Source organism: Lasioglossum baleicum, chromosome 15, assembly GCF_051020765.1.
Source record: "Lasioglossum baleicum chromosome 15, iyLasBale1, whole genome shotgun sequence".
In the NCBI taxonomy this organism is placed as follows: Eukaryota; Metazoa; Arthropoda; class Insecta; order Hymenoptera; family Halictidae; genus Lasioglossum; species Lasioglossum baleicum.
The window spans coordinates 12,735,875-12,786,484 of NC_134943.1; the positions used below are offsets into that span (position 1 = coordinate 12,735,875).

General features: G+C 42.2%; 1 long non-coding RNA gene across 1 annotated transcript; it reads right to left on the minus strand.

The window, feature by feature from the left end:
- Positions 1 to 6,439: 6,439 nt before the first annotated feature.
- On the minus strand, positions 6,440 to 9,566 carry LOC143216390 (uncharacterized). Its single transcript, XR_013010557.1, has 3 exons — positions 8,480 to 9,566; positions 7,445 to 7,553; positions 6,440 to 7,065 (listed from the first exon to the last, which is right to left on the minus strand). It is a non-coding gene; the product is annotated as an uncharacterized LOC143216390 (long non-coding RNA).
- Positions 9,567 to 50,610: the final 41,044 nt, after the last annotated feature.

Sequence of the window (50,610 nt, forward strand, 5' to 3'; positions counted from 1 at the left end):
CGAAAGTTCGTCAGACGGATGCCGCGCCGCGCCGCGCCAGGACGGTATCAGGACAGAGAGGAGCAGCGAAATTGAAAAAGTCGGGACTAGAAGAGGACGGTAGAAGTCGCCGGCAACTCTTACGAAGTAGGAAACTTTGTCCTTTTGTCTCGAGGACCAGACAAGTTTTTGCAATTGCAAGTTTTCTACGCTTGTCCCGGGGCGAAACGAGATACCGAACGACGACGCGACGTCGACATTTCCTGGGAGAAGTGAAATACTGCGGTCCTGGAGTCAAGGCACCGCGAGACCTAATGTTGCGCCCGGGACATTCTGCAATGTGAATATTAAAGAGCGCTGGAATGCTTAAGTGGCTCGCCGCGATTTATGCGACTCGCCACCGAACACGCACAAATTTATTGCGATTTGTCTACTCGGATTCTGCGCTCGATCCGATTTCGGCCGATTCGGTTTCCAAAGAGCGACGTTGCCTTACACGCTTCAGCGAATTTTTGACAAATTAACGCGAGTTCCGTTTATTATACAGGCTGTCCCATTTCGAGTGAGCCACTCGAATACATCCGAAATTGTTAACGATATCGAAAAATGTTTGTAGCGATAGTTATATGGTTTCGAGGAGGCTCCATTTTGTAGGTGGAGGAGTAAAGCGCATATGAAAATCCTATTCAATGTCTTTTTTTTTTAATAAACACATGAATAAATATCTTAATTTTATCTTCGATTCTTAATTTGAAAACGTTACTAACTTTCTTTCCAACTAGACTGCGGATTTTTATGCATTTGTGGCATCCGAAAATATTCAAAAAAATATTGGAATATAAAATTCGTTAGAATTTAATGCGATTTCTATTTACTTGAGATCTACAAATGGTACTATCACTGAAAAAAGGATTGTATAATATTTTATCCCACTTTCTTAAAACTTGCTTACAAAAATTGAAAATTGCATAAACATCCCTTATCTAATTATAATCAAAATATGGAGAGATCAGAACAGGCGAAGCTATAAAAAGCATGCCATACACTCCGTGTACTCGAAGAAACTCGTTACAGAAAGTTATACAGTAAATCCTCTATGTATAAACGCAAGAAGGCCGTACACGATAAGCGCAAAAAAAATCCCCTCCACTGTAGTAATATGATCTCGGCCCGGGTATATCGGTGTGAACCACAAACTAATGCGACGCGGAGAGTCGCAATCGTCGGCACAATTCAAAGGCCCGCGCTTTCTCACAATGTAATACCAATATAAAATCTTTTTTATTATTACTTATTTGTTTATGAAACTTTCACCAATATATTTGTGGCATTTTTCTGATTAAAATAAGACTAAACACAATATAATTTCAACTGTAATTAGTGGTTTAATTGACGCGGAGAGTCGCAGTCGCTTCGGCCGCGCGCGGCCTTAGAAGCTCAGAAAAATAGTGTCCGTCTACGAAAAATGCAAACGAACCTCCCCGAGGCTTTTGCGTTTATAGAGGATTTTCACACTGTAGTTCCCGAGTGCGTGAATTTCAAACAATACCGGAACAAAGGTAATAGAACGTGCCGGTTTTGAATTCGCGAGATGTCTGCAACGGGAAAAGAAGATTCTGTTACGCGACGAAGAGTTTCGTTACGATCGCAATTAATGCGGTGCCAGCGTCCGGTGCGGTGGTTTTTTGTCGTTCATCTCTCCGCAAGCGAATATGAGGAGGCAGAGCGGGGGTGTAGGAGGGCGTGGCACGTTGAGCATAAACAGGATTGTGACGTAACACGGTCAGAAACTTCTCAAGAATCTTATTTATTATCCCCACGGGTCCGGGAGCGGCCGGAGAACAATCGCGAACTAATTCAGCCGCCTTAATTACCGGCGTAAGAACAATAAGATTTAGCGCGCTTTTGTCCCGGCAAAAATGAGAAATTGCCACGCGGGTCAGCGGTTTCGCGAGCAGTGCATTTGCAGGTAAACGGCCCGTGGGGATGCACTCTCGCAAGTCAGCTGCCATTGTTTCGCGATGCCCGCCGAGAAAAAAGTTCGCGGGCAAATGCACTTTTCGATTTTTCCCCGAGCCCCGGTATCGGCCGGAGTAGTTTCTTCTTAGTTTATCTCGTTCCGTTCCGAGTGGAGAAATCCGCTGAACAACCCTGGAATCCTACGAAAACTGAATTCCCGTGATAATTTATGGCTGCTTACCGCGCTGAGAGAGTTGCCAGTGCGGTCCTTTTCTACGTCTCTCGCGAAACGGACAGCGGAGCTTGAAGTGTGAACATGTGAAAGAATTAGTAGGAAGCTATCGACGTGTAGATACTGCAGTGCAGTGAACACAAGGGCGTTATGGATTTACGAAGAAACGTTAATGGATTTCGTGAAACTTTACTAATTGTAAATCTGCAGCATCACGATATCCTCGAGATGTTTTGGGTAATCAATTTTTGAGTCTTCTGTTGCGAATCAGAGAATTGTCATTCACTGATCGAGGTCAATAATATGTATACACTATACACTATACACTCCTCAAAAGAATTAAGGGATCACTTGTGCGAACCCGAAAAATGGGTCCCACTTTACGTGATCATAACTCCGTAAAAAATTGCCGTATCGATATCGTTAAACAATGGTTTGAAAGCATGAAACCTCTAGTTTCAGATGATCTGTTTCAAATTGTTGCTATGTTGGATTTTACAAAGTTAAAGCGAGATGAAGTGTACATAATGAAGTGTGCACATAATCATTTAAATGTCATGTATGTAATTATCATAGACATATAGAGATAGACTGCGCCGTCTTATGGGCGAGTTGAAGCCCACAATGGCGGCGCGCGGTACAAAGAGTGAGAGAGAGAGCATTAGCCGGGGTCCATAGCGCTCTCTTTCTAATTGATGTGTCGACACATCATATAGAAAGAGAGCGCTATGGACCCCGGATAATGCTCTCTCTCTCTCGCACGCCGCCATTGTAGACTTCAGCGCTTCGTTCAGGCCGCGCAGTCTATCTCTATATGTCTATGGTAATTATATGTAGATTTAATTCTGGAAGTACCATATGCACACAATCGAACGACTCAGTTTGAACTGCTTCTAAAAATTATAAAAATACACTTACGAGAATTAATTAATTTACTAATTTACTCGTTCTGATTCGTCTGGAGGATCTGTAATAGCTATTGCAGTCTCCAATATTTTAACCGACAGCGTATCAGCTATAAATGGATATTTTAATTATAAAAATTATACTATAATAAAGGGGAGACAAATTAAGTAATTTTTCTATGCTTTTCGTTTCGTGAAGAGTCGTGTCTGGCTTTTAATTAATTATCTTGCTTATACGTATAATAGGCAGGCCCTTCATAAAGTTACGAGTTAATTAGAATAGCTTTTTATTCTCCTTTGAATCATTTCCAATTGAATTATTTCGATTCCCGGCCGAAGCGGTGAAGGTTATTTCAGGAAGCTGTTGAAGCACACCGAACAGGAACTCGTGGAAAGAATGAAGATCCCACAGCAGCGTGTGTGCTTACTCTTTTGTAGGAGCCAGTTTTACCGCAAAATCTTCGACGTCCCGATAAGCCCATGATTCGTTTCGTTGGACGTCGAGCTGGCGATTTTCCAGACTGCTGCGATTGAACATGTCAATAATACGAAAAATGAAGTACGTTCACCGCATTTCAGACAGACCGCGCGCAGAATGACTGCAAACCGTGAAGATGAATGACACTCGCGAGAACGTTAGCGGACCCTTATTATTTGTATACTGTGAACGATCGACTAAAGAAAATATTCAGCTGTCGAGATAGTAATAATATCTTGAATAAGTTTCTGTCGTTTACTAATAGATGTCGAAATTAACAATAAGGGAGTGTCGTAAGGGGTTGGGATTATGTATAAGTTGGGATAGTGCTTTTTCACCACAATAAGGCGAGTATAGAGTCGTTTCCAGAATTTCAAGGGTGCCGGTTGTTCTCATTTCTCGATAATACAAAGATGGGATTTTTCAATAGTCAAAAGGGCTAGATGAAAGATAAATCCAGGCCGCGATCGCCCTCAAAAGTCCTATTTTTGCGTTCATTTTTGCATAATTTGCATTATTCGGCAGAATTTATCTAGCATTTTTGAGTACTGAGAAACCCTATCTTTGTATTATACATATTATCGAGAAATGAGAATGCGCATCTCGCACACTTGCAATATTAGAAAAACGTAATTGATATTGGCAATAACAGATTTTCTTTTATTTGTTTTGCACTAATAAACGGATATTTTGTACTTCTCTGAATATTTGTCGATCTTGACGAGCGGATGTGTGCCTTTTCCTACCCGTTCTTATCGAATTTTCAGGTTTACCAGGTTTTTCAGGGTTGCTTTTTAGTTTTTGGCATATTTTTCGGACACCTTCTTTGAATATTCCAAACTCTATTTTGCTACTTGTTGCAAACTTTTTCCTTCCATTCTTCGGTTTTAAATTTGTATTCTCTCAAATACCGCCAATTCTCTAGTTTTATGGATGCTACAAGTAATAACTCTATTTGTAAATATGAATATTATATCGCTGCCCTGGAAGTATAATGACGCAACTGTAAAATTTTGTGAAATTTACTTTATTGTGTTGGCGGGCTCAAAAATGCATTTATTTTCGTTATAAACCGCATGCTTATGCACCACAATGTCTATAAACTACTCTCATAGAAGAATTAAACGAATCTACATATGTACATACATATAGTCCATTCTATAAGACAAATTGGAATTATTTTCTTTTCTTTTGCTTGTTCTGTAAAATTTCAATTTTTGCAGTTGTGTCATTATACTTCCGGAACAATTTTTTAGATATTTGTAATTACTACACTTACTGCTGCAATCCTTTCGCTTCGAAACTTTGTAATCAACTGCGACAGTGGTCATACTTAATGGGAACATAAGCAAAGAACGAGAAGATCAAGTACAACACGTGCATTGGAAAAACAAAGCAACGCATTCTTGGAATTCGGCTTACACACATTCCATACTTTATACTTACATTCCATATGTATGTATACAGTATACAGCAACCTAATACATGCGAAACCTGTGCGAATAATAAATAATCCAAATATCGTAGGTTCAGATAATGGAGGTCCTACTATATGTATGTAGAGTAAAGTACTGTAGAAAATGTGCCCGGGTTTATAAATATTCATGGTATGCTGTATCTACAAATTCAATCGACGTCGAAGTTTCGAATTTCGTGTTTCCCGCGACCTAATTTCCCGCGGAATTTCTTGTCAAAGGAAGAACTCGTGCAATGAATTCGTTCGGACCGCTCCGATGCGCTTGTCGAAAGATCAAAGATTGGATGCCACGCCGAGTGACAGGCGATACGCAGGCCGTTTTTAACGAAGACAGAAGTAAAAGAACGGTCTGGGAAGGGTCGGCGGGGATAAAAGTGATCGCGAAACTTCCGGCCCGACTCATCAGCACGCGTCACCCCATATTACGGATAACTATTCCTTCCGCTCGTTGCGAGCCTCCATTGTGAGGGGCGCCCCTCGCGTAAGCGATACAGTTTGGGGATCCCCAATTTTCTCTCCAGCCCCTCTACCGCTATTTTATAGAGGCAACTCTCGCCCGTGACTTCCCCTCGGGCTTCTTCGTGTTCCTCTCCCCAGTCCTCGCCCCTTATTTTCGATCTTCGCGGTGCCCCTTCGTTTCTTGTCGCGTCGTCGCGGAAGTAATTTAAATCTTTCGATACACAGCTAGACGAAAGAAAACGGGGGAGAAAACAGTGCGACGACGCGACGCGACACAGAAGGAAGGAAACGCGAACGGAGTTGGAAACGGAAAATGAAGAACGATGCACGCACGAAAAGAATACTAGCGGCGAGATTGGTATTGTGCGCAGGAGTAACACAGACGCGTAATAAGTTTTATAAAATGGCGTGGTGGTATCTCGGGGCCGAATGCCGACGCTTAACCGGTTAGACTTGTTTCCAGGATTACAAGGGTGCGGGATGCGCCTTCTCATTTCTCGATAATGCAAATGGGGCTTTTCAGCCTAGATAAATTCAGCATAGATAAATCTATGCTATTTCTCGACTTTATGACAATAGCTAAATGCGCAGCTGTATGCTTCGGAATAATGCAAATTACTTTTGAATACTGCAAAACCACATTTTCATTTATCGAGAAATGAGAAGACGCATCCCGCAGCCTTGCAATCCGGGAAAAACGAATCTAACCCCTTAAGAGGATCAATACAGTCTACGGGTCTTTGCATGATTAACCCTGGCACGGTACTCAGAAATAGTTGCTTCATCCATTTTCGCGTAACACTTTAATCCTTTGCCATCCAAAGCCCCAAAACATCCCACCATCATATACATATATTCCCTTACGTAATTCGACTAACCTATTTAGAACAGCGTTATCGATAAATGCGATGTAAATCAGTCGAATAAGGAGCTATCAGTGCAGAAGTGCAGAAAGGATTTAAACAGTAACTTGAAGTTCATTTCTTACAAATATTGTCATCCTCAGGGATGTATGCAGGAAGGCAATCAATGCATGTGCGGTCAATTTGTCGCTTGAGTAATTTCTTTTGGAATGTGCCTGTGCGAATTCTCGGAGCGCGGAAAGTAACCGCGGATCATCGAAGCAAACATTCACACGCAGCTCTCTTTCTAATAAGCTGGAACGTATTGAATGACTCGATAGAATGAAAGAGAAGAGAATATGGAGACGAGTTGACAAAAGAAACAGTAAGGTGGATGAGGATAAGGTTGAAAGGGGGTGAAACAAAGGGACAAGAGACAGGACGGAAGAAAAAAGCGGGGGAAAGAGTGAAAGGGGGACGAGGGTAGGGTAGCAAGGCAGGAAAGGTGGACGAGAAGGGGCTGCTTCTCTCGATCCTGGTTCCGGATTAAACTTTAATTGATTCAACTCCGTGGTCTGTAGTCAGCGAGGCGCATAGGAGAAGAGGGCACTCGCTCCCTTACCAGTGAACCTGGCTAAGGTAGAAGGCACTCCTCCTTTTCCTTTCAATCTCCTGCAGCAGGATGCGCCTATTATTCTGTTCCGCGGTAGGCCGATAAGTCGAGACGGATCGACCTGGACGGGAAGAAGAATATAATAATTGCTAAGAAAAGAAAAGAAACCGCCGCCGCAGTTATCGTCGCTGCGATTGTCGTGTCCCGGCACCGCCGCGCCCTCGACAACGGGTAATTATTTTTAATGATGCAAATTCGACTCGAAGCTTTCCTCCCACCTTGCTCTATCAATCAATTACCGTGCATCTTTGCGCTAGCACGAAACGACCACTTCCGGTGCATCGCCCGCAATAAATTCTATCAAAGTAACGCGCCGATGCACTTCGAATAAGCCGGAGAAACATTTCAGAAACAGCTTCGACCCTTGCGCAAATAGTCTGGTACCCAGACGCTTTGGGTACCTCTTCCGAACGTGAATATCTTAGATATTGAATGTTTACCGAGATCGTTTTTCATCTTCATGTCAATGCATTCAACTTAGCCTCCCAGGTCCAACAGATCGTATCGTAAAGTCGCAGTGCCGAAGGTTCGGGTAGCAAGTAAGTGTATCTGGAAAGCACAAGAGATTCAGTCACCCCCACCCTTGGGGAGGGCCCAAACAAAAGGGCGGCCCTACGAGTATAGACGGCACCAAGTGCAGTATTTCCCTAGCAGCAGTTGTATAAATTAACTTAATTAGGTGTTTATCATGTTTTTTGAATGTGTGCCCGTCAAGCACATTGCGCCCAAACTCGGCGGCCCAGATATTGCGCCCGACGGAAGGTTAAGGAGAATTTTTCGTTTTCTGATTCGGATGAAAAATGAAAACCGTCTCACATAAACGTGGTTGCCACCACACTTCTGTTGGACATTTTGTAATGAAAATTGAGTATCTTGTAGATAAGAGTGTGACACAACTTATATATGTATGTACCAAATGTTTTTCAATATAACCTTTTCTTTAAAGTAAGAATTTATTATATCATATTTTGTGTAAGATATATTTTAGGCGTTATCCCCACGTTCTGCTAATAATTCGAAGCTCGTTCTCCGAGACAGACACGACGAGTCTAGTTAACGAGGATGTTAGCAAATTTCTCACTGCCAGTGTCGTGGTTCCACGGGGCGACTCACGATAAAACGGTCCTCCCTTTCTTATCTAAGAGATACGGGGCGCAAGTAAACGTAGCAAGGTCTATCAAGCCCCGCCCCTGGTACTTCCCCCGAAGAACAGCGTTTTAATCTTCCAGAAGCCAAGAGGCGAAGGGGCGAAAGTTCGCGGTACAGGAAAGTAACGGAACGAGAACAGAAGGTGGGCAGAGGAGATAGTAGGGGAGAAGGTCTAACCCCAGCGCGCCCTTTTATTTGGAAATAATTGAGAGGGCCACGTAGAAAACAAAGGGCAGGGCATGGCAGGGCAGTTCGTGGCTGAGCTTGGCTGCCGTGGAGGGCTACAGGCGACTCGACGAAACGGTCACGGGAATCGTATTACATACCCGGGGACCGCGAAATAAGCGAGAAGCAACAGCGGATTTCGACAGCTTGATTCTTCCGTTCCGGCTTCCGATCGAACCCAGTTCCTTCCCTTCCCGTACCCTTCTCCATTCTCCATTCTCCATTCTCCACATTCTCCGTTCTCCATTTTCTATTCTCCTGCTACTGTAGTCGTTGTCGTCGGTTGCGGTGCGTGTTCTTCCAGCTTGATCCCCCCGTGAACGATGAAAGGGGAACAGTAAAAGGAGAAAGAGAGAAAAGGGGGTGGAGATGAAGACTTGAACGGGGTTGGTCGAGGCGACGCGCGGCTAGGCACCCCGGCGACGTTGATTCGATTTTACGGCTAACAAGAAAATTATATTCGAGATTGGGTAGGTAATCGTGCGAAGCATCTCACCGGTCGCACACTTGCGCGTCGGTTCTCTTTTTTTGTACGCCCTCCTCTTGCCTACGCTCTCGCCTCTTACGGGAGTTTTACCCCCTTGCGCGCGCGGGAAACGTTACAGAAATAACTCGTCAAGGCGATTACCGGTGAAGATTGCTCGATAGATTCCAGAGGGTCGCGCATAAAAGTGCGGATTGCCAGGCTCGAAAATATCCGCGGCAAACACTGCCCGTGCCGACACGGTGTGCTCACCCTTCTACGTAACCGATTTAACCCTTCGACCGGCGCTCGATGTTTACGCGCGAACTTCCCGCGATCGCTGCGGCATCGTATCCACGCTTGACACTCCGGAGAACCACTTATCACCGACTTCCGACGGAGTAAACGGAACTTGCCGCGCCGGGAACTGCATCATCAGCCTCGGTTCTCCATGTCTTTGAACGTGGACGGGACGCGCGGTGGTCGCAAAATCGTAGAAATCCGGGCTAAATTCATAAATCTCTTCAATCTCTGTAGGCAACCTGGGTCTCTATGCCAGCAGCAAAATTTAATTCTTTACAATATTTATTTTTTCCATTTATGCTTTAAACATTCGATGCACTAAAGATTATACAGGGGGCGAGTCATCTAACGTTTGTACCCCAAATATCTTCGTTGTTTTCAAAGATACATTCAATATCTTGAAGACAAAGTTGAATGGTAAAATGGAGCACACACGACACCAAAAAGTGTTTGTTTTTATGTCATTTTTTATACTAGAGATGTCAAGATCATCTTGATTTTTTACCTCGATTTTTTGTCCTCAAGACATTTAATGTATCTTTGAAAACGACAAAGATATTTGAGGTACAAACGTCATGTGACTCATCCTATACAATTAGGAGCATAACTGATCGCACACATTTTAAATCAGAATAACTTTTTCACGAATGGACCAAACACGACTTGAATTTCTTTGTAAGGCTAGAAGAATTAGTTTAGTAAATGACGTCTAAAAAATATGTTGAGAAAATGCATTTGGTCGGAATTGTGAAAAACAATTCCAAACAAGTGTGTGATCAGTTTTGCTCCTAACTGTATACTAAAAACGCATAGGCTTTTTTAAAAAAATTTTTTAAATATTGCATTGTCATCCAGTTCTGAGCTGTTTAAAATTTCAAGTTTCTAGCTCATCGGGAAGTTAGTTTAAAATCAATTGCAAAATTTGTACCGAACAAACAGACAGAGACAAGAAAGCGAGCTAATAAAAACTTGGTAAAATAAGGACTTCGATACATATTGGAGGATTTTACCAAATTTTTGAAAGCCTAGAACAGTCAAAAAATTGAACGTAAACGAACCAGGTACTGCGCGGAAGGTGCAAGACTAGGGGTAAAATTTAATTGAACTCTATTGCAAAAGTAATTCTTTATAATTCTATTTTCAAGTGCACTCTCTTGCAGTACGACCCTATTTTGAGGAGTGCGTGCAATATGAGATTGTATTCAAAATAATAGATTAATACAATTCTCTATTGTAGGACACGCCATGTTGATTGCAACGATGCTTACTTCAATCACAAAGTTTTATTAACAAAACATAAAGTACGTTTTTACATAACCTAATTAACAACAGCATTGCGCCACATTTGGAATCAAGAACCCACTCGAAAAATTCGGAGCAGATTACGTTAAACCGGGGGATGGGTAATAAGGAGTACAGCGAAGGCAGTTGCATCGAACTTCTGGTTCCGGGAACGGGAAAAATCCGGTGAATCAGTGTCCGTGGCTCATTGGCTCGGTAATAGCGGTAACCCGCCATCCAGGGCGGAATAGCGTGCTTATTGTGGTAAACCTGGAACTTAATGGTCTGTGACCCGAGCACGCTGAGCAGCTCCGCTGGGTATACGCGGTGTGTACGCGGTCCTGAAGGAGCGGGGACCAAAAATTTAGTTATTCGTGCACAGACGGAAGAACTAACGTTCCCGGTACTTCGACGCGCCTGCTAGGCGTCTCCGGTCGCGTGGCTTTACGATCCTGTATAATTTCTCTTCTACCGCTCCTCTACGCCAACTTTGAAACAGCGCTTTCGCAATGGCTTCCTTTCGATCTTCATCGTGGATGCCTGTTGCGAACATCCTTCACTGCGACGCGACGTAAGCCATTAAGGGGGGATTCTCGTGTAACTGGTCCAAAAATATCGATTTTTTAAATTGTATTTCTTAATAGTACAGACCCTTGAAAATCATTCCGCGAATCGATCATTTTTATGGGGAATAATTAACTATATCGTTTGGTGTTTTTTAAAAATGCTCGGTCCTATTCACAAAAATCGAAAATGACTTACATCCTCCACCTAAAAGAAACTGTTATATTAACGTATAACTTTTGGGTGACTATACAGAAAAGAGTGCACCTCGCCGTTCTTCGATGAAACACAAATATGTTGTAGAATTCGTAAGCAACTTTTTCCTGTACGTGTTACCGCTCTTTCGTTCGATTTGAGTTAGGTTTGGGTTTATTTTCGTCGTATCATGGTAGAATGCCTTTAGATGTCTCACGTTTCAGTGTGTAAACACGGTGAGACAAAAGACCAGATACAGGCACCTATACATACTTGTCAATCATAAGATGAATTTCGTTAATCTGGACACAGTGGAGCGCACACGCAGAAGATAGAACGTGCATGACGAGAAATTAGAGCTAATGCCTCACGTTTTGGAACTTAAGAGAAGAATTATGCTGGATATGTCGCCGAATTTTTATTTCGTCAGCATTTTAATTATGATGGCCGCATAACTGTGTTTTTTTTAATATTATGGCCGAAATGTTCCCAATTAGTGAATAATAACCTAAGGTAAAATTTCATAGGTGTTGTTGTTTTCTACATTAACCTGAACCAGGTCTAACCAACTTTGACAGTCGATGTGAACGAAAAGAGTGCCTAAAGTATTTTTATATAATAAAAATCCATATTAACCCCACCAGCACACTATAATCCCAACCAATTTAAATTATTCCTTCTCCTTGAGATGTTGTATGTGATCCTGCATATTCGCGTTATTAATTTTAAAATATTAATATTAAAATATTCCAGTATAATTACCAACTTTCGTTTTAAACATTTTTCGACATCATTAATAATTTCGGAGACGTTCGAGAGGATCGCTTTAAATGGGATAGCCTGTATAGCGTCAGAAGTTTCGATCATAGTGGCATAACGAAATTTTCTTTGTCCCTCGAATGATCGCTAACAATTATAAGTGCGTTTCGCTCGCTAACCGCGAATGCGATTTCGGGTCCTGTGTTTAGGAACGTTCCGACAGCGAACTCGGAACTCAATTCCGGGGGTCCGCGGCGACCGGGTGTATTGAAACGGTCTTCATAGAAACCGGCGGCGGGCCGTGTTGTTCCGGGTCAGTCGTCGTCTTGTCTTTGCGAGGATCGAGAGGATCAAGACGCGACGCAACGGCTCGCCGTGGGTTTTATCGTATCGAAGATTGAGCCAGGATTCGACGATGAGCCAGGCCGCGCGCTGCACGGTCGTCATTCCCGACAATGGAATAGTTCTTGTGTACGTGGAGGAGGGTTTGTGGAGGGTCGACGGGGTGGGTCGCGAGGGGGTGGCCCCGAAGTATATTACCAGCGTCACGCTGGTAGCAACCCCGCTGTCGCAATAATCTGTTTATAAAACAATTTGCGGGCCAAGTGATGCGTGAGATACAATATATCTACAAACATTGTTAGCATCGGCCCAATGAGGATTCTACGGCGGGGGGGGGGGAAGGGTGAGCGGAGGCGGGCAGAGGGTTTCATGGGGGGAGGAAGAGGGTTACCGTGAACTCCGAGGGACAGTTCCCTTCTGTTCCAAGGACGAGGAGAACCGCCGTCCTCCTGGCGTTTCACCGTGATTTAATAATAACGAGGACGAAACCCTGGATGATCGTTTCGAAATTTATCCACTGAACCATACCGTTTCATTCGATGAAGCTGCGCGCCGGCGGCAGCGAGACGACAATTTTTGTTTAACCAAGATACACACTTAAAAACACAATTCAAAAATCTATACTAGCACTGCTGGAACGTGACCAGCAGTCTATTGATGCTAGGGGGTGTATTTTGAATAAAGAGGAATAATTTCGGAAAAATAACCAATTGTTTTTTTGTTATTTAAAAAGTTCCGTTATTTTCCAGACATATATACCTACTATATTTTAGTTTTGATAGATTAGTTTCGATCGTAGACACACGGCCCGAACCGATATACATACATCCGATGTATTCGGGATCTTGCACGCCTCTAATAGTTACCAAAGGCAGGTACGATTTTTGTCGAGATTTCTGAGCGAATAGACCGCAGTGGTGCGGGGACGTCGACCAGACTATCCACGAACTCTAAAAGACCGGGCCTCGAATGATCGAGAAACGGTTCCGCGATCGACACGCGCACATGTAAAAGAATTGGGAGAGCTGGTTTTCTCGAGCTGTGCCGCGCTCGTTCACCGTTTTAATTAATCGGATCCGAGATTTCGTTATTACCGCCGATTAGCTCACGTACCAATGCGCATATTTTTTCGAACGTAAAACGCGAGTAGAGAGACTAAAACATCAACGCCCCGACGCGACGCGACGCTGCTAGCTGATGACGGACAAAACGCGCGCGTCACGCTGCCGTCCCCCTCGGCCTCTCTCGGTCCTCCTACCCCCACGGCTCTACAGCCCCCGACACCCCCTCGGACACCCCTTTTCGGGACGAGCCGGTCTCCATGTGACTGGACCCAACCCACCGTCCGCTGGACGCTCGTCAACCTTTCGCGCGCGGTGCATCGTTGCATCAGTGTCCTGCGTGACGCTACACTTCACGCAACAGTAATTTCATCGTTATTTTTATAAATTGGGTGGCCAGGGTTAACGCTCCAGCTGGCCTGCCCGTCGGATTACAGCTTTTTGTAATATTAAAGTTCAACGCCGCTTTACGTGTCCTGCTGCCGTTATACAGATTCTCCGCCCCCGTACACCCACCCCCATCCCAGAGACCCCTTTCTTCCGCCAGCTCGTTGTTTGCGCAACGGAAAACGTCGAAATTATAGCCTCGCTGGTGGCAAACGAGCGCGAGTCGCGAGACTTCTCTCCTGTTTTCCCTCGCTCTTGTCTTGCAAGATCGTTTCCATCCCAGAGACGGCGCGCGGCGGCGCGGCGCGGTGCGCCGTTTTACTAAATTTAGAATCTAATTCTAGGGTTGCCAGAAATTCCCGCTAGTGGACTCTAGCTGCATCTCGGAATTTTCTGATTCCTGTGTTTCGCACATGAAGTTACAGTGGGTCCTCATTTTCCGAATTATCATTGTCAGACTGTCTAATTTGCCGACTTCGTTATACATAGAGGAAGAGGCACACAGTGGTTCTGGCGGCCGATCTAGCTAGTATCGGTATTTAATGCATCTACCTTACTTTCCAAACGTTTAGCAATGCCGAAAATGTCGATATTAATGAAATTGGCTGCTCTTTACTTTACCGGACTCAAAATTTGTGTCCTTCTCCTATAAATTATATGATGTGTTTGGTATGTAATCCAGTAGATTTGTACACGAGGTGGCTGCAGGTCGAAGTTTCGATCCTGTAGGATCAATGAATCTGGAGTTATTCTTGCTTAAAGTTGAGCAATCTGCAGTGTATTTGACAGGTTATCGTCTATTTAAAAGTGTCTAATAATACTGTGTGACAGACTGCACATTCAAGTATATCATCCAGTACGTTTTACACGTATTTTAATAAACAAATATTCAATCGGAGTCCGTAAACTTACTTACAATTAGAGTACTACGCAAGGAGATTAATTACGAGATTTCGCTCTAAAACTAGCAAGCTTTTAACGCGGTGATGGCCGCCGGGTTCAAGGAGAGGTTACAGGAGAAGGAAAAAATTCACCTGCTCTGCAAATATCGCGGCAGAATATGAAAAATGTGTACCTTTTGCGCGAGTACTTACGGTGTTGCTAAGATAATGATATTAAAAAAGGTTCCTTCCATTGTGGGAGCTTGGGATTGTCCTTTGTTTCATTAGATACATACATACTTGGATTCTCTGACAACTTTGCATCGTTATGCCTATTTAAGTTCTCAAAGACTAAATGCCAGCTTCGAGTTCTATTAAATATTTCTGTTCCGTAAAGAAAAGAGCATTGAAAAAACATAAAACTTGGTTAAATATTTTTTATTCTTCTGCCTATACCACATAAGGGTACACGATCACATACAAAACGTATTTTTTAAATTTTCAATATAGGCCCGCATCAAAAAGTTGTCAACAACAATTTTAGTATTTTCTCTCTGATTCTCTGATTAATCGCACGTTTTTTTACCACGCTTATTATTAACTTTCCGTGTTGTTGTTGTTGTATGCATCAAATCTACTGTAATCGAATTTTAAACCATATCCAATCTTGCTGAAATTTTGTATACACACTTGCTGCTTCCAATGACAATAAAAGTAGAAAATAAAATAAATAAAAAGAAACTTTTTATAAACCACACTTATATTAAAATACACCAAAAACGAGACTATAATTTTTCCCTGGTTCTCCATAAAATACCGAATCCAGTTAAATGATTAATAATATTTTTCCCCAAAATTTTAAGCAATTACTTCAAAATTTCTTCTGTTATAAATAGACTGCGGATTTTATATGCATTTATGGTAAAAATGAGTATGTGCAATTTAAAGCAGTGGACAGATTAAAAGGATTTAAATATATCAATGTACTCGTTTCAGATAATTAATATCATTAGAGAAAAAGTTACATTCCTATTTGGCTCCAATGTTATACATGTTACGGATGACGAACAGGTGTTCAATATCATCTCTGGCAGGAACCGTCCTAGATAAACGAACAGAGCTACCCTAGATAAATCTACATAATTGTTTAGGTTAGTTTAGGGCCCAAACGTACGCACGACCAACTGGTCGTTGACAAAATACGAATGTTCACTTGAAGGGTACTGACAAGTACCACCCGTCATTGCAGGGCTATATAAGCCCTTACATTTCTACTCTCGTGGGCTAGTACTGTCGTAATCACGAATAGTGTCGCGTCGTGCTGCATCTCGGAAGTCAACTACCAGTGAGATCGAACGTTCGTTCCTTTTGAATCAAAGTTTAACCGTACAGATTCCGCGAGTTCGGTCCAAAATCAGTTAGGCAGTGACAAGGTTGCTCCGTGCGTCTTAGCTTAGGTAATATCACCTTTCAATTTCTTTCCTATTCTAAATTCAGTTCATTCGCGACACAAATACACTTGTAGAACGAAACTCTATAGTAAGAATATATTTGTTTTCTTTGATAATTAACTCAAATTCATTAAACCCATAATTATCGTCCAATATCCTAACCAAGTAATTGAACGTCCCCACATGATACAATCTTACCGCTCGGATTGTATCAATTATATTATACTAGTTACGAGGCTTACTAATTATCCTAGCAATTCCCTGATTAACCATCAGGTTCTTTCGCGACATTCCAATTGTCCGAACAGAGATTTATCCAACCTAGCGGCTCCCCAGTTTTGCATTGGGTACGTCCGCATCCTAACAGCTCCCTGATTTCGCATCAGATTCGTCTGTGCTATTATACAACCTCCTAGCAGCTCCCCGGTTTTGCATCGGGTTCGTCTGCGTTTGACTCCATTCCTAGAGGCTCCCTGACTTCGCGTCAGGTTCGTCCTCGCTGTCAATAACCCTAGCGGCTCCCCAATTTCTCATTGGGTTCGTCCGCGTTCCTTAACTAACAAATTTATATCATATTCCTAGGGTAATAACCCTTCGCCGGCCACTCGTGCTGCTCGCGGCCCTGGCTCGTAACAGAACTGGTGACAGCGGTGGGATTGTTCAATTATTTTAGGATCACTTTAATTTTGGGTTTACTACATACGTTAAATTACTCGTAGCTGAGTATTGACAATATATTAGTTTTCCTAGTTACGTCTCAATATTATTAGCTATATACTAGTTTTCGCTAGTCACGCTTTTATACCAATAATATACTAGTTTTCCTAGTTAAAAGGTTTCGATAATATACCAGTTTTCTCTAGTTGCATTTTTTAAAAATGCCGAATTCAGCTGCAAATATTTCTTTCGTTGACATAATGAACTTGACGGTTTCGCTTGCAAACTCTATGTCGCTGTTGACGCAAAAGACATGCTTACAGAATGTTACTTCGACAATTCCGACCTTTAACGGGGAAGACCCCTCTTTGATTCGTTTCGCGCAAACTTTAGAGGACGGGTTAACTTTGATTCCGGAGGGTACGGAAACCGAGTATCTGGCAATTGTTCTTACTAAGCTCGTCGGGCCAGCACGTAGATGCACATTAGAGCACAAGTTTACTACCGTAAAAGCGTTAATTCAACATTTGAAGAAACGGTTCGCTCCCGGCAAGAGCCTATCATATTATCAAGTGGAAATCGCGAAACTACATATTCGCGAAGGAGAAAGCCTACGACAATACATCGATAGGACAAGCCACTTGGTCTACTGTACGCGCGGAGCCATGAGGGAAAAATACGAGGCACATGCTGAAGAATTTATCAAATTGATGGAAAAGGACGTCATTGAAAACTTCATCGATGGATTACCGGATCGGATTTCCCTGAAGGTGTCGGCTATCTTGAAGGATATAAAAAATCTGGAGGATGCTTACGACGCCGTGCTACAGATAGATAAAAGATTAAGAAATCGACGACAGTCGCCTCGGAGTGAATCACCATCAAGGTGGTCCCGCCGAGCTTCATATGACCAGGACTCTCGCTACCGCGATCGTGAAGTGTCATATCCCTTATCTCCAAGCAAATATGACCGACACAGGGATCAACGCACGAGACCATCTGGTTTTGAGGAGGAAAGAGAAGGACGAGCGTCTGCCTGGACCTTGCGTCACAGGAGCCCCTCCGGTTCCCCCTCCAACCGTTCGGATTCGTCAATTGTGAGAGACGGAGAGAAACGGTATACAATTTAAAAAAATTCCGATAGGAATCGCATGTCAAAATCGTATTGTTGGCATTGCGGAACATCCGGACACGATGGAAAATTCTGCAAGAATCGACCGCGTAGTCCGCGATTCCAAAGAGATTCGCGAGATTCGTCCGTGGAATCGAACAAATCTTTAAACTTCGATCGCGCTCACCGTACAGGCGACACGATGAGCGAAAACAAAGAAGTTCGCCAAAGAACTGTCCGCTTCGAGGAAAAACCCTCATCAAGGAAGCTCCAGCACCACGAATCAAAATCAAAATCCCAGAACTGGAATCAGGCACGGGAGAATTTCTAATTGATGGTGGAGCATCCGTAAATTTAGTAGTTCTTGACGTTTTAGGAGAAGGAGCAGAAATTGTTTCACGCGAAGAAATTGAAATAACTGGTCTTACTACAAATCCAATTCGCACTCTAGGAACTACGATACTTCACATACACGAAGCTCCTGCGTTTTTCTACGTAGTGAAGCGCCTTGCAATAGAAGCAGATGGACTTATAGGAAGCCCATTTTTAAAACAGGAAGAAGCAGAAATTTCTTATTACCATGGGACACTGGTATTAAAAAATAAGCCCATCAGGCCTATTCGATTTTCAAATTACCAGCAGGACTCAGATGTACGGACCAAACATCGCATCGATGCCCGAACATCTCAACAGATTGCCATAAGAATAGCTAATCCAAGGATAAAAGAAGGCTATTTACCACGCATAAAAACACACAAACAACTCTACATAGGAGAAGCCGCCGTCGTGAACGACGGAGGAAAATGTCACGTTATGGCAACCAACACTAGCGAGGAAGCCATAGACGTAGAAATAGAGCCACAAATCGTGGAACCTTACGACATTTTGAGCACATCAGATGAAGATATTTATTCAGAGGTACGTCAACATTGTAATTTCAAAACTAGAGAAGATAGAATACAGGGAATCTCCGAAACGCTAAATTTGAGTCACCTGAACAAAGAAGAACGGTGTAGCATCACCGCATTCATAAAGGAATTTCCCGATCGATTTTATCTCCCCGGAGATAAATTAGGGAAGGCATCTGATTTCAAGCACTCCTTACATACAACTGATGAGATTCCGATTAACACGAGACAGTATCGCTACCCTCCTGTACATCAAGAGGAAATAAAAAAGCAAATCAATGGCTTATTATCCGATGGTATTATTACTCCGTCGAAATCTCCGTACAATTCACCCTTGTGGATTGTACCCAAAAAACCAGATGCGCAAGGAAACAAACGTTGGCGCATGGTAATAGATTTTCGTGCGCTTAACGAGAAGACCATTTCCGATAAATATCCACTGCCTCAAATTACGGAAATATTGGATCGTCTCGGAGGAGCCAAATACTTCTCCGTTTTCGATCTTGCCAGTGGGTTCCACCAAATAGAAATGGATCCGAAAGACAGACAGAAGACAGCTTTCACCACCCCTAATGGACATTATGAATTTTCACGAATGCCGTTTGGTTTGAAAAATGCACCACCTACTTTTCAACGTCTCATGGATCAGGTATTAACTGGACTCCAGGGAACGGACGTTTTCATTTACCTGGATGATATCGTGGTTTACGCTGCGTCATTACACGAACACAACATTAAAGTCAGGAAATTATCAAACCGTTTGCGAGAACATGGTTTAACTCTTCAAACCAATAAATGCGAATTCTTACGAAAAGAAGTTGCATACCTTGGACATATTATTTCAAGACAGGGAGTAAAACCTAATCCCCGAAAATTAAAGGCTGTCAAGGATTTCCCAACGCCTACCTCACAGAAAAATATACAACAGTTTTTGGGTTTAGTAGGATATTACCGAAGATTCGTACCAGATTTCACTACAAAAGCAAAATCTTTAATTGACCTTCTAGGAAAGGGCAAAAAATTCAAATGGACTGAAGAACAGGAAAACAGTTTTAAGCAGTTACGTGAAGAACTCTGTCGAGAGCCTATTTTACAATATCCAGATTTTAGCAAACCATTCGTCGTTACAACAGACGCCTCCGAATATGCCGTTGGAGCCGTGCTTAGTCAAGGTGAAATTGGAAATGATCTGCCAATTGCTTATGCATCGCGCAGCCTCAACAAAGCAGAGAGAAATTATTCAGCCACGGAAAAAGAATGTTTAGCAATGGTATACGCCGTCAAATATTTCCGACCGTATGTGTACGGAACAAAATTCACATTGGTTACAGATCATCGACCATTAGTTTGGCTGCATTTTGTGAAAGATCCGACATCAAGACTCATGAAATGGAAGCTCCGACTATTAGAATATGATTATCAGGTTGTCCATAAATCTGGAAAAACAAATAAGAATGCTGATGCATTATCACGTAATCCTACTTCCACCTGTTTACCACTCATCCCGAGGGAACTCAAAGACCCCGATTTTAAAATCCAAATACCGAAAACAGCTGTCGACGCTGTTTCAATAGGACAACGCGTCAGACAACTACATCGAGACCGAGAAAAACGGCCGAAATATCAACAAACAAGCAGCAGTTCAGATGAGACGGAACAACCCGCCCTGGGGAAGGTTCAACACTCACCAATTATTAACATAAATAGAACTCTTCCGAGTTTATCTAAAGAGATAGTGATCCCAGACGAAGATCAGGACAATGCACATCATTTATTACCCGCAGCAAACTCCAATGAAATTTTTTCTACGGATAAGAATACGAGCTTATTTGGTGATCTGATTTCGTTTGAGGAGCCACTTGAAAACACCGTTATAGAGAATAGGAACAATTTACAGGAGGATGTACCCAACATACCGCAGGTACCATTTCCCGAAATAGGTGGAATTTTGCAACGCAACGTAATTCGATTTCCAAACAATATAATACGCGAAGCAAGGGCACGGCAACTGCCTGATCGCACAGCCGACCCTTACCCATTCTTTGACGCCGATACCGATGGTTCTTCTACCGAAACTGACTTGGAAGCGCCGCCGGAACCGAAACAGAGGATTAGCATTTCTTCAAACACCCTTACCGCAAAGGAAGACCATTATGTACATTTCATATCAGCTGATCGCAACCTAATAACCCCCGTAGGAAAACTGTTACTGGACACGGGATTGATAAATAAGCAAGAACTTTTAGCTGCACGACCGAAAAAGGGACAGGTCATAATTTCAAACAATGGGTTATTTAAAACCTTCAGCATTGTAATTTCCGATAACTTCTATGATAAACCAAAAGGATTGGATATAATTAATGGATTGAAAACTCTTCAATCTGCTTTAGAACAAAATAGGAGCAAATCTTTCCGAATATCCGCCACCGGAGATCATCATAAATCATCGCCTGATGAACTTTTCAAAGCGTTAAAAGAAGTCCTTACAGATTCAACTTATCAAATTACAATATGTAACTGTGTTATTACTACACCTTCCGTAGAAGACAGGCAGGAAATCATCCATGAAGCACATGATAGCCTAATAGGAGGGCATAAAGGAGTTACAAAAACCTACAATCGCATTCGATCAAGATTTCATTGGCCACACATGCGCAACGAAATTCAGGATTACATCCGAAAATGCAAAAGTTGTCAGGAGCAAAAATTAGTCAGAACGAAAACTCGTCAACCTATGTTGATCACTGACACACCGTTGGAACTCTTATGACAAATCTGTCAGAAATATTCAAGATTAAACAAATCACCACCTCCGGATACCGACCACAAACTAATGGATCATTGGAGCGAAGCCATATTGTTCTTACAGAATACCTCAAACACTATATGGAGAACTACGAGGATTGGGATTTATTAATTCCGTTTGCAATGTTCTCTTATAATACGTCTGTTCATGAAGCTACCAACTTCACACCATATGAATTAATTTTTGGTAAACAGGCTCGAGAGCCAACCTCATTTCCAACCGGTACAATTTTGAAGACATATGGAGACTATTTATCGGAGCTAATAACAAATATAGTCCGAATCCGTAATATAGCAGCAAATGGAAACCATGCATAACGATCTTCTAAGGAGCAGGACTACCTCCACCGACAGCAGTCTCTACCTGAGCACCACCTAGCAATAAGTACACTTACACCTACACTACACTCGTTAAAAATTTTTTTTCTCTTCATTTTATTTTTTTTAATTTCTCTCCACTTTTTTCTTTTTTTTTCTTAAAGTCTATTGTATCTAGGACGTTTCCTTCCTGCTGAGAAAGCATCACGCAAACCGCGAGGTTTCTTCTTGGTGGGGAGATGTTACGGATGACGAACAGGTGTTCAATATCATCTCTGGCAGAAACCGTCCTAGATAAACGAACAGAGCTACCCTAGATAAATCTACATAATTGTTTAGGTTAGTTTAGGGCCCAAACGTACGCACGACCAACTGGTCGTTGACAAAATACGAATGTTCACTTGAAGGGTACTGACAAGTACCACCCGTCATTGCAGGGCTATATAAGCCCTTACATTTCTACTCTCGTGGGCTAGTACTGTCGTAATCACGAATAGTGTCGCGTCGTGCTGCATCTCGGAAGTCAACTACCAGTGAGATCGGACGTTCGTTCCTTTTGAATCAAAGTTTAACCGTACAGATTCCGCGAGTTCGGTCTAAAATCTGTTAGGCAGTGACAAGGTTGCTCCGAGTCCCCCGCATTGCCAGTGCGTCAACACCGTGCGTCTTAGCTTAGGTAATATCACCTTTCAATTTCTTTCCTATTCTAAATTCAGTTCATTCGCGACACAAATACACTTGTAGAACGAAACTCTATAGTAATAATATATTTGTCTTCTTTGATAATTAACTCAAATTCATTAAACCCATAATTATCGTCCAATATCCTAACCAAGTAATTGAACGTCCCCACATGATACAATCTTACCGCTCGGATTGTATCAATTATATTATACTAGTTACGAGGCTTACTAATTATCCTAGCAATTCCCTGATTAACCATCAGGTTCTTTCGCGACATTCCAATTGTCCGAACAGAGATTTATCCAACCTAGCGGCTCCCCAGTTTTGCATTGGGTACGTCCGCATCCTAACAGCTCCCTGATTTCGCATCAGATTCGTCTGTGCTATTATACAACCTCCTAGCAGCTCCCCGGTTTTGCATCGGGTTCGTCTGCGTTTGACTCCATTCCTAGAGACTCCCTGACTTCGCGTCAGGTTCGTCCTCGCTGTCAATAACCCTAGCGGCTCCCCAATTTCTCATTGGGTTCGTCCGCGTTCCTTAACTAACAAATTTATATCATATTCCTAGGGTAATAACCCTTCGCCGGCCACACGTGCTGCTCGCGGCCCTGGCTCGTAACATACAATTTATGAGGACAATTTTTATTTTGCATAAAGATCCGCACAGTCTAGTTATAAGTTATTAGTGTCAGAATAAATAGAAAATTTTTATATTTTAAATAAAATCATGAAATTAGTGACTATAAAAATAAGTGGAGCGCTGAACTATTATACAGGGTGTCCTAGAACAAGTGTCGTTCCTTGAAATGGGAGGTTCCTGAGACCATTCTAAGAGACATTTTCCTTTGCACCAATGTCAACTGCGGCTTTGTTTAGGAGTTATTAACGAAAAACACGGACCAATCAGAGCGCGCCCTGGCCCGGCGCGCCAAGCCGCGCCGGCAAGCGAGTGTCGCGGTACGCCGTGACATCGCATCGTGACGGCGCGGCGGCCCAGGGCGCGCTCTGATTGGTCCGTGTTTTTCGTTAATAACTCCTAAACAAAGCCGCAGTTGACATTGGTGCAAAGGAAAATGTCTCTTAGAATGGTCTCAGGAACCTCCCATTTCAAGGAACGACACTTGTTCTGGGACACCCTGTATGTATGACGTAATCTTCGTGGGCGCTCCACGCTCTTTTATTTATAGTCACTAATGTCATGATTTTATTTAAAATATTAAATTTTTCTATCTATTCGGACACAAATTTTATACCAGAAGAAGTTTTCAACTAATTGCTTAAAATTTTGGGAAAATATTATTAATCATTTAACTGGATTCGGTATTTTATGGAGAACCAGGAAAAAAATCATTTTCTCCTTTTTAGTGCATATTAATATAAGCGTGGTTTTTAAACAGTTTTTGTATATATTTTTTCCAAAATTTTTTTCACGCCTTGTGGTAAACTAATGCCTCTAACATCTCACAAAAATTCAAATCGTATGGTGCAATATTAAAACAGTTAACGTCTATTTAAAAGTATCTGAATATTAATGTGATTCACTGGACATACATACATACATATGTATATCGATGCATTTACTGTACCGAGTTAATAATGAATTAACCCGTCTTCCTCCGTCAGCAGGTTGAATCTGAATAAATGCGTGCCTACACTCCATTAACCTCTCAAGTCGATAATATCACGACGATTAATTAAGAGCTCAGGCGGTAATTAATTTGGGGTAATTCAATATATTTCTTTGCGTTTTCTTAAAAATTACATAAAATGAATAGGCCACTTGACCGATTAACTTGAAATTCTGAAGGCTTTTAATAAATCACGAAATATTAATTGAGCAACTTAACAGTCAATAAGGTTATGTGGAAGTACGCGTATACATTGAATCGGCTTGATATAGGTTGAAAGACCCTGCTTTCTTTATTCAAAAGGAACACCAAATAAACCGGGCGCTCTCTTCACTTCGTTGTTCGGATCATCAAGATCCTCTTGTTCCTCATTTCCTCGACAAGTAGTCCCGATCAGGGAAGCCGCCACACCCCGTCGAACCGGCGTTAATCGTCCCTTATCAGTCGGCAATAATTCCATCCCTGGGCGGCGCGGCGGCGTGGACGGCACGAGAGGCGTTGGCGTTCTTATTGACAGCGTCCAAAAAGTAAGTAGCTTTTTATTAAAGCGGCGAACGGCGGATCGCGTGCGCGAGGTAGGGACGAGAGAATTGGTGTCGGGAAAGAGGAAGAGCGAGTCCGAGAGAAAGAGATAACTAGAGGGAGACGTCGAAAGTAGGGGAAAAATGAAAGCGGGTGAGCTCGTTGCGGAGGTGACGAGGGTACGTCGTGCCAGGACTGTTCTTTCTTTCTTCCTTGCTCTCCTTCCCTCTCGGGGACGTCTAAAGTGGGCGGCTTGGTGACACAGGGGAGGATTGAGGGTCGAGGGAGGCCGTTTGAGGGGGGCGCCTCGGGCACGTGACTGCTCGTGCCGCTGCAGGAGGGCAACCCATAAAACGAACGAGCTTATACGGACACGCAGAATCGGGCGGACGTGTGGACGGACGATCGTCGGATGATCGTCCGAAAGATCGACGCTCGCTGGCGCGAAATGCATTATAGTTTCTCCGGCGCGGCGTGAGGGCAGGGGGCACGCGTGCTTCCCTTTAGGTACGCCGAGCCGAGGGTGGGCCACGCCGGGTATAGGATGATTGATACGCGATTTAGACGAGTGTAAATTCTGATTACGTTGTCCGTGTATTATGACCGAAGGAACTCGGAGAGAGAGAGAGAGAGAGAACCAACACCGCGCGCCGCACCGTACCGTACGATCAATGGGGTACATTGGCCATGAAAGAAATACTGGGTCGAAGTGCCTGGTAAGATCGCGGAAAGGTTGGTGAGCGCCTTTTAACCCTCAAACAGGAACAGAAATGTCCATTGGACAAATATAACAAAAAAAAAATTGAAATACTTACACTACTGTGCAAAAGAAACAAGCAGCCAGTATAATTATAAGATATAATGACAAACTGTGTATCTTTATCGAGACATTGTGTTGTACAATGATTGATTTATTGCATTTAAAGTATTAGATAATCCGCAATAACACATATTCTCAGAACTATTCAATTAAACAGCGGAATCCTTCTTACTGTGTTCTCTTATTTGATTATTTACGCTTTTCTATTAAACATGGTCGTGTGCTTCTTTCTTTTGCACAGCAGTGTACGTATTGTATATACATTGTATATGTATGCTTTATGTCCAAGCTTGGACAACTGACTGCTCACGAGCTGTCGACGCTTGAGCCTCTACCCACACTACCGTGTCTTGAACATGATGGAAAACATTGCCAACAATTTTTGAAGTAATTAAATTCAATACCGAATTCAACAATTCACGACATTCGAAATATTTATAAATACAAGCATCGACGGCACAATATATAGTTTACTATAAGATAAGATTTACATAACCGAAGTTTACATAACCGCACAGTAGTCGGTTTGAAAAACAATGTATTATATGACAAGTGAAGAGATAAATGAAATCATCATTTCTCGTGTATAAGCAGAGAACGTGTTCATGATATTATTACGTTGCTTACGTATCTCCTGAGAAAGATAAATTGTATGTACTGTAATGTATAGATTGGAGTTTGGTTTTGACAGACATGAAGGCGGGTATTCGAGGCTAATAGATTCAGTTGCGAGCAGGGGTGAACAGACTCGAAATCTCTTTTTGGAGGGCTTTGGACTTTATGTTTGTTCAAGTTGTGTGTACCTAAAGGGATGCATATGGATTTAGTAGTCCTTTTCGAGGAGCTCCCTCGTGTTGTTGGATGAAGTCATCCTTCGACGTTTATAAATTCGGGAAGCATATGCAACAAGTTTAACGAGTACTGAAGAATTGAAAACAGGAAGTCGTGTGTAAATAATATTTCGAGTAATGTGGGTCTTTATGCAAAATACACATTTTCTGCATCAATTGCAAGAAGTGGAGACCAAATAGAAAGTTCTTTCTCTCTCTCTCTTTCGTTAAGAATTTTATATTATTTTAATCTTTTCCCCGCTTTAAATTTCAACCGCTCAATTTTGTCATAAATGCATAAACTGCACAGTTTATTTACTGTTTTATTCAATTTCTGTATTCTTAAATCTTCATACAACTGGAATTTGTCATTAAAAATTCTATAATAATAAACTAGAATGTCATTTTTGACAACTGACACAAATCTGCAAAATATATCAGTTTTTCAAACTTCTTCGCGACTCCAACCAATTGGAATTTTCACGAGAAAATTATTTACACATCATCCGGTTAACTAATCCTCTTAACATCTTAAACATTTCAAATTGTTCTATTATGTATTTAAAAACACTTACTGTACTTTTAAAGTGATTTTTGCAACTGATCACAAATCCCAAGAATAAAATACATTCTACTAAAATCTATTAGTTTCGTTGGTATGATTCCATTTCCTCTAGAATTGTTTCATACATATATTGATATTATTCTTTCTCTATGTATACATATAAAAGCTTATTATATTTGCGGAGGCGTTGCTCGTTCCTCGCACGGGAAATATTGCTCTCTATCAAACAAGTGTCAGACATCGAGCACATCCTGTTACCACGCTCTAATAACTGGTATATTTGCTCAGACGCAGTCACCCTTCCAGATCGTGCACTCGTCCGTCGAGCGTCTCCCATAACAATCGCCGTGTAATTCGATTCGATATCGAGAATTAGAGTTATGATTCCATAGGAATAATATACGAGCAGGTCTTACTGTGATTCGAACGGCGACCCAGTGCCGGCACGTGCTGCGCGTACGTACACGTCCACGTTCCAATTATAATGCACGATTTGATACGCGTCTCTGTGACACGCGATGACGACTCCATCCGCTCCGATTTTCTCGCTGAGAAATTCCCTCCTATCGTCCCCGTTGGGCCCAGTTAACTTCGGAAATAGCATTTGGACCTAACCAAAACACAGAATATCAAATATCGCAAATAACATCCTACATGTTAGCCAGGTATTTCTAAATTTTTATATGTATGTAATATTTTCATGCATTAGGTGTAGAAATTAATTCGGTGCCTTTTTAAAACACATTTAGTATTCATTTATAATGTAATCATACATCTGTTATTTTTCGAATTAGTCTCCATTATTTTCGATGACTTTGGTCCATCCTTCAGGCAACTGTCGAATTCCTTCTGACGGTAAAAAGATGGCAGTTTCGATGTAATAAATTCGTGAATACTTTTTTGCACCTTTTCCAATATTTAGAAATTTGTATTTGCTAAATGATGCTGGGGAGTGATCGGAATAAATGAAAATCCGATGGAGCCAGGTCAGGAGAGTAAGCCGCAATGTGGGAGGATGTCCCAGCCCAAAGAACAAATGACATCCTTTGTTGTTGCTTTCGCATCGTTGTTCTCTGTTCCGCAGAACTGAGCTTGTGCGATACCGACTGACTTTGTTTCTGGATCAAACCTAATTTATTCAGTCCATGGAAAATTGCTTTTTGTGACACCCCAAGTTGTACTCTGCTCTAGCTCATGTTGTGTTTGTGCGGAATTTTCAGAGAGCAGCTGCTCAAGTTCCTTCGTCTTCAAATTTTCTTGGCTGTTCGGTACGTTCTCGATCACAGAAAGATCAAAGACGCCGCTTCGAAATCTTTGATACCACTTTTTACAGGTTTTATGTGTTACTGCACCTTCACCCAAAGCAGAACAAACCATTTCAGCGGCTTCGGAAGCATTCTTTTTTTATTGAAAGGCAAACAGTATACAGTGCCGTGTATGTGAGTCTTGTCAGACATCGCCATCTTATACTTAATATTAGTTTTTGTTTTGACTAGATCTCAAATGTTTCATAACTGTAACTGTGTTGGTACTTAAACGTTACAAAGTGGCGGGCGATTATGTATTTGCGTTCAAACCAGAGTTATAAATAATTTAATATCAAGGCACCGAATTAATTTCTACACCTAATAATATCCTCGTAAAAAATGAGGTGGTATTGGCAGAGAAGCTGGGACACGTGTCTGCTTATTTTGTCTCTAGACTCTAGAGAATCAGTACAAAAAGTTTCATTAAAATCGACGACTCCATAGCGACGTGACGTCTCCTTGTGTTAGACTGCTTCTGCATTAATCGGCTGACATGCAGGTGTGATCGGTGGTTTCTTGAATGCATTGGAAAAATAATAAAGAAAATGCTCTTGAGTTTTTATAAATATTCACAGCACTGTGGATCAAGTAGCATTTTATAATTGCAAATTCATTTCCCTTTCTCACGAGCAATCTGTCGGAGCAAATTGCCCTCGTCGTGGAGCACGGCAGGGGCGGCGGTGGCGTCCGACGAAATTGAGAAATCAAGAGGGTCGCGTGTGACTTTTTCGATCCGTAACGACGCTGATAAGCCCCGGTAACGCCCACGTGGATCGGCAGAGGGAGCGAGAGGGGGACGAGGTTATTAAAATTCGACGAGCAGGAAAAAAAAGCTGATCGCCGTGCAACGAGGCGCGTGTCGAGCCGTGTGACGCGACGGCCGATTCTCACCCCGTTAACGTTTCCCGAGCCCCTAAACGGTTAAACAGCGTTACGCACGCTGCTTGCTTGCTTGCTTGCTTGTCCGCTCAGCTCCGCTCTGCTCCGCTCCGCTCCGATCTGCTCTACTCGCTCGCTCCTGCGCTGCGGTACATCGTGCAAACTCATCGATCCTAGTTTCGCTACGATTTGCATTTAGTAATGACCCGGCATGTCGGTGACTGGTCGTTGCCAGCGACGATATTGAAAATGCACCGATCGATGCATCGAATTGGCACTCGACCCGCGGGGGTAAATCTATGAAAATCTTCTTCACGTGACGCCCGCAAGATTACGAGAAGCCCTCGTGTCGATCCTCTTGTCGATTGACAGATATCCTGCTGCGATGACGCTGAGCTACGATTTCGTACATCCATTCTTTATACAAACAATTCACCAGTCAATCAAAACAGCCTTCCTACAACACTTCTAAACGAAATAACTTTTCTAATATTAACTACAATCACACTTGAATTTTATCGAGATGTTAGAGGACTTCGTTTTAATAAGATTGATGTTGTATAACTGTACGATTGGTTTTGATCTACATACATCTCTAAATTAGGCTCAGACAAAAAAGCTGTGTGTGAAAGCAGTATCTATAGTTTGCCAATTACGATTTTCTCAAAAACTTATTCACACGTCAAATATGAAAATACAAATTTTACAGGCTGCAAGAAAAAAAACAAATACAAAAAACCTAATCAGGCTATCTATGGGGTAAGTTTTATAAATATGTATTGACTCTTATGTCTATTTTTAAGTTATATTTTAAGTTGTTTTTTTTAAATTACATTTTTCTATCTAGTTATTAATACTCTGGTATTTATTTTAATGTAATAAAACGAAAACTTAAATATGTTCAGTTGTGACGTTTTTCTAGTGCATGAGCGACATGTTTGCAGTAAATTTAATATAACGGGGATAATTAGGTCGAATTTGTTTTTTTAAAGTGAATTAGAATTGCGAAGAAGTTACACGTGGAAGAGTATAGTATTGGTTTTGTGATTGGGCCTCGTAGAAGCGATTCATCACTAGCCAGGCGCTATGTATGTATGTACTCTCTGACCCGCGCGTCTCACAATCAGAGAAGGTGTACGCAGTGTACACCCTGTAAACCTGAGCGCGCGCGCGCGCGAACAACCGAGGTAACACTATCTACGGCAGAGTTGGGCAAAAATTTAATCAACGATTGACGAATTAATTTAAACTCCTAACGTTAGTCGTTAATTGCCGTTAACGATTACATTCTTTTCAATTGTAATCGTCGATCGGATAATTGATTTACTTCTGAAATTTCGAAATGAAACACGGAATCAAAACTGTATGCATACTGAAAATAATGCAAACTCAGTTTTTGTTGAGATATATTTCTGTCAATTCTCCATCTCCGATCTCTGTCTCTCTCTCCCGAAGGGGTTATTACAATTTATGGATAGAACGTGTGACGATTAACTTCAACAATTGATTAACTCCTTGTCCTACGATTTATTTTACGGTTTCAGTGATTAGAACTTTCTTTGTAGTTCGTAATTTGCTAAAAATTGAGAAAATTTATATCTATTGTATGCCTATGTGTTCTCCATTAATAACTATACATTAACAAAATCAAAATAGAATCTCATCTCGGTTTAAAGGAAATTAATAATATACATACCTATTAGACTCTGGTCAGAATCTTCATCACGAATCTGACACGATATTGTAGGGCAACAAATAAGTAGGGCAAAAGATTTCTTTTTGTAATCACCGATTGACGATTAACTTCTTCATCAATCGATTGAATCAATCGTCCATTTTCCAATGATTACCTTGTTCAATCGTACACATTAATCAATCAATCTTGGTTAAAATTTTAATTGATTAATGCCCGACTCTGATCTACGGGAATCCTAGCTGGTTAATTCGAAGGATCTGAGGAGCGAGGAGACACCCGGGCGGGTTGTTTCGTAATTTTAAAAAAATCCGCACGAAAACGGTCCGAGGCTGAAGTAGCGGGAGCAAAAAGACGGCTGGGTTTCGGGCTGTGAAAGGGGGTCGGTGCGGGAGCGCAGGGGGTCGGGCAGAGGGACAGCAGCGGGTCCGCGTAATATAATTCAGTAAGTTTATGACTGGCCCGGGGGAACGGTGGCGGTTTGCATATAACCAGGGGTAAGTTCGCAGCGAGCTTTCGGATGGGGGGAGGGAGGGGGACGGAGAGAAAGATGAAAACAGATAGAGAGACGACGAAAGCGTAGAACGAAACGGGGAGGGTAGTCGGTTGGCCGTATTTCTTGTCTGGTGAGCTTTACGGTGCCGCGCTGCGTTATGACCGTCCAATGGATTATCATTTCTCTCTCTCTCTCTCTCTCTCTCTCTCTCTCTCTCTCTCCCTCTCTCTCCGTTCCGTTCACCCCTCGCACAGCTGCCCTCAGTCCCTTCTCTCTCTCTCACCCTCTCACGCTCTCTCTCTCTCTCTCTCTCTCTCTCTCTCTCTCTCTCTCTCTCTCTCTCTCTCTCTCTCTCTCTCTCTCTTTCGGGCTGTCTCCTTTTAGCCGGTTCCTCCCTTTCGTCCTTTCTTCGATGGCCTCCGCTTCTTTCCGGTGTATCCTGTAAGAAAGCTCATCCCACGGCCCTTCACCAGCTCGCCTCCTCCTGCCATTCCGCAGAGACATGCAAAGCAGAAGGAGTCGGCAGGGGTTCAGAGTGGGGCCACGCAAAAAGAGTGGCCGAGAGGAACGTTTAAAAGAAGACAGCGTAGTCCGAGGGGAGAGACCGATAGTCGGCGAAAGAGGAGAGGAGAGAAAGAGAGAAAGACGGCCGCACGGAATATCCGTGAAATGTTCCTTTTTCCGAAGCTCCTTTCCGAGCGTTGTTACCAACACGCTCGAGTTTTCTCCTCGCACACGAGGCAGCGAGAGATGGCTCGATGGATACGGGAAAAAGGAGGATCACCGGCGGGGGGAGAGCGGCAGGACCGATGCCTCCGTGAAAAGGGGTTAGGGGGTGGTCTTCGGCATGTACCTTACGGATATGTAGACCGACAGGTACATGAACGCGCGCGCGAGCGGGGATGACTGCTGTACATAAAAACGTGACTGCATAAGCGTGCCGCTCGGCTGTGTAAAGGGTGTCTCTCTGAAGACGGCGATCTGCTCACGCCGAGCGAAGACAAGAGACGCGCGGCAGAGCATGTCTTCCGCGGCAAAATCGAGTGGAAAATTGTGCATTTTTAAATATTTAAAAGTCCGAAGGGAAGACGACGGAGCTCCGTCTTGTCTTCGCGCTGCGGGGAACGTGTAACCGGTGACCATATTGAATGTCTCCCCTAGTTTCTCAAAAAATCCAGTTATTTAGTCTTATATCAGACGTCATCAAACATCCCGAAACAGACGTCTTTAAGACGTTTTAAGGACGTCCAGTTTAGGACGTTCAGACGTCGTGTGAAATCTGGGATATAACTTTTGTTTAAAACATTTTACGATATTGTTAATGATTTCAAAGATATTCGAATGGTTCACTTCAAATTGGACACCCTGTATATTCGGGTATACACGTTCGCGTCTTTAGATTCGTACGCGTCTGTATGGACGTATTTGTGAGTTGATAGACTCGTGTGCACGTGTACTATGTATTCCTGGAGGAGTACGTGGGGCCAGAGGGCTCATCTTATGTTGCACAACATTGGCCGCCATCATTGGAGCAACCCGGCTGGAATTAATTTGAATGTTTTTTGAGCGGTACAGCCCGGGGGTCCCCGTCTCGCAAGAAACGCCAGAAACCTCCACCCCCAACTACCCACCACCATCCTCGATCCTCGTCTCGGCTACCCCACGATCGTGTGCCTTCTGGCCCTCCTGCCTCCTGCCCGCCCCCATCCCACAGCCTCGTAAATATACACCGATATTGCGTCCGCGGTACCCAAGAATACCGCAATTTATCTTTTCCTGTGCCGATCCGAAGGAATCTTGTTTTATTGGCCAACCGTGCCCTACCCAGGATCCGAAGAATCAGTCTCGAGTACACGACGACAGGTACGTATGTAGTTCGTTCACAACTTGGACGGTAAAAGTGATCTGTTAAGACGGTAGACTGGTTTCAGAATTGCAAGGGTAGGGGATGCGCGTTCTCATTTCTCGATAATACAAAGATGGGGATTTTCAGTAGTCAAAAGCGCTAGATAAAAGTTCACGTTGGCCGCGACCGCCCTCAAAAGTTCTATTTTACCACTTTTTATTAGCTCGCTTTCTTGTCTGTCTGTTTGTTCGGTACAAATTTTGCAATTAATTTTATTTACGTTTACGAGGCGTAATTTGCATTATTTGGCAGCATTTAGCTTTATAAAAATACATACAGTGACTCGGATTAATATGTGCGGACGCTCTAAAAAATACAATAATTTTTGTAATATTGTACTATACGATTTTAACTTTTTACTACAGGATGGGAAAAAAATTTTTTCAAAAATTGCAATTGATCGGAATTGTAGAAAAAATACAGACCTACAATACGTACTTTCTAAATTTTCAATATTTAAATGCAACTTTTAGTATTTTTTCTACAGTTACGATCAATTGTTATTTTTGGAAAAAAATTTTTCACATCCTATAGTAAACCAATTGCTCTAGCTGCTCAAAAAAGTTCAAATCGTACAGTGCAATATTAAAAAAGTTATCGTCCTTTTTAGAGCGTCGGCACATATTAATTCCTTTTTTGTATGCTATCCGAATAATGTAAATTACGCCTCGTAAACGTAAAAATAGGACTTTTGAGAGCGATAGCGGCCTAGATCGATCTTTTATCTAGCGTTTTTGACTACTGAAAAACCTCATTTTTGTATTGTCAAGAAATGAGAACGCGCAACGCGCATCTTGCACCCTTGTCTAATCCCTTAAGCAGAGACCAATAAAATAATGGTAATTTTTGAAATTTCTCCAAAAACAAGATCTTTAAGGAAAAGTTAATTTTTATTCGAATAGAAGTCGGGTGTTAAGAAAGACATTTTTCGAGAACACGCACAGCCATAACGCGCTCACACGTATCACGTACGACACTTATTCACGCAGCGCCTCAAACGGCATGACTCGTACGCAAACATAAAGGCTGCTTACATACATAGTAGCTACTCTTCAGGAACCCCTGCCCCGTCTTGAACCACGAGTTTCACAGTAAAAACACATGTAGAAAAGCTGTTCAGAACCATGTGGCTGGCAACATATTTCAAGATCATCAAAACGGAAGAGGAGCACCCTTTTGTAAATGATTGCCGAAACATGTTCTCCGGAGTTTCGCTTTCGATTCTCTGTTTTCCGATTCGTCGTGATCTACAAGTGCTGTATTTTGTTGGCCGATATACGGAACAACATCACGGCAAAAACGTCACGTTTCCAGTATTAGATCCTCGCCGGCCGACGAGCAAGCATCGATCTGAAGCTACGAAAGAGGAGGTCGCATCGACGACCGCGCGCAGCAGGATCGATTGTTTGCAGCGATCGGTCGGATGGCATTTTACCGAATCTTCCTGTCACCCCTGGCTGTAATCATCAATGTGTGTCGGTGGCTTCGCTCACGACCACTATCACCGTCATCGGCGTCGCCGGTGGTCGGAGAAATGGTCGCATAGGGAGTAGGAGGACGAGGACGTGGAGGAGGGTAGGGGTTTGCACACGGGTGCAGGGGTTTATGTACCAGAAGTGATGGGTACATTTGTTCGTTATTTCGTTGTGTTTTTGTTTTCGGAGGGACTTTATTTACGACCGGATAGCGGAGCCACAAATATGCGACGAGATCGGCTGACGCGTTTTGTTCGGCCGCACGTACGTTTGCACTTACGTGAGCGGGGGCCCGTGCGCTCGCTCGGTTATTCGTTCGTTCGTTCGTTCGTTCGTTCGTTCGTTCGTACATTCGTTCGGCGGCGTTATTTCGCGGCGCTTTTATATCCACAATAATTTGCGGGGTAGAGAGAGGGAGAGAGAGAGGGAAAGAGAGTGTCGGCGACCGGGCACACCAACGTCATCCGCCGCCGCTATGTTTGCCGTGGCGTGTCACGTGAACCGCGAGTAATGATAATGAACCGCGGCCCACTGGGCGATAGGTGATTTATACGCACCTGTCTCTATCTTTCTCTGTTTCCCCCGGACTTTTTACCACTATTTCTGTTTTTTATGTCGCGAGATTTTTATTTTTCACCTTTTTTACATACACTATATAAAGATCTATATGTATACAAAATCGTCGTACACATCATTATTATTGAGAAACATTAGATTTTTTTATTGGGGTATTGAGAAACATTAGAAATCTAGAGGTGTCTTATCGTTTTGTCGCGGAGTGTACATGCTGCCGAATAATGCAAATCACGCCTCGTAAACGTAAAAATAGGACTTTCGAGAGCGATCGCGGCCTAGATTAATCTTTTGAGAAATGAGAAGGCGCATCCCGCACCTTGCAATCCTGAAAAAACGAGTCTACCCCCTTAAGTGTTGACCTATAGTTTCTTTCGCACTTTTTATCCTTGTGACGAGTAGAAAAAGACGCAATAAAAAAACCATCGCTGACCTCTTGACATTAGAATTAATTTTGCAGCAGCTTTCTTGCATCAATTGTCACCAAAGTGAGAATGTAGAATCTCGCTATGATAGTCACGACATACATATGTATAATTTCTTTACACGTTGTACAAGCCTTCATTAAATTAATATTAAATTGGCCATTAGGTAAATGGAACGCACTCGATGCTTAGAACTCCTATCAAAGACCTGTATCAGTGAAAATTGTTGTTTCGATATTATAATTCTATAGGCCTGTGTCTGAAAGGGATATTTCAGAAGCTCACTTATAACGCCGCGCCGTCCGCAGGGAACGCGATCGACCAATGACGCCAGTCATCGGCGTTGAAATAATTCTAGCCCGTGTTGTCGCTGAAGAGACATTCAATTAGAGTGGCGGAGTGTAATTAGCAAGGAATGGTCAAGCTTAAAGGCGAGGCCGCGGCCGTAATGAATCTGAAACTGGAAAAAAGAGCCGAGGAAAGTTTCCGTTCGCCGCGCGTTTCCGTTTTCATTCTACTTAATACAGCATAAGACGTTGATCTTGAAATCAAACTTATTAAAAGGGCTCGTCCCGGTTTCAACAGATCGGGAGGAGTGCTTTTCTTCGTTCGTGTCTTCTCCCGTCGGCACGCACGGCTGCGCATAAAAGAACGCCAATTTTTTGCTCTCGAAACTTTCAGGAACGTAGTCGCCGCCGTCGTTGCCGCGTGGCGAGAGGCCGCCGCGCCGGCCCGGCCGGGGCGGTTTCGCATAATAAATCTGAGAGAGATATTTGTTGGGGTGGGTAGGAAGCATTTGTCTATGTTAAGGGGGTAGAAAGGGCGCCGACAACGCGGGCGCCTCCATCTATCAACGGCTCCAGCAAACACATCAATCCACGACTCACGCCACAATGGACAATTTTAAGGATAGGAAAAAAGTAAATGTTGATCGGCGGCGGCATGTCAGGAACGGCAGCAAACGCTCCCCTGAAACCAGAGAAATTTTCCACTGTGACGAACCACGAATGCCAACGCCTCTTAATCGACAGAAACACCCTCTGCTCTAACTGTAGAATAAATGTACCTATTACTGCGGGTGTACGTTTAACCGCGATATTTTTTCCCGATGCGATTAAAATACGTAAAAATAAATATTTTGCCCTGAAATTTATTTGTACTATTCAATGTTGGCGAGGCAAACAAAATTGTCAATCATTCTTCATAAAAGGTAGAAACAAGACCATTTTTCTTCTCGATCTCGATCACCAAAGAACGGTTGTACACATGATTGTACATTCTTTATATTGCTTTAAATTGCATAGGGCAACGTTTTATTATTATTTAGATACGTTTTATTTAAGCCATCAGCATCACGCACATTAAAGTAAAGGAAGAGCTAGCTAACACTGCTGCGGTGTGAATTACAACTACGATGCGAAACGTGGTTCACTTCAGCCTAACGGTTTAGGTAAGGTACCTATTCGATAGAAGTAAATAGGTAGAATACGACTCTACAATAGATGAAGAATATTATAGATAAAATAAGAAGATATGTGTGACGAACATATAAAAGCCAAAGTAAAGTGTGGAGTGCACGAAAAGATCTACTTATGGAACTGAAAACTTAAGAAACAAAGAAAGAATGGAGATTTTAAGAAATAAGAAGGAAGAAGAATTGAGACAGACAAAGGAGTTCAGATTGTAAATGCAATTGTGAAATGTTGGAAACTTGACAGTGTTCTCAATTTAAAACAACTTCAAACTTAAGATAATAAATATTACCCAAATATTTTTGTTAAAAAAATGTATCTAGTGATTTATGTGATATTAGTAGAAACGGTGTTAAAATTAATAAAAATGATTTATTCATTTAAAATATGATACATAAAAAAAATTATTTGTTGCTGTACTCAATTTGCTGTATTTCGAATTCCACGGGCGCTGAATATCTTAGGACGGCCCTGGTTTATATTGATAGATAAAATTGTAATCGTCTGTGTGTGACGGATTGCTGGCAAATGAAAGACAAAACGAAAAAAGTAATCTGTCTTTTATAAGGCGAACGAATTAAAATATGGCGTTCTCTGCAGCGCGAAAGAAGTAGCATCGCGCCCTATTGAAAATGTATCAGGAGGTAAATTTCGATTACAGGCTGCCGCGCCGGTTGTTTCGACCGCGAAAACGTTGACAATAGGCAATTTCGCATTTCAAAGGACAATATAGGTACTCGTTGCGATCAGCATGTAATTAGGTGCGGTACGTGGGCAGGCACGTGCGGACAATTCATCAAGGGGCCTTGCCTCTGAACGTGCCTCGATCCGCACCCACGTCATTTACGGGTGTTACGGGCACAAGGCATTTTGCACAACTTGCTGGTATTACCAGGCCAATTTCGCAATTGACAGCGTATTAGTTTCGCCCTGGTGTTTCCTTAAATAATACCCCGATGGGTTATATCCCCCTTCGACCCCTGCAGCTATTTAAGGGGACAGTCTCATTTAGATGGGTAAAAAGCATCGATTTTCTTATTGTATTTTTTAAAAGAGTAGAATCTCTTGCCTTACGATTTATTTTACGGTTTTAGTAACTAGAACCTTTTTTGTAGATCGTAATTTCCTAAAAAAGGATCGCAATTCATATAAATTGTATACCTGTATGTTCTCCGCGATAGCTGTATATTAACGAAACCAAAATAGAATTTTATTTCGGTTTCAAGGAAATTGTATTAAGATTCTTCAGAAATTATTCAGAATCTTCATCATGTGTCAGACACGATATCGATATCGTAAGGCAAGGGGTTAAAAATACGTAAAATTGACCCATTCATTTTTCGAATATGCAAAAACACAACAAACTGATGTTTATTAAAATGTAGTTATCTTAGAGAAAACAGAAGGCATAACAGAGTAATATGTATTTTAAACATAATAGAGATACGATATAATTTTTCCAACGACTTACTATATCTATAAATGTAACAGTATTTAAATTAAAATTTTCTAAGGACAATTTGTCTTTAACATTGTCCACAACTGTTTGATAAAAGAATGGATGAGTGACTAAATTGCCTGAAACTTGATAACTTGATCACTTCTATGTACATATTTGCAAAGAATTTATAAAACACGAAATTAAATTCGAGAGATATCTATACAAAATTCGCAAATGTATAAGTTTTCTTTTTAATAACTTGTTTATCACTACTGCAACATTTTGCAACACCAACACTGGTACTGCTATGCTGATCCCAAGAAGTGGTGTTCGGTTAATCGAGGTCCGGATAATTGGCGCTCTACTGCAATATCCATTTGCAAGACCAGTAATCTCGTTTCCTACGAGTGTCGGAAAATCTTACGCACCTGTTAACACAAAAAATTACCTGTTATACAGTAAAAATTAGAGGCCTCTCGAGTGTTCCGCCGCGCCGTTTAGCGGAACAGCAATTACGCTCCAACGCAAGATACTTGTTATCTTCGATCGGTCTGCATAAACAAGAGCTCGCGAACGCAACGGGGGGGGGGGGAGTGTTGATAATACAACGCCGAAAGAATACATCTTGGTCAAAGAGGCGTAATTGTAGTCCGTAGTCCGCGTCTCCGTTCTACTTTTTCATCGTAGTTCTCCCGTGGAGGAGGTGGAGAGTGGCGCCGCAAAATCCAATTACCAGTTAGGGACAAGCGTGTGACGTCCAATATTTTCTGAAACACAGTTTTTAAGCTGAGCTCTGTGCCAGGCTGTCGGTGTCCTTCGCGCGCCGAACGGAGTTAAGGAAAACAGGGGTAGAGAGAAAAAGGGAAAGAAAAATATTTCGCGCGACACTTCGTGAGTAATCCACTTACTTCCTCCCCGCTAAGTACTCAACCTAATTAACCGAGCTCGCCGGCGCGGCGTTCCTTCTTGTCGACGAAAAATACCGACCCCGCCTTCTCACTCTCTTGCTCTCCCTCCCCCACCCCCTCTCGCTGTCCCTCTTTTTCTTTTTCTTCTTTTCTCTTTTTTTTCGTGCGACGATTTCTACCTTTTTTTTAAATGGGTCACTCTGTACGCGATGCCCAGCACGTGAGCGCACGCATGCTCCTGCTACCCCCTGGATGGGGTGGGTGTGTACGTAGGTAGCCGGCGTTCTCTTGTCTGCCCTCGGTGGCGGGTTGCTATAGAGACGCGTAACCATCCAGCAAAAGGAACATAATGGCGGTGGGAGAGGAAGAGACTGAAAGAGGAACGGACAGAAATAGGGGGTGAGTTTCGGTGGTAAGAAAGAGGGATATTCTCTCCCTGGACGCGACTGGAGGGTGGCGGCACCGGCAAATGGGATTAGAGTCGATGCCACTATCGACATTTCGACACAGACTCTTTCTCGTTTGCGATCGGTTTCTTAAAATTCGGTTTCGCTGTCGAGCATCGTCGCCATTCCATCTACGTGTATGTACAATGATTTGCGCGAGAGCGTCTTCATTCGTTTAGCGAAACAAGAGCCTAGTCTTCCAGCCTTCTTGTGACATTTTCGTACGATATAGAACTCAACAAAATATCTTAAACTAATTTTTAAAAAAATATGGAGGATTTAAAACAGAACCTGGGGTGATATACTGTGTGGCTGTGAGTTTAATTTGGAACACAATATAAATATTGTCAATATTTTTTTCCAAGTATGTAGACTGTGGATACTAATCTTCATATGAAAAAAATGTGCAAATCAAGTTCATTTTTAATATATTTCTGAAAAAATTTTTTTTTTTTAAATTTGGTTACACCAGAAGATTCGCCATTCAAAGACGCACAAATTGGATTTTGAAATTTCCGTCTAGGCCTAATAGTTTCGGAATATTCACCCCCTATACATATTCACCACCTTAACATGAATGTCGGCAGTGGAAAAAAGTACGTGTCAAATATTTTGCGAGTTCTGTATCGCACAAAAATCGGCGTGTTACGATTGGGTAACCTCTCTTGTTATTTTTACATTTATATAAAAATACATTAACAATTGAGGGGTCACCTGCAAGGAGGTGCTATGCCACGATACTCATTTTGTGAGATTTAACTCTCTCTCTCTCTCTCTCTCTCTCTCTCTCTCTCTCTCTCTCTCTCTCTCTCTCTCTCTCTCTCTCTCTCTCTCTCTGCCGCATAGAAATCATAACTAGACAGCGGAACTTTATGCAAAATAAAAATGTTCTACTTGAATTGCAACAAATTGGAATGAAATAGAAATTTATTTTCTTTCTTAATATGTTTAGTAGGCTGAAAATGATGTATCAATATTTTTCAATTTTTCTAGTGTTTTACCGGTTTTAAATTATCAAGGAAAGAAATAAATGTCTGTCTAGGTTCCGTGTCTCCTGCAATGAATGAAAACAATTTCGATTTTGCATAAAACTTCGTTGTCCAGTTACAAGCATTTCTGACGGTAACAAATCACTCGGAGAACTTGCGAATGTTCGTTAGTGAATTAACATCCCGATGCTAGCTAGTTGGCGATAGGTGTTAGGCGTAACGCGCGTCTGCGTCTAATGTACCTAGTTGCGTATACACAAGTAGCACAAGTAAACACTAACAGTTGGAACAAATGTGAGACGTGTGTGTGCTACAAGTGTCCTACGTGTCTAGGCGTTGACTGTTTGATTGTTGCTTGCGTTCTACATATTTGACCATATGTATGAGTTTCACCTGTATTTCCTATGTCCCTATCTCATTGTTTGTACAGGGTGGAAATTATAAAGCGTTACAGACAGAGTTGTGCACAATTACAATTGAATTACTCCAGGAATTGTAATTACATAGTAATTGAATTACATCGTAATTTAGTTACATTGTAATTTATAATTGTAATTCGTACAATGTAATTCGTAATTGCAAATGGAGTACAATGATAAAGTACTTTGTAATTAAATTACATTAATTACGAATTACGATGTAATTAAATTAAAATTAGAAATTGAAGAATAATAAAGTAATAGGTAAGAAGAGGTTGACACAAATCCATGTGAAGGTTTCAAACAGAAGGAATTTATTATTTATAAATTTATAATATCTAAACAGAAATAACTTTTGCGTTACACATTTTTTAAATTTCAAACATAAACATGAAATAGCGTTGTTTACGTATTATGAACGAGGACGAGGAATAGAAACTACGCCGCGCCGCGCCGTACAGACAGCAAACAAGTACGGCCGAGTTTCGAAGGCTACGCCCGCGCCCCCTCACAACTCGGCCGCGCGTCTCGCTCCCTGTGGCGGTCCTAGTTCGGAGCTCCTCAGGCGCCGCGCCGCGCCGCCGCGTTCCATACACGCGTCGTACATGTCCATATGGAAGCTCTTCATCTTCAAGCATACACTTATGAAACGCGCGGTACCTGCAAAGCCGATGATTAATTATAACGCGATTGAAATTCTATTCAAATTATCACGCGCAATTAGCGATCGAAGGGTTAAAGGTGGCCTATATGTATAAATACGTTAATGCGTGGCAAGCTATTTAAAATCGCGGGTGGGTATACTTTCTTCCTGAGGAGGATCAAGTTGTATTTATGGAACCCTGAGCGAGGGAACAACGATTGAAACCCTCCCTCGGCACCGCGATCTTCGTACGGTCTTCGAGCGGATCCATAATGCAGATATGCTTCGTACTCGCCATTGCAGACCTTTTAAACAGCTCAGTACACATTCATTTCAAATCCGCATACGGCACAAGCTTGTTGGCTGTTTTTCTAGACCGATGACCATTCCAGAGTTTTCTCCTAGAGGAAAAATGCTGCAAATCCTTGCAGCGTCATTAATGCTGCTAATTGATTATGTATAATGCTTTGGGTTTGGTTTGGCTATATATGTATTTGCATATATTGCATATACATACATATATGTATGTAAATCACACAGTACTATTAGTGGAATTAATTGACTGTGTATTATTAATTAGGTCCCGTCCATGTAACATGTACAAGAATATTCATTTCATGACGAATTAATTGATACTACTTGTTTATTCGTTATATTACTGGGCTGCGAATTCTTTCTGCAAAACAAAGATTTTCTGCATTAATTGTAAGATACAGGAATGAAACAAAAATTGATGTCTTCCTTTATGATAGTTTGAATAAGTTGACGGTAATATGTCGATATTATGTGTTTCTAGCGTTTTATATTCCACTAGTATTTTTTGCAAGTCTGTCACAGGTTATACATATATGCACAGAGAATTCGCGAACTCTAGTCATCAGTATAATTTATAATTCTATGGAGGTCACATCTTCGCCTAGAATGTAACCCCTATTTCCCGAACAATCAATTTCTGTGCCAATATCTCTGCAGCAGATCTGGTCGATCTAGCGGAGCACACAGCGGAGCACTCGAAACTGCTATCGTTCAACTTTGCTGAACACGCTGCGCGCATTATCCCCGTAAATGAATCATCTCGGGTGGCGTGCCGCAATCTTCGCCGACTTCTTCGGGGCCGCGTGCGTCGGTCCATTCGCAGCATTTCTGGTTCCGTTCCACGCCTAATTTGTAGTTCCGAGGGCCGGCGAAAACTCTGCGCCTCGTCCAATTACCGTATCCATTTCTTAAAAGCGTATTTCAACGACGAGATCATTGCTCGAGATTGAAACGTTAATTACTGCTTTGATCCTGGGCCCCTCCGGCACGGCGCCCACCTCCGCAACGGCGGCATCGACCGCAAGCGGTGGCAAGTGCCAGTGACATGCAGAACCGTAGGTACACACGTATAAGCAACCTCTCTCTGGCTGGTTGTGCACCCTGAGCGAGAGAGAGCGCGGCCACCTCTCGGCCGACCCTCTTCAAGCTTAGTCACGTGGGGACGGAATACCTGCCTGTCACTTATCGGTGGCCTCGTTACGAGCACTCCCAGTTAACCAGTCATTAGACAGCTGACTGGTCCGACTCTCCTCCTGTTTTCACCCTCCGCCACCCACCCCTGCAACCACCTTTCGATCCGTACCCCGTGCCCGAAGTGCCGGCGCACCTAGCTCTCACCCCTCTACCGACACTTATGTACGCGTGACCAGCCGTAACCTCGGCTGATATTAAAATGCCGGGCACGGTTGCGGTACGTTTCGGATCGGTTCCTAACTCCCCAGACCGTCCACCTGCAACGTCATGGGCCATGTAATCGGAACACCTCGAATACCAAGAAAATTCTTATACGCGGTGTTCCTTATCTCCGTTACGAGCCGAGGATGTTAGGGTGCAGTTATATTGGAGCGGGGAGCATCGACGATAGCGGCGCGGCGCGCGGCGCGGTGAAAACAAACCAACATTTGTGACAACATTTCGACACACACTAAAGAAAAAGTACATATGTATTTTCTTTGTTTTTCTTTTTTTTTCCACCGCACAGCTCGCCTCGCTGCTCCACTATAACTTTACACTTAGGCAGCTATGCGTGAGCCAAGGATGGTTTGGTTTGCGAGATTTATTGTGGACTAACCGCGGTGCCAGTTTCACTAACGGGGGTCGCCACTATACATACATTGTATACATATGTAGGTACACGTGGACTAGCCAATGTCTCTTTTATCACCGGGTAGCCTCATGTGTGGAATAGGACAAGCGGACTAGCCGATGACTCTTTCACCATCGAGTCGCCGCTATTCATATAGGATAGGCTCATGGTTCCGTTGCCTCGTATCTTATTGAATTAAATAGATACATCTCGAGCGGCAAAGATGTATCATCGTAGGATAGTATACTAACTACTGGAAAATCAAAAGGGAATGCGCGATAATGAAAATGGACTCGAAATATTATACACTCCTCAAAAGAACTATAAGGGATCACTTGTGCGAACCCGAAAAATTGGTCCCACTTTACGTGATCACAACTCCGTAAAAAATTGCCGTATCGATATCGTTAAACAATGGTTTGAAAGCCTGAAACGTCTAGACGTTCAGAGGCTCTGTTTCAAATTGTTGCTATGTTGGATTTTTACAAAGTTATAGCCAGATGAAGACAACATTAACGGTTAATAATAAAAATTTTGTGCAACTTTGGAACATCACACGGGGAGCAACAAATTTTTTTTTTGATAAATTGCGTTAATATCATTTGGAAGAGCTATCTTTCCTGTGTAAATTGTGTGATTTTTTTTATTCGAGTTATTCAACATTGAAGTAAATATGGGCTTTTTAACTTTAACTGGCTGCGCAGAAAGCGAAAAAATTATCGTAGAATCTTGTGCAGAAAAGCAATAGAAAGAGCGTTTCTTTCTCTTCAAGGCACTCCCGTTTGTTTTTTCAATTTCATTAACATTTCGACATACCAGGTGTTTCTGAAAGTATGCTTAAACAATGCACAATTTCCATTTTTCCTTTAACTCGCTATATCTCGGCGAGAAATGATCGTAATACCATGATCCGAACTTCAGATTGAAGCAGAGATCAACACATCAACAAAAAGTGATTCATATTTGGGCACTTCACCCTCCAATTGATAAAACTTGAGTGTCGCTAATGCTCGAATAATCTTTCACAGGCACCTTTAAATAAGAAAAAACGAAATAAGAAAAAACGAGATTCCGGTATCCATTCGTCACTTACTCGCACGAAATTGGTGGTGGAAACAGAATTTAACCGTTCTTTACACTTTAATTATCGCATAATCTGCGAGCCAGCCGGGCACGCAAGATGCAGGAGGAGGTTCAGCCGGGGCAGCTGCTAATCCGACAGCTTTATCCTTGCGTATCTCGCGTAAATGCTATTACGTTTTTCCATTCTCGGCATGGGCCACCTACCGCGGGCGATTTTCATTAGAAGAAGACGGGGTACGCGTGCAACGACGTAATCACACGGTTACCGAGTGCCGGGGAATTCTACTTGCCGCAAGCCGGTGTTCTAAGAAGATTTCGAAGCTGCACACTTCCCACAAGGATTTTACGGAGGCGTTGAGCTCCCCTCCGTTTGCACGCTGGAAAACCAAAATAACTCAATTAAAGAAGTTCCACGAATCCAGCAGGTTACCACCGGGATACATATTTATGATCTGATCATTCCCGCCCCGGAAATTCGAGACGGCCCGCGAAGCGGAAGCCGCTTCTCCGCGATTCTCTCCGACGTCTTTTGACTATGGACATGTATTGGCGCGACCGCGGAACGGTTTAAAATAATTTTTCATTTTCCAAGGTCGAACGACTTTCCAGGGCAATCGAATTAAATTGAGTTCAAGCGTCCCACATTCGGCCAGAATCGCTAAAAGCTGGACGAAATTAGTGTTTCTGTTAACTATAGTATTAATTAGTATTAATTAGAAACAGAACGGTTTTATTAGGGGTTTTCGGGGTCGGAGAATTTAATGCTAGCATTACGGGAGTGTTGTAAAGGTTGGGACACGTTTTATAGTTTGACAGCTATAAAATTTCCTTGGGTTGAGGAATCGATTTGTTTTTGCTTTAACCCTCCAACTGTGATGACTCCGTGTATTTTGACCCATAATATTTGACGCAGGAAAAAACAACATGCATCGAAAGATGTACGATTTAGTGGATTTTAAGCTGAAACTGATCAAAAGTCGTGTAAAACTACGATTTTCACAATTTTTAACCACTTTTAGCTCTTGGGTATGTTAATCGATTTTTATGAAATTTTCAGCATGTGTATAACTAACATATGTAGATCTACAAAACATGTATTTTAAATCTTCATTAAGGGCCCAAACAAAGAAGTTTTAAAAAATGCTTTTTTTATTTTTGCATCCAATCCTTCTAATTGCTTACAAAAGATTAGGTCGTTTGGTACAATTATAAAAAAGCAGAGTTGGGCAGTATTTAAATAAAAAGTAACTAAATCCGGATCCAACTAAAAGATAAGTAACTAATATTCGTGATCTTAAGGTTCGGATCCAAAAGGAACTTGATCCGAAATTTAATTAGTTATTTTTGTATCCGAAGCAGAAGGATCCGAAGCTACGGATCCATTTGTAACTAGTTAATGTAACTAATTCAAAGTTCCTTTCGGATCCTTTAAGGGGGTAGTATACCCTCGATTTGTAACTAGAAAGGAACTAGAATCTTACTAGAAAAATGGCTCGAAACATGGGTTTGCGCGCTGTCGGTTTTCGTCCTTATTTCAGAAAATTTTGGGCTGAGTGAGGGCTTATTCTAGAGAGGAAGGTTAAACACACTGCGCCCTGGTTACGAGGTTAACGAGATTATGTTTATAACTAATAATATGAGGGCCCAAAGTAGAGAAAAAATCTAGGAAAAAAAACCAGCACATTTCAATGCATTTTTCTGTCTCCAAAAGACTTTATGACTTATGAGATGACCAGGGCGCAGCGCGTTGAACCTTCCTCTTTCGAATGAGCCCTCACACAGCCCAAACTTTGCTCAAATAAGGACAAAAACCGACAGCGCGCAGACCCACTTTTTCGATCGAAAATCTGGTAAGATTCTAGTTATTTGCTAGATATTTGCTATTTACTAGAATCTTACTAGATTTTCGATCGAAAAAGTGGGTCTGCGCGAATCGGTTGTTTGTCCTTATTTGAGCAGATTTTGGGCTGGCTGAGGGCTCATTCTAAAGAGAATGGTTCATCACACACGGGTCTGGTCATAATATAAGTCAAAAAGTCTTTTGGAGACAGAAAAATGCATTGAAATCTGCTGGTTTTTTTCTTAGATTTTTACTCTACTTTGGACACTCATATTATTAGATATAAACATAATCTCGTTAACCTCGTGAGAAAAGCGCGCTGCGTCTAACCATCCTCTTTCGAATGAGCCCTCACCCAGCCCACAATTTGTTCTAATAAGGTCAATCAACGTCTGGGCGCAAACCCATGTTTCGACCCCTTTTTCTAATAAGATTCTAGTTCCTTTCTAGTTACAAATCGAGGGTATACTAGACCCTTAAGTTCCTTTTGTCCAGCTCGAGGCTTGAATGAACACGTTCCGACCCCCGAGGGTCGGGCCCCGAGACCTGAGCCCAGAACACAATAGCAGTTCAATAAACACGGCCGGGGAATCGCCCGGCCGTGTTTATTGCACCACTCGGCCTATGCGGCCGAGGCACCGATGATGGGCAGAAAAATTGAATTAGTTACTTTTTCCAAGATATCTTTTCAACTAAAAGCAGCAAGCAGTGACCGAATTCTATCGAATTTAGACTTTTCTTAATCGGCAGAACGCCACGAATCGGCTCGTGTGACTTTCGTGAGGGCAGCACGGAAAATAAATAAGTTCAGGTTTCACGTGTCAGGGGTTTCATGCCGAGCTACCTGCCTGACCGGGGGATCGCCCGGTAGCTCGGCATGAAACCCCTGACACGTGAAACCTGAACTTATTTATTTTCCGTGCTGCCCTCACGAAAGTCACACGAGCCGATTCGTGGCGTTCTGCAGATTAAGAAAAGTCTAAATTCGATAGAATTCGGTCACTGCTTGCTGCTTTTAGTTGAAAAGATATCTTGGAAAAAGTAACTAATTCAATTTTTCTGCCCATCATCGGTGCCTCGGCGGCATAGGCCGAGTGGTGCAATAAACACGGCCGGGCGATTCCCCGGCCGTGTTTATTGAACTGCTATTGTGTTCTGGGCTCAGGTCTCGGGGCCCGACCCTCGGGCCTCGGAACGTGTTCATTCAAGCCTCGAGCTGGTCAAAAGGAACTTAAAGGATCCGAAAGGAACTTTGAATTAGTTACATTAACTAGTTACAAATGGATCCGTAGCTTCGGATCCTTCTGCTTTGGATACAAAAATAACTAATTAAATTTCGGATCAAGTTCCTTTTGGATCCGAACCTTAAAATTAATTAATTAAAATTTTGTATCTTTTATTCGTGATCCGAAATTTGTAACTGATTACATATTTTGCCCAACTCTGTAAAAAAGTTATACTATTTTACAGTGCGTTAAATACTTTCGTGGTTCACTGTATATGTATTATTATTTCACAATAAATTAGGAATAATATTAAAATAAAGTCCGATGGAGAGCATGATACCGCAGTAATCGGGTACTGTTACCCTATCTGTAATATTGAATATAGGAGTTGATCACGACCCATTCAGGGATTCTCCACGCGGTGGTCCCCCATCAAACGGCTAATAACCCTAGTTAGGCAATAAGCTATCATTGAATACCAATAGATAAGAGGTCGGGAAGAATTCGCCGCGTCGCGCCATAAATTTTACTCGTCTGGGACGTAACAATACGTCGATCGCGGCGAGGGGTGGCGCTGGCGGTTTGAAACGTTACGGGAGTCGGGATTCCTCGTGCAGGACCCTCGGGAGAAGAATCCAGTGATATTAAAAATATAGCCAACCTAGCGGAAAGGCAGAAGGAAACGTCGCGGAGGGACGATAAATGCAAATGCGACAAAATAGAAAGCCGAGGAAGGTGGTAAATGTGGTAACGAGCATGAGGTTATAGTCATCGGCGAAGAAAAGGGACCCCAGGGAGACGAAGTGCGTGTCGTCGTTCCTCGCCCTAACAAGGACCCCCGTCGCGCGTGGAACCGGCCACGTTTCAACCACGCCGAACCCCATGTACCCGCACCTCCCACGTACACCCTCCAACCACCACACACAACCCCTTGACAGCGAGCAACCCCCTGCCACCGTGACCATATCGACGCTCCTAGAAAACGCTCTCACCTCCGTACTAATAACGCGGCCGATGATAGCGCGGACCGCAAGCGGTTGCTCCCCACGCGAACCCTATCAATTGAATGGAATGCCAGGTTATTTCGGGGGGGGGGCAGCATACCTCTTGCTCGCCGTTTGCCACACTCGGCCCGTTCTTCTTTGTGATTCGTCGAGGAACAATGAGTTCTTCCAGTTAAAGCGCGATGACTATACTACTCGAAAATAATCGAGAATCATTAAACCACTGGCTGAACCATTGAACCCTTATATCAATAGTCGGGTACCCGACTACATATTTTTTATTTGGCTTTAACCCTTTGCGCTCGGAGCTATAATATTTTAACTCTAATACCGAGCATTTCTTCCGACCTAGAATATTTCCATTCTACATATATGATTTGTTTCATTGTATGCATATGAACTGGATATAATACCTCATACAATACACAAATGTTTGCTAATTTATTGAATACAATACTTTGAACAATGGTATATGTATAGCTGTTTTCAGTGGCGCCTCAGAATAGCTATTCGAGTTCTAAGGGCTGAAACTCTTTTTCTATGTTCCTTTCTTTCACATTATTGATTTACAAAGGTCGCATTAACATTGGAATCACACGTGACACGCATCGGTTATAAGTACATTATTGTTAATGTAGTAAGTACATACAGTCGATCACAAAAATATTGGGACACTTTTAAGAGACGATAACTCTTTTTTTAATATTGGACCATGGAATTTGAACTTTTTTGGAAAGCAAGAGCAATTATTTTAATACAGGATGTGAAAACAAATTTTTTCAAAAATGGCAATAGATTGGATTTGTAGAAAAAATACTAAAAGTTGCATTTTTAACTTTTTTATGTGAGCCTATATTGAAATTTAAAGAGTACATTTTGTAGATCTGTGTCAATTATATGCACTGTAAAAGTTTCATCGAAATCGGTAATGCGGGAAAAAACTATAGGTATTGAAAGATGTAAGAATCCTTAGATTTATTGAAGTTACAGACCGAAAATCGTGAAAAATTGCAATTTTCACCGTCTTTAAACGTTTGTAGCTCATTGCAACGTCGACCGATTTTTACGAAATTTTCAGAATATGTTTAATCGACACAGATCTACAAAACGTATTTTTTTTTAAATTTTCAATATAGGCCCACATGAAAAAGTTGTGAAATGCAACTTTTAGTACTTTTTCTACAATTCCGATCTATTGCAATTTTGTCCCAATATTTTTGTGACCGACTGTATATTCAGTTTTATATAAAATACAAATTTTCAATATTAAATAAAAATACAATAAATAAAAAAATCATATGCAGGACTTTATCACTATACAACATTGTCCCAAAGTGTCCCAAAATCGGT